This window comes from Onychomys torridus, chromosome 14, assembly GCF_903995425.1.
Source record: "Onychomys torridus chromosome 14, mOncTor1.1, whole genome shotgun sequence".
NCBI classification, from domain to species: Eukaryota; Metazoa; Chordata; class Mammalia; order Rodentia; family Cricetidae; genus Onychomys; species Onychomys torridus.
The window spans coordinates 23,747,362-23,806,314 of NC_050456.1; the positions used below are offsets into that span (position 1 = coordinate 23,747,362).

The 58,953-nt window shown below is 45.0% G+C and overlaps 8 non-coding genes and 2 pseudogenes across 8 annotated transcripts; 5 read left to right on the forward strand and 5 right to left on the reverse strand.

The window, feature by feature from the left end:
* Window positions 1-4,335: 4,335 nt before the first annotated feature.
* On the forward strand, window positions 4,336-4,499 carry LOC118595908. The gene has a single exon (XR_004946600.1). It is a non-coding gene; the product is annotated as a U1 spliceosomal RNA (small nuclear RNA).
* A 1,835-nt stretch (window positions 4,500-6,334) lies between these two features.
* On the reverse strand, window positions 6,335-6,498 carry LOC118595920. The gene has a single exon (XR_004946608.1). It is a non-coding gene; the product is annotated as a U1 spliceosomal RNA (small nuclear RNA).
* Window positions 6,499-23,154: 16,656 nt separating this feature from the next.
* On the forward strand, window positions 23,155-23,318 carry LOC118595931. The gene has a single exon (XR_004946616.1). It is a non-coding gene; the product is annotated as a U1 spliceosomal RNA (small nuclear RNA).
* A 2,904-nt stretch (window positions 23,319-26,222) lies between these two features.
* Window positions 26,223-26,386, reverse strand: LOC118595942. Its single transcript, XR_004946625.1, has one exon. It is a non-coding gene; the product is annotated as a U1 spliceosomal RNA (small nuclear RNA).
* A 6,251-nt stretch (window positions 26,387-32,637) lies between these two features.
* LOC118595881 lies at window positions 32,638-32,755 on the forward strand (annotated as a pseudogene).
* A 2,663-nt stretch (window positions 32,756-35,418) lies between these two features.
* LOC118595948 lies at window positions 35,419-35,582 on the reverse strand. The gene has a single exon (XR_004946630.1). It is a non-coding gene; the product is annotated as a U1 spliceosomal RNA (small nuclear RNA).
* Window positions 35,583-41,895: 6,313 nt separating this feature from the next.
* Window positions 41,896-42,002, forward strand: LOC118595885. The gene has a single exon (XR_004946581.1). It is a non-coding gene; the product is annotated as a U6 spliceosomal RNA (small nuclear RNA).
* Window positions 42,003-44,682: 2,680 nt separating this feature from the next.
* LOC118595951 lies at window positions 44,683-44,846 on the reverse strand. Its single transcript, XR_004946632.1, has one exon. It is a non-coding gene; the product is annotated as a U1 spliceosomal RNA (small nuclear RNA).
* A 6,239-nt stretch (window positions 44,847-51,085) lies between these two features.
* Window positions 51,086-51,203, forward strand: LOC118595887 (annotated as a pseudogene).
* Window positions 51,204-53,858: 2,655 nt separating this feature from the next.
* LOC118595952 lies at window positions 53,859-54,021 on the reverse strand. The gene has a single exon (XR_004946633.1). It is a non-coding gene; the product is annotated as a U1 spliceosomal RNA (small nuclear RNA).
* Window positions 54,022-58,953: the final 4,932 nt, after the last annotated feature.

A 58,953-nucleotide genomic window follows, 5' to 3' on the forward strand; every position in this document is an offset into this window, starting at 1 on the left:
TGTTTGACCTTGAAAACATACCTAACATGATTACAAGTTTTATTGTTATAGGTGATGAACTACTAACCTGCATTTCTTTATTATCCTGAATAGATTGTAATAACAACTTCCAAGGACTAGAAATTACATTGTTAAATGAGCTGCATAGGTAGGTACAACACCCTCAATAAGAGTAGAAATGTGTGCACAGCATGTTCTAACAAAAATAACCTTAAATTGGAATCATACACAAAAAAATCTTAAGAGTAGAAACATATATACAGTATAACAAAAATAACCTTAAATTGGTATCAATAGGGCTGGAGAGATGGCTCAGAGGTTAAGAGCACTGGCTGTTTCTTCCAGAGGTCCTGAGTTCAATTCCCAGCACCCACATGGTGGCTCACAACCATCTGTAATGAGATCTGGCGCCCTCTTCTGGCCTGCAGGGATACATGCAGGCAGAACACTGTATATGTAATAAATAAATATTTTTTAAAAAATTGGTGTCAATATACAAAAATCCATACCAATGTAAAATACTTAAGACTAGTGGTTGTCTTTTTAGTTTAAAAGTAGATTCAATAATCTACCCTTCTATCATTTCTATATCCTCTTTCTCTTTTCAGAGCGAGAGCCTTGAATATTATCTCCTTTGTTCAGCTTTTTTCCTGACCATTACCAATAACAACTTGTAACCAACCCCCCTAAACAATGACCGATATCCATAACCCACAGAATGACCAAAAACCACCCACCCCATCTCTTGGGAAGGGTGGGCACCATGTTCTCTAAATTGCTTCCTGCTGTCTGGGGTGGGGGTGGGGTTAGCATCTCTAGGGTTCCCTGAGAAAATTAAGATAATGGTCAAGTCCTGGGAGAGCTAGCTGTATCCTTCCTTGCCAGTCTCTGTGTGATGGGCTTATCTGAAGTCCTGGCTGGAGCAGTGTGTAAGGATGAACGTCTCAGCTAGCTGCCTTGAAATTGTCCCCAGCAGTTTGCAATCCCAAGTGATCTGTGGGTGGAGTTTGTCAGCTCAGTGGCGGTTGTTACCACAGTTTTTGCTGCTGGGGGACAGCCTCCAGGAGCACAAGGCTCAAAGGGAATCCATCCAGTCTGCTTACTCTGGCTTTTTTTTAATCCTTGGGGTGAGGGGGACAACACTCCCACACTCTCTTGATGGTTTCTCTCAGACCTTCTCTTTAATCTTCTTTTGTGTTCAGAGTCTGCGTTCTGTATTCTCTTTTCTTATCTCTATCCAGAGGTGTCCCTTCCTTCCCTCTTGATGTTTTTCTTCTGTTTTATTCTTCCTTATTCTCTCATTTGTGATGTTTTCCTTCTAACTCTATCTTTATCCTTCCTTATGCTCTCTATTTTTCCTCTATAGCTTCTATACACCAACCAATCCTTTCAGGCAATATAGAAATTACAATGTGGTTATATTCTATTTTTCAAGTGAATGGTGACAATAAATACAAGTAAGAAACAGTATGCTTTCCATATCCTGGATGTGATTAAATACTTGAAAAACAAATTATCCCAAAGAGGCTATGTACATTCATATCCAAGCAACTTGTTATAGTTGAACAGAGTGTAAACCAGCAAGGTGTTCTTCTCAGCCGGTTCTTATACTGGCAGGCTGTGTTTTGCCATTATAAAGAAAGAACCAATCACCTTATCTTGGAAGGTAATCGTATAAGGAATCTTAAAGGAATCACAAGTCTAAACTTTTATACATGAAAAACAATCAGTCAGCCAAGTGGTGGTGGTGGTGCATGCCTTTAATCCCAGCATGGGGGGGAGGGAGGCAGAGGCAGGTGGATCTCTGTGAGTTCGAGGCCAGCCTGGTCTACAAAGCAAGTTCCAGGAAAGGTGCAAAGCTACACAGAGAAATCCTGTCTTGAAAAACAAAAACAAACAAACAAAAAATCAGTCAGTTCTACTTTAAATCTTTAGGGTGCATACCCACTCATCAATAGTTTTTTATATCAGGAGATTTTGGGCTGAAATGGGTACAAAAAATTAATCATCATTTTTTATTACCAATCAATCCTCACAAGGAAAGTACATCAGCTAGTAATAATTGGGATGCTTTATATTTGATCCCTAACCTCAAAGCTATTATCAAAATATCTTAATCCGAGATCACTCTAAGTCTTTGCTTCAGCCACGATGCACTCTGAAACCTGTAAACACATTTCCCAACATTAAGATTAAACGAATTCGAGCCAACGTGGCTCCTGGGACTCAATTCTTTTTCTTTATTTCTTTTTCTTCTTTATTTATACAGCGTCTGTCTGAATGCCAGAAGAGGGCACCAGATCTCATTACAGAGGGTTGTTGGCCACCATGTAAGAGCTGGGAATTGAACTCAGGACCTCTGGAGGAGCAACCAATGCTTTTAATCTCTTAACTTCTGAGCCATCTCTGCAGCCTCAGGGTACTTTCAAAAGATGAGTTCAGCACTAATGTCAACTATTCTGGGATGTTGAAGTTTCGAGTCTTTTGTGAAAAAACACAGTCCAGTTCTCCTACATGCTGGCTTCAAGTTTGAAGCCTAAATGCAGTGCTTTTCACTTTGACAGCAAGTAACTCCAGTGACCCAAGTGTGGCTCCCCGTGCCTCCATTTAGAGGCACTACCCGGTGGGTTGCAGCACCCGGGGCTGGGGAAATATGCTGCAGACAGGTTTTTTGGATTTAGCATTTGCTTGTTTGTTTGTTTGTTTGTTTGTTTGTTTTGGTTCAGTTTTTCAAGACAGGGTTTCTCTGTGTAGCTTTGGAGCCTGTCCTGGAACTTGCTCTGTAGACCAGGCTGGCTTTGAACTCACTGAGATCCACCTGCTTCAGCCTCCCAAGTGCTGGGGTTAAAGGTGTGAGCCACCAATGCCCAGTTTAACCTGTTGGTGCTGAGGATTGAGCTCACACACTAGACATGCCCTCTCTCACCAAGACACACACACACACACACACACACACACACACACACACACACACACACATATGCCCCTGGCCAAGTCGCAGTTTTGAGTGTTGTTGTTTTGAGACAGGGTCTCTCCGTGTAGCTGTGGCTGGCCTGAAACTCACAGAGCTCCCACCACACAACCCAGCCCTCGAGTCTCAGTGCTTCATTCCAGCTTTTGTTTTGTTTGAGACAGGGTCCCACTATGAGGCTCTGGCTGTCCCAGAACTCACTAGACCAGCCGGGCCTCGAACTCACAGAGATCCGCCTGCCTCGGCCTCCTGAGTGCTGGCTGGGGTCATCCTTTGCCTATTGGTAACCATCCATCTACAGCAGCTATAGGTAATAATTGAATTCATCGATGACGTGTTCACACACGCACACAACGTACGTCAACCACGTTCACGACCCCGGTCACTCTCTTGTCCCCTCACACCTGCAGATCCCCTTCGTCTTCCCGCCCAGCCTCGTCCACTGACCGTTTCTAACACCCATTTGGTGTGTATTCACGAGTGACAACCACCTGTGCGCCAGGACCTGCGCAGTCAGAAGAGGCGATCGGATCCGCTGGGACTGGAGCTGGCAGGGGGCTGTGAGCGGCCACGTGGGTGCGGGAAATGGAACCTCGGTCTTCCGCAAGAGCAACCAGCGCTCTAAACCGCTGAGTCGTTCCTCCAGCCCCACAACTCCACTTCCCTGTCTTGTTTGTTTGGTTTTTGTGTTTCTGTTTGGCTTGTTTTGTTGGTTTCGAGACCAGATCTCACCGGGTAGCCCGGGCTGGAAGACCACGGATGTCTGGCCTCGAACTCACGGTGCCTCTGCACCGCCGGGGCGTTGGGACTGATTAAAGGGGTTGTGCTGGCCAGTTGCACGTCAACTTGACCCGAGATCGGGCTGCAGGCTGGGAAGCCCGAAGGGCATCTCCTTAATCAGTGGTGAAAGAGGGAAGACCCAGGCCACGGTGGGCGGTGCCACCCCAGGGTTTGTGGGCCTGGGTACCGTGAGAAAGCCGGGCCGCACAACCCCCGAGTGTGTGACCCAGCTGTGGGCGATGACACACGGGCAGGATCCAAGTTTAGGGTCCTCTTGGCTACGGAGTACGTTCGGGAGCTCCTGGGGCCATCGCGGTCGGAAGGGGAAAAAAAAAAAAAAAAAAAAGCCCGCGGGGCGGGGCTATGCAGACGAGGCGGGCGCAGTGGCTGCCGGTCCCGCGGGCTCGGAAGGGCGGCGTCCCGCGCGGTGACGTCCCGCGTGGGTGAGGGTGAGGTCTGTGGGGACGGGAAGAGGGCGACGGGTGTGGAGGGCGTGGAGGAGGATTCGGCGTGTGGACGTGGGCGACCGTGTGTTAAAGGGGCGCGCGTGTGTAAGGAGAGCGTGCGTGCGTGGAGAGCAACTCATACTTACCTGGCAGGGGAGATACCATGATCACGAAGGTGGTTTTCCCAGGGCGAGGCTTATCCATTGCACTCCGGATGTGCTGACCCCTGCGATTTCCCCAAATGCGGGAAACTCGACTGCATAATTTGTGGTAGTGGGGGACTGCGTTCGCGCTCTCCCCTGGTATGGCTGTCAAAAGTAAGAGATTATAATCTTCCTCTTTTTTTACTTTAAGAGGTCTGGATGTTTGCGTTTGCTTAACTACCCAGTAATGAAAAGGAAGCTACACAGTAATGAGATGAAGGCTGGGCAAGCCGTGAAGAGCAAAAAAGCCAGTAAGCAATATCCTTCCTTGGCCTCTATGATGATGGATTTGTGATGTGGTGTTGCAGTAACGCCCCTGCTACCACCACCCGTTCACCATATCTGAGCGAGGGGCTGTGGATTAAAAAATAGACAAGAGACAGCTCGTCATTCGCCTCAGCGAATGAGATTGGGGAGGCCTCCTTAAATACAGGTTTACAGCACAATGGGAGAACCCAGGAGGGCAGAAGTTTGCTACCGGTGTTCTACATTCTTGCATCTAAGCTGTTTACACCAAATTCAGGATACACAGACAAACCTCCAGTGAGTGTTCAGGAAGAAGGAAACCGGCAGGGAATCAGCATAGGGAGGACATCTATCTGGTCAAGGTCGGCAAGCAAGGCAACAGCTACTCAAAATGGGGGCCAGAGCCCTAGAATGTGGGACTGAAGACTGCAATAAACAAACCCTCTCCTCCACAAGTCGCTTTTGGTCCTGGAGTTTTTTGTTTTGTTTTGCTGGTTTTTTGAGACAAGGTTTCTTAGAGTAACCCTGGCTGTCCTGGAACTCACTCTGTAGACCAGGCTGGCCTGGAACTCAGAGATCTTGCCTGCCTCTGCCTCCCAAGTGCTGAGATCTTTTAAAGGCATGTGCCACCGACACCTGAGTTTTTATAACAGCACTAGAACCCTAACAGGCATCATGCTTCCCAGTGAGTTTCATTAGGGTTGAAAAACAATGTCTTCCCTCACACAATACTAACGGTCATGCTGTCAAACTGCCTTCTAAATATTTATATTTATACCCAGATTTGTGGTGTTCTCAACTCTCTGGTCAGAGAAACGTCTCTCTGAAGCACGTTGGTGCAATGGTTACTGCAGAGACCCACAACCGGTCAAAATGCTGAGAACAAGTAACTGAGTGCTCAACTGCAGATGGATGGTCTACACCAACCTCCCCCACCCAAGGTTCAGGGAACTCAGAAGAGGGCCAGAAGAATGTAAGGACTGACTGTGGGAGGAGAGCTGGGAAAAGCTGTCCAGTGGACATGTGGCCCTTGCACACGTCACCTCACAGCAGCTGTGTTTAGATGCACAAGAGGTTTGGTGGTTACGAGCACTTGCTGTTCGTTCTTCCAGAGGACCTGGGTTCAATTCCTCACACCCACATAGCTGCTCACAATGCTCTGTAACTCCAGTTTCAGGAGATCCGATGCCTTCCTCTGGCCTCTGTGGGCACCGCACAGGAACACAGGAACACATGCAGGCAAAAGACCCATATATGCATTTGATACCTTTTAAAGTTAAAACTCCTGGGGACCTGGGGAGATGATTCAGTGGATGAAGCACTTCCCACACCAGCATGTTCCCACACCAGCATGAACCAGAATCTAGATCAAACACTCAGAAAATTCTAGGCAGCGAGCAGGAGTTAGGGTGCTCCTGTTGGACCTAGTGAATAAAGAACCTTTATGAATTGGGGTTGGTGGCAAATGTGCCAGAGGACAGCTGGCAGGAATTGCTCATTTCACCATGTGAGTTTCAAGTACTGGTAAGCCTTTGTGGGCTTAATGGGAAACAGAACACTTGGATTGTCCACAGCCTGATCTGCTGGACTGTAAGGACTGCAGATGCGCAGTAAGCAGAAGTAGCAGTTTATTAAACAGGTTCCGAAGTACAAGCTAAAGGAAATCTGCTTTTTAAAACCCAGAACATCAGGGGAGAGCGCGAACGCAGTCCCCCACTACCACAAATTATGCAGTCGAGTTTCCCGCATTTGGGGAAATCGCAGGGGTCAGCACATCCGGAGTGCAATGGATAAGCCTCGCCCTGGGAAAACCACCTTCGTGATCATGGTATCTCCCCTGCCAGGTAAGTATGAGTTGTTACGCCCGCACGCACGCTCTCCCTACACACGCGCGCCCCTTTAACACACGGTCGCCCACGTCCACACGCCGAATCCTCCTCCACGCCCTCCACACCCGTCGCCGTCTTCCCGTCCCCACGGACCTCACCCTCACCCACGCGGGACGTCACCGCGCGGGACGCCGCCCTCCGAGCCCGCGGGACCGGCAGCCACTGCGCGCCGCCTCGTCTGCATAGCCCCGCCCCTCCCTGACGTCAAAGGCCCCGCTCGGAGCCTCCGCCCAGTGTGCGCCCGGCGCTCGGACGCACCCCGTGGACCCCGGCGCTGAGCCTGAAGCGGGGCGCCGCGGACGGCCAGACCTCCGGACCGACTGACCGCCCTCTAGACACCATCCGCGGGGTCCGTGTCGGCATCGCGTTTGCGTTTGCGTTTGAGTTTGCGGTCAACTTCCAAAACGTGACAAGCCGGGGATGTCGATGAAGTGTTGACGCGATCCTGGAGTTCCAGCGCTAAGACCCAGGGTTCAAAGCCATCCCGGAGCCGGGCGGTGGTGGCGAATGCCTGTAATCCCAGCACTGGGGAGGCAGAGGCAGGTGGATCTCTGTGAGTTCGAGGCCAGCCTGGTCTACAGAGCTAGTCCAGGACAGGCTCCAAAGCTACAGAGAAACCGTCTCCAAAAACAAAATCAAACACACACACCCCACCCACCCCCCCACCCACCCCCCCGCAAAGCCATCCCTCTGAGGCCCGCCTGGGCTACAGGGGACCGTGTCTCAAAAGAGAAAATAATTCACTCCGGGCAGATGGTTTAGTCCGTGTGACTGCTCGCTCTGCAAGCCTGAAGACCTCTCTTCTAGCCCCAGAATCCACAGAAGGAGACCGCTTCCAGAAAGTTTGTCTCTGACCACCCCACTCATAAGCGCGAGCCATAGAAACACAACAAATGGGAGGGGCGAAACCAGAGCCCACCAACAATAAGTTGTTTTTTGTTTTAATTCAGTTGCCGCTGGGTGTGGGGGTTGCACACTTTTAACCTCCGCATTCCAGAGGCAGAGGCAGGGGCCAGCAGGCGAAGCAGAGGGAGGCAGAGAGGCCCTACTTGTCTATGTCTCCAGGGCTAGGCCAGCCAGGACCACACAATGAGATCCTGTCTACAAAGGAAAAAGAAAAAAGATTCAGTTACTTGTCTCCTTCCTATCCACCACCTGTCCTGGGTTTGAGACTGAGGGCTTACAGACCCGAAACAACCTTAGAGGCCGCGAACCTCGCAACTCAGCATCAGGACAGAACACCTTCCTGCAGGCCGGTGGTTCCGCACGCTTCTAATCCCAGCACTCGGGAGGCAGTCAGGTGGATCTCTGAGTTCGAGGCCAGCCTGGGCTCCAGAGTGAGATCCAGGACAGCCAAGACTACAAAGATAGACCCTGCCTTAAGAAAGAAAGAGAGAGGGGGGCGGGCGGGGAGGAAGGGAGGGAGGGAAGGGAGGGAGGGAGGGAGGGAGGGAGGGAGGGAGGAAGGAAGGAAGGAAGGTTCTTCTACCAGAATATTAATGTAGAGGGAAGATATTATCTTAGAATGGATCTTTTTACTACATAAACAGAATAAGAAATTAAAAACTTATGTGAGTCTCTGAGTTGATTCTAAAAGGAAAATTGAAACTTCATCAATTAGCAGGAATAGATTCTGCAGAAATTGTAGTACCTTCTACTAAAGATGAAATTGACAAATTATGTGAACATTAACAAAGAGCTTGCAGTAATTTGGGAGAGATTAACAACAAATATCCCAAAAGGTAGAGAATTAAATTTATAAAGAGAACTAATTGGATTCTTCCTCACATTATACAGGGAACACCAATTTCTGAAGACCCTACATTTTATACAAATGCAAACAAACAAGTAAAGGCGGGTTACAAATCAGAAAATTTAAGTAAAGTGGTACAAAGCCCTTATGATTCTATCCAAGGTTAGATTACAGAATCTCTTAACATAGTTACTGACACTCAGTATACAGAAAGAGTTGTTTTACACATTGAAACTGCTGAATTTATTCCTGATGTGTCAGAATTAACTTCGCTATTTATTCAGTTACAAGAAATAATCAGGAATAGGAATCATCATATATATCACATCCAATCCCATTTGGGTCTTCCAGGCCGTCAAGCACAATGTAATGAAGAAATTGATCAACTATTGATAGGGAATGTGCTAGGGGCCTCAGAATTTCATTAAAAACATCATGCCAATAGCAAAGGTTTGAAAAAAGATTTTTCCATCACTTGGCAATTAGCCAAGGAAATTATAATAAGGAAATGTCCTACTTGGTTGCTTTGTTGTTGTTGTTGTTGTTGTTGTTGTTGTTCTTTGGGACATGGTTTCTCTGTGTAACTTTGGAGCCTGTCCTGGAACTCGATGTGTAGACTAGCCTGGCCTTAAACTCACAGAGATCCACCTGCCTCTGCCTCCTGAGTGCTGGGATTTAAAGTGTGCACCACCACCACCCAGTCTCTACTTGTTCTTTGTACAACCAAACTCCACTCCCTGCAGGAAGTAACTCAAAGTGTACTACTCAAAGGAATGAACTGGCAGATGGATATGTTTCATTTTGTAGAATTTGGAAAATTAAAATATGTACACTACACCATTGATACCTATGCAGGATTTCAATGAGCTTTCAAAACTGCTTTGAATTCTGAGAAGGCTGATTCTGTAATCACACATTTGCTAAAAGTTATGACCATCATGGGTATAATTGTACAAATTAAAACTGACAAAGGTTAAGCATATGTCTCTGGTATATTGCTTATTACAATATAAATCATATTACAGGTATACCACACAATCCTACAGGGCAAGCAGTTATAGAAAGATCAAACCAAACTCTAAAGGATATTCTAAATAAACTGGAAGGGGTAATAAAGACCCCCCCAGAAATAGATTGCATAATGATTTATTAACTTTGAATTTTCTCAATGCTGTTGAGAGACATTGGATAATAGAAAAAACTACAGAATTAAATCAGCCTGTATACTTCAAGGATGTGCTGACTTCAGAATAGAAACCAGGATATGTGTTACATTGGGACAGAGGTTTTGCTTTTGATTCCACGGGATAAGAAAAGCTATGGATACCATAAAAATTGATAAAGATTAGATTTGAACAAGAGAGACCTCTTAATTAGAAGAGGTGATAGCTCATCAACCAGTGTGTGCCCCGGCCAGCGGGGTATCAACGGGGGCAACCCACCTGTGGGAGAGAATGAAAGCAACCAGAGACACAGACAGCAAGACAGGATTCTGATCAAGCTGCAAACTTTATTTTCTTCAGCAAGGCTTATATAGCATAGGAGGGGGAAGGAGGGAAGGAGGCAGAACGTGGAAGAGGAGCAGGACGTGGGGGATGGGGGGCGGGTGTGCAGATCGAGCAACTGTAGGATGTTGGTTAAGGTCAGGGCCCATTTGTTCTGTTGCTAGGCTTCCTGACCATGGAATGTTCTTTACGTTTGGTTGCCATGGCACCTGACTGTGGGATGTTCTTATCTTTGAGGGCCTCTGGTTGGTAAACAGGTGTTACTGCTCTGGGTAAGGGCAGTGGGCTTATGACTTGTTCTCTGGCCTAGCTAGTACTTTCCATGGTTCATGTTTGGTCCCTGACATCTTGGTCCCTGACAAGTATGACCATCCAATTTAATCAGATATAACTTGTCATAAGGCAACTTCCCCAAAATTAGGGTTGGGGCAGGGTTTTGTTTTTGTCTTTCCAGGAGAATGAAGGCATCAAACTAAGGAATCTGAAGACCACTGGATGAATGAGACATCTGAAGAAAGAGGAAATTCATCCAGAAAAAAAAAATAACCCAAGAAAAGAAGGAAATTGACCTATTGATATATCACATCTTCAACAGGATAAAACTTCACATCTTCCCAAATGTTTGTTTCTGCTATTCTCAACAGACATATAACACAAATGGTCTTTTTGTAGTCCCAGTTCAATTGAAAATTAAAGCTGGCTCTGGAGTTGGAGTGTGGCTCTCTCCTTCTCTAAACCACAACATGCTTGTTAAAGCAAAATCCAAAATCTCTGTCTCATGGCAGAAGAGCCACCTCACATAGGACAGAAGAAAAACAAAAGTTTGGGGACTATTCTATTGCTACTGACCTCATAATTCTTTGGTTTTATTTTGGTTTCTTATAGCTTCTCTTTAGGTACAAATATGTCAAAATTTACAAGATTAACATATATTTTAAACTTTTTCTCATGATATTAATGGTCATATAGAGTACTAACTAATTCTAGAAAAAGGCTTCATCTAGCTTCCTGTACATGATTTCAGGTTTGAGTCTTTTTCAGGTAACTAGGAATTAAGTTTTTGTACTCTGGATGTACATAACAAATATTGATCCTTTAACCTTTAACCATCTGCTACATATGACGTAAAACGTTTAAGTTTTCTGCAATGAGCCATGACCACACCTAACAGCGACCTTTGAAGTCTCCAAAAGGATGATGGGGCCCCACAACAGTAATTCCACATGGACTATGATAATGCCACTAAGCTGATAAACACCACCCAAAGATCGGCTTTGGACTGCAAAATGCTCAGGACAATTTCAAGGTGGCTAGCTGAGATGATCCAGCCTCTCTAGCCAGGACTTGAGACAAGCCCTGCACTTCCCCATTATGCAGAGACTGGACAAATGACACAGCTACCTCTCCCAGGACTTGACAGTTAACCCAAATTTTTCTCCTCAGGATCCCCTAAAGATGCCATCACCCCCAGACAACAGGAAGCAATTTTAAGAACACAACACCCACATTCATTCCCAAGAGGTGGGGCAGGTGGTTTTCAGTCTTTCAGTGGGTTATGGATATTTGTCATTGTTTAGGGTGGTTGTTACAAATTGTTATTGGTAATGGTTAAAAAAAATAAGCTGAACAGAGGAGATTAGATTCAGGGTTTGTTTTGAAAAAGGAAAAAAAAGGGGCGGATATGGAAATGATAAATTAATGGATAGATTATTAAGTCTACTCAGAAAAGAAAAATGGGGTATGTAAAAAGGATAGGTTAAAAAGCAACTACTTGTTTTAAATATTTTACATTGATATGATCTTTGTATATTGATACTAAGTTGAGATTATTTTTGTTAGAACATACTGTAGATACATTTCTAATCCTGTTCAAGGTATTGTACCTATACATCTCATTTAACAATGTAATACAAATTGCTAGTCCTTGAAAGTTATTATTACAAATTATTTAGAATAATAAAGAAATGCAGGTTAGTGTTAGTCTCCTATTACAATTGAATTTGTCATGTTAGGTGTGTTTTCAAGGTCAAACAGATATATTTTAGGCAGACAGGTGGTCTTTAAACATTTCAGAGATCTATAGAATATGGCATGTAAGATGTATGTCTTAATAACATAGGCTTTTGTTTTGTTTTGTTTTGTTTTAATGACAATGAGACATGTCTGCTCCTGGCTTCACCAATCTACTTCAGAGAAGATGCTTCTCTGGCCTAAGATGTTGTTTCTTTTGCTTCACTCTGCAAAAAGGGAAACCCCTGCAGAAGTGTAGCAATCTCCTCTGGCTCCAGAGAAGTGTTACTTTTTTTAGCCCCTCCTTGCTCTGTCCACTGAAGGATGTCTCAGCAAAGATCTTCTGTTCAGCTCCTCCATGCTCTGTCCACTATGGGACGTCTCAGCAAGGTTCTTCTCTATGCCAGTGAATGGAGATCTTCACACCCAAAACTCTTTTGAGAGATTTATTTGGGAAGGAGGAGTCCAGGAGAATAGCTGCCTCTGCCAGGGTGGAGAGAACAAGTCACAACTGACTAGGCAGGTTGGTTTATATAAGATATCTAGGGGGCAGAGTCAACTGTGATTGTTAGTTTATTTTCTGCCCAGGGATTGGCCAGTTTTGTGAGCTAGGGACAGAGATGGCCCTGATTTCAGAGCCAAACTGTGTTTCTTTCACTGGCCTTTCTTGACTTTTTGACACTGTTTCTAAGGCTAGGGCACATTTCTTTCACTGACTCAGATTCTAGGGACCAAGAGTGTTACTTTGGTACTGGTTTCAGAGTCAGGGCATGTTTCCTTGGTTCTGGGTTTGTGGATAAAGTGTCCCTTCCTCTGGCTCAGGTCCCAAACCCAGGCTGTGTTTCTTTCCCTGGTCTTGGGCCCCAGGGCCAGGGTGCTACTGTCCTACTCTGTGATTGGTTGGTTTCACAAGTCAGCTGGCCAGAGGCAGAGATGGCTCTGATCTGAGCCAAACTCTGTTTCTCTCACTGGCCTTATCTGAGCCATCTATGCCTAGTTCTGGGCTCTAGGGTCAGGATTGGTTTCTTTAGCCAGCCCCTTTTCCCTGTAAAAAGTTAATCACTGGGCAAGAAAATGCCTTTGCCTCCACTGCTGACAGTATGCTGTCCAAACGGTACAAGCAGGACACAGAAAAAGTAAGACAGCCCTTCAGAAAATCCTGCTTCACTGATAAGTCTGTCAGATATGCTTACTCAGTTAATATTAATTCCTTATTGGGTGTCTGGTGGAGTAGAAGACTTTATAGTTATAGTTTTCCTTGTTGCCAGATTCAGAATAGAAATTCACCAAAGAAATGTAAAGTGTATAAGATTGAGAGACATTAAAAGATAGTTTTGGGGCTAGAGAGGTGGCTCAGAGGTTAAGAACACTGGCTGTTCTTCCAGAGGTCCTGAGTTCAATCCCCAGCAACTACATGGTGGCTCACAATCATCTATAATGAGATCTGGTGCCCTCTTCTGGCATGTAGACAGAACACTGTATGTGTAATAAATAAATAAATCTTTAAAAAAAAGATAGTTTTGGTAATACAAGTTAGAATAGAAAGTGAATTAGGTATTTTGGACTCACCAAGATAGGATAGATATGGAGCATTTTCTCTGAATTTGTCTAATGTTTACGGACTAGACATTGTTGATGGATTTATTACCCATATATATTGCATATGTTATTGTACTTATTGTATATGGTTTTTCTTATATTAGTTATAACCTTTTTATTATTTTAGACAAAAGGAGGAAATGTGATATTTTGTTTATGCTCTAACAAATAAAGCTTATCTGAAAATCAGAGGGCAGAGCTAGCCACCAGTTAACCATAGAGGCCAGGCCAGGCCAGGCAGTGGTGGCACACACCTTTAATCCCAGCACTTGGGAGGTGGAGACAGGAAGTGATATGGCTGGGCTGAGAGAGGAATATAAGGCAGTCAGAGACAGGAGCTTGGGCCCCCTTTCAGGCTAAGGAATGGGTGAGGTGAAAAGTGGCTGTGGCTTGCTTCTTTGTCTTTCTGATCTTTCAGTATTTACCCAAGTATCTGACTCTGGGTTTTTATTAAGACCAATTAGGGAGCTGGAGAGATGGCTCAGAGGTTAAGAACACTGCCTGCTGTTCCAGAGGTCCTGAGTTCAATTCCCAGCAACCACATGGTGGCTCACAACCACCTGTAATGAGATCTGGTGCCCTCTTCTGGCCTGCAGCCAGAACACTGTATACATAATAAATAAATAAATAAATAAATAAATAAATAAATAAATAAATTCTTTTTAAAGGACCAATTAGAATTCACACTACACTCTGGCCCCACCCTTGGCAGCATACATATCCTGCCTTCTAGATCCCAACTGGCTTCAGCTTCATGACCCCTTTATGTCTTTAAAACCAATACTATTGGGAGCCGTCCTGGTGGGACGTGACCAGAACGGACCGAGCATTCTGCCCAAAGCTGACCTGGGGCCCAGCTGCTGATCCTGCGAAGCCCAACAACTTGGAGGCGTTGGTGAGATTGCCCTACTGATCAACCTGTTCAGCTGAGATCCATTCGGGAGAGGTTTCAGAAGCCTGCAGCCTGCAGTCTGAGGAAACAAGATCAGCTGAGGAGTGGGCGAGCGACCCAAGAGAAGGAGCTGTCCAGCCACCCAACCAGATCACCAGAGTCATAAGCCCACCCTACACTGACTGGGAACAGGTAAGGCCCTATCTCCGGACCTGCATACCAGGTCTCTAACCCATAGGCTCCAGCCATCGGAGCCCCAGGGACCAGGCAGCTACCTTTCCCTACTCCCTCACTAAAAAACCAGCCCCTGCAAACCCAACAACCACTGGACTCATAAGCCCACCCTGCACCAACTGGAAACAGCCATTAGAGCCACAGGGACCAGACAGCAGACTCTTTCCCTGCCCCCTCACCAGGAAAACCATCCAATGCACCACCAACAGCCACCAGAGCCATAAACCCACCCTGAACCAATTGGGAACAACTGCTAACACCGATTGGACTAAGTTACTTCTGGAGAAGCAGAGCCAAACAGCACCAATTTGACCAAGAACTCTCAGTGGACCAAGACTATCAATTGAAACAAGAGAGGCACCTTCAGACACAGACACCACCTGTACCAAGCAGAGGAAGAGATGAGTGGACACCAGGGCAAAAAATACAGGCAGCAACATAAAGACCTATACGACACCAGCAGAGCCTAGTGATTCTACACCTGCAAGACCTGAACATACCAACGCAGAAGAAGCAGAAGAAATCAATCCTAAAAATGATTTTAAGAAGATAATAGAGGCCCTTAAAGAGGAAATGAAAAACTCCCTTAAAGAAATGGAAGAAGGGCAGGAGAGATGGCTCAGTAGTTAAAAGCCCAGACTGCTCTTCCAGAGGTCCTGAGTTCAATTCCCAGCAACCACATGGTGGCTCACAACCACTTGTAATGAGATCTGGTGCCCTCTTCTGGCTGCAGGAACACATGCCAGGCAGAATACTGTATACATAACAAATAAATAAAAATTCTTTTTAAAAAAATGGAAGAAAAAAACCCATGGCTGATGTGTAAAAATTAAAACACAAATATAATAAATTTTAAAAAGATACATGATGTAAAAGACACATAAAATAAATTAATTAATTAACTAATTAATTAATAGAGATTTCTGTGTCTCTTTAAAAAAAAAAAAGGGAAGAAAAAACAAACAAAATATTGGAAGAAATCAAAGAAAGCCAAGAAAAAGCAATTAAACAGATGAAGGAAACAGTTCAAGATCTGAAAACTGAAATCAAGACAATAAAAAGAAGACACAAACTGAGGGAATGCTGGAAATAGAAAATCTAACTAAATGAATTGGAACTACAGATGCAAGCATAACCAGCAAAATGCAAGAGATGGAAGAGAGAATCTCTGACATTGAAGACACAATAAAGAAAATAGATTCGTCAGTCAAAGAAAACACTAAAGCCAAAAAAAGTCAAAACATAAAATGTCCAGGAACTTTGGGACACCATGAAAATACCAAACCTAAGAATAATAGGGATAGAAGAAGGAGAATATAACCAACTCAAAGGCACAGAAAATATATTCAACAAAATCATAAAAGAAAACTTTCCCAACCTAAAGAAAGAAATACCTATGAAGATACAAGAAGCTTACAGAACACCAAATAGGCTGGATCAAAAAAAAAAAAAAAAAGTCCCCTTGCCACATAATAATCAAAACACTAAACATACAGAACAAAGAAAAAAATATTAAGAGCCTCAAAGAAAAAAGTCAAGTAACATATAAACGCAAACCCATCAGAATAACACCAGACTTCTCAATAGAGAATATGAAAGCCAGAAGGTCCTGGACAAATGTTATGCAGACACTAAGAGACCACGGATGCCAACCCAGACTATTATACCCAGCAAAACTCTCAATCACCATACATGGAATAAACAAAATATTCCATGATAAAACCAGATTTAAACAATACCTATCCACAAATCCAGCCCTACAGAAAGCACTAGAAGGAAAAATCTAACCTAAGGAAATTAAACACACCCATGAAAACTCAGGCAATAGATAATGCCACATCAACAAATACCAAAGAAGGGAAACACAACGCTACCACCAAAAAAATAACAGGAATTAGCAATCACTGGTCATTAATATCCATCAATATCAATGGTCTCAACTCATGTATAAAAAGACACAGGCTAACAGAATGGATACAAAAACAGGATCCATCCTTCTGCTGCATACAAGAAACACACCTCAACTTCAAAGACAGACACTACCTCAGAGTAAAAGGCTGGGAAAAGACTTTCCAATCCAACGGACTTAAGGAGCAAGCTGGTGTAGCTATCCTAATATCTAATAAAGTAAAGTTCAAACTAAAATCAATCAAAAGAGATCGGGAAGGACATTATACATTTATCACAAGGAAAATCCACTAAGAGGAAGTCTCAATTCTGAACATTTATGTCCCCAATACAAAGGCAATCACATTTGTAAAAGAAACATTACTAAAGCTTAAATTGCACATCAAACCCCACATACTAGTAGTGGGAGATTTCAACACACCACTTTCACCAATGGACAGATCTTCCAGACTGAAACTCAATAGAGAAATAAAGAACCTAACAGATGTTATGTCTCAAATGGACTTAATAGATATCTACAGAACATTCTACACTAACACAAAAGAATATACCTTCTTCTCCCATGGAACCTTCTTGAAAAATGACCACATGCTTGGTCACAAAGCAAATCTCAACACATACAAAAACATTGGAATAACCTTCTATATTTTATCAGACCACCATGGCTTAAGTTAGATTTCAACAACAACAAAAACTACAGAAAGCCTACAATCTCCTGGAAACTGCATGATGCCCACCTGAAGCACCAATGGGTAAAGGAAGAAATAAGAAAGAAATTAAAGATTTCCTAGAAGTCAATGAAAATGAAAGTACAACATACCAGAACTTACAGGACGCTATGAAAGCAGTGCTAAGAGGAAAGTTCATAGCTTCAAATGCACACATAAAGAATTTGGAGAAATCTCACACTAGTGACTTGACAGCACACCTGAAAGCTCTAGAACAAAAAGAAACTCACCCAGGAGGAACAGACACCAGGAAATAATCAAATTGGGGGCTGAAATCAATGAAGTAGAAACCAAGAGAACAATACAAAGAATCAATGAGGGGGCTGGAGAGATGGCCCAGCGGTTAAGAGCACTGGCTACTCTTCCAGAGGACCTGGGTTCAATTCCCAGCACCCACATGGCAGCTCACAACTGTAATTCTAGTTCCAGGGGATTTGACACCTTCACACCAATGCATATAATATAAAGTTTAAAAAAAAAAATCCCAACACAATTCTTCACAGACTTGGAAAGAACTTCATATGTAAAAACAAAAGACCCAGGATAGCTAAAAGAATCCTGTACAATAAAGCAACCTCTGGAGGCATCACCATCCCTGACCTCAAACTCTACTATAGAGCTATAGTAATAAAAACAGCTTGGTACTGGCATAAAAACCGACATACGGACCAATGGAATCGAATTGAAGTCCCTGACATTAATCCACACACATATGAACACCTAATTTTTGACAAAGAAAGCCAAAACTATACAAAGGAAAAAGAAAGTATCTTCAACAAATGGTACTGGCATAACTGAATGTCAATAAAAGTTTATAAATACGGGCTGGATAAATGGCTCAGTGGTTAAGAGCTCTGGTTGTTCTTCTGGAGGACATGAGTTCAATTCCCAGAAACCACATGGTGGCTCACAACCATCTGTAATGAGATCTGGTACCCTCTTCTGGCCTGCAGGCAGACATGCAGACAGAACACTGTATACACAATAAATAAATAAATCTTTAAAAAAGATTACAAATAAATCCATATCTGTCACCATGCACAAAACTCAAATCCAAGTAGATCAAAGACCTCAACATAAATCCAGTTACTCTGAACCTGATAAAAGAGAAAGTAGGAAGTACTCTTGAACGCATTGGCACTGGCAATCACTTCCTAAATATAACACCAGTAGCACAGACATTGAAACAATTAATCAATGGGACCTCTTGAAACTGAGAAGCTTTTGTAGGGCAAAAGACATGGTCAATAAGACAAAAAGACAGCCTACAAAATGGGAAAAGACCGTCACCAACCCTACATCTGACAGAGGATTGATCTCCAAAGTATATACAGAACTCAAGAGACTAGACATCAAAATACTGAACAATCCAGTTGAAAAATGGTCTACAGAGCTAAACAGAGAATTCTCAACAGAAGAATCTTAAATGGCTGAAAGACATTTAAGGAATTGCTCAACATCCTTAGTCATCAGAGAAATGCTAATCAAAATGACTCTGAGATACCACCTTACACCTGTCAGAATGGCTAAGATCAAAAACACTAATGACAGTCTATGTTGGAGAGGATGTGGAGCAAGGGGAACACTCCTCCACTGTTGGTGGGAATGCAAACTTGTACAACCACTGTGGAAATCAGTATGGTGGTTTCTCAGAAAATTGGGAATCAATCTACCTCAAGACCCAGCCATACCACTCTTGGGCATATAGCCAAGGAATGCTCAATCATACCACAAAGATACATGCTCAACTATGTTCATAGCAGCATTATTTGTAATAAGCAGAACCTGGAAACAACCTAGATGCCCATCAACTGAAGAATGGATTAAGGAAATATGGTACATATACACAATGGAGTACTGCTCAGCAGAGAAAACAATGACAGCATGAAATTTGCAGGCAAATGGATGGAACTAGAAAATATCATCCTGAGTGAGGTAACCCAGACTCAGAAAGACAAACATGATATGTACTCACTCATAAGTGGATATTAGATATAAAGCAAAGGACAATCAGACTGCAACCCACAGAACCAGAGAGGCTATATAGCAGGGGGGACCCTAGAATGATTGTGGCTTATAATAAGTTTTGGTTTTGCCCAATCACTGGGCGTGCTTTAGTGAAACATTTCACTATTAGGATAAGAATTTGTATCGTATCAAGCTGATGAAAGAAAATGTTGGGGTTGGGGATTTAGCTCAGTGGTAGAGTGCTTGCCTAGCAAGCATAAGGCTCTGGGTTTGATCCTCAGCTCAAAAAAAAAAAAAAAAGGAAGAAAATGTTGGCTGTACTTCAGGAGGGGAGGCTAAAATCTTTTTAGATTATGGATTAGCCTATAGAAAAATGTCTGCCATAAATCACACAGTGAAGGGAGAGATGAATAGAAATCTCACTTACACAGCTTAAGTAAAACATAGCTCGCTGAACAGATGAAGTTAGATTTCTTCTGTATCCCAGAATCTAATCAATATTTATATGTACAATTCAGCTGTTATTTGACTTAAAAAGGCTTATTGGGAAATGTTATCTTTTTACTATTTTCTACAGAGTAAATATTTTACTGTTTAAAATAACCCTGGACTTTTGAATTATAACCTGTTATTATGCTAGAGCTCTCTGTGTATTATTTCTCCTGCAGTTGTACATAAAATGTTTTTACATTTAAAAAAAGGACAAATACTGTAGAATTGTATTACATGAAATATATAAAATATACAAATTCATAGAGACAGAAATATTAGAGTTGGGGATTTAGCTCAGTGGTAGAGCACTTTGGTCCTCAGCTCCAGAAAAAAAAAAGAAAGAAAGAAAGATTAGACGTTATCTTAAGATGGAGAAGAGAGGAATATAGAGCAATGATTTCCTAAGTAAAGAATCTCTGTTTTGTGTAATGGAGAAGCCCCACAATGAACAGTAGCATCAGGACATAATATCATGAATATAATAAATCAATACAATTAATGTAATTAATGAATATCATAAATATAGTTATTGAATGAATACTGTGAATGTAATCAATGAATACCACAGATGTAATTAATATCATGTGTGTAATTAATGAATATTTTAAATTTTAAATTTTTTTAAAATTAAGGCTGGGAGGTGGTAGCCCACACCTTTAATCCCAGCACTCTGGAGGCAGAGCCAGGCGGATCTCTGTGAGTTCGAGACCAGCCTGGGCTACCGAGTGAGTTCCAGGAAAGGAGCAAAGCTACACAGAGAAACCCTTTCTCAAAAAAACAAAACAAAAAAATTAAAAATTAAAAAAAATACTATCTGGGTGACTCTTTTTTTTTTTTTTTTTTTTTTTTGAGACAGGGTTTCTCTGTGTAGCTTTGGAGCCTGTCCTAGAACTCACTCTGTAGCCCAGGCTGGGCTCGAACTCACAGAGATCTGCCTGCCTCTGCCTCCCCATGGCTGGGATTAAAGGTGTGCACTACCACTGTCCTCTGGGTGACTCTTAAGTTACAAAGTTTGGCTGCCAGTACAAGGTACATTCTTGTTTATGAACGCATGGAGGTCCATCTTTAATACCTCATTAAACAAGCATTGTTTTAAAATCCTGTCTTTTATGGTTTTTTGTTTGTTTGTTTTTCTTCCAGACAGGGTTTCTCTGTGTAGCTTTGCACCTTTCCTGGAACTTGCTCTATAGACCAGGCTGGCCTCGAACTCACAAAGATCTGCCTGCCTCTGCCTCCTGAGTGCTGGGATTAAAGGCGTGCGCCAAGACCGCCCAGCAAAATCTTATCTTTTATAAACTGCTATAGAATATTATTTTAACTAGGCAAAGATGTCTTATATTTGTTTATGCTGCAGAATATTACTTTAATGGTGTAAAGATGTGGAATGCTTCAGTTAACAAGAACAGCTGGCCAGAAGCAGAACTGCAGAAGCCAAAAAGCGAGATTAGTACACTTAGAGACTTTCCTACGATGAACTTTGATGGGTTAGGTCTTTATTTTCATTTTGTCAGGTGGTGCTGTCTATGTGCTCAGGTTTATGGCCTGAACCATACCATCATGAATGACTCCATCATTGAGTCAGTTGTACTAAGGTCTGGGGGCCTGTTACAGTGTGAGAGCCAAAGTTACATTTTAAGTTTTAATTACTATGCCTTAGAGATCTGTGAAACAAAAATGTCTAATCTGTAAGCCTCTTGCCCAAGGACAGCGGGTTCCTGAAATGCTGGAGGCTGTTGTTTACAGGAGATGACAAGTTGCACGTTTTTCCACTCCGCTAAACAAGCTTGTTTGACCCATCTGCACGCGATGTACTTGATCACATGTGGGTGGGGGTTCACAGGCTGGAGGTACATCAGGATGTATGCTTGGACCTGATTGGACCTGACGGGGGATGCAATGAATTATGGCTTTTGCTTCTTAAGCTGCTACAAACTATGATTCTTGGCCATTCCCAGGAACCTGGGTTTGGACCTGGCCAGAGCCCATCTGCCTGGCCAGTATTTAATTAAAGCTTGCTTCAAATTTGGCTTCAAACTGTGGGAGCGGTCTTATTCTCAATTGGTAGGATTAACAACAGTCCACGTGGTCTCTGTTAGATCAAGATTGATCAAGGCAACTCGGAAATGGAAGAAGGAGCAGACCTCTAGCAACACTGTCCATTTTGCCCGCTGTTCTTTCTTTCTTCGTTCCTTCCTTCGTTCCTTTTTTTCTCTCTCTCCCTCTTTCTTTCTTTCCCTCTTTTTCTCTCTTTCCCTCTGTCTTCTTTCTCTCCGTCCTTTCTCTGTCTCTCTCTCTGTCTCTGTCTCTCTGTCTCTCTCTATCTCTCTCTCTTTCTCTCTCTCTGTCTCTTTCTCTCTCTCTGTCTCTGTCTCTCTGTGTCTCTCTGTCTCTGTCTCTGTCTCTCTCTCTCTCTCTCTCTCTCTCTCTCTCTCTCTCTCTCTCTCAAGGCAGGGTCTATCGTTGTAGTCCTGGCTGTCCTGGAACTCACTGTGTAGACCAGGCTGGACTTGACTTTACAGAGATCATCCTGACTCTGCCTCTTGAGTGCTGGAATGAAAGCCGCGCCCCACCACTCATCCTCTCCCCCCCCCCCCCTGCCCACTTCTACCCCGCGGGAATTGTCCTTTAACCAGAACAACTGAAGGACATCAGTCTCTCCTGGGAGTGGAGACTGAGCAAAAGGGTGCACTGGGTGTTGGGGAGAAACAGAGACTTTGGGGAAGGAAAGCTTCCTCGGTGTACTGCGGGAATCTTTCTAGAATAAGCTCCCAACACACACCAGTGAGAGTGGAAAAGCGGAGAGATCACCAGGATCCAGGTCGGCTCCTGAAAGGCTTAAGGCCGGGTCCAGCTCCTAGTCTCATTTTACACTCTACCGCCACTAGGTGGGGGCAGGCGAGGAAGCAAGGGTTACCAAAAGCATAACCGCAGTCAGGTTGTTAAAGGCAACGACCTGAACAGCTTTTCTTAACAGTTTCAGCTGCTTCTCCAGGCCTCACAGTCTGTCTCTACCTAGCCGGGGATGGCTTTGAACCCTGGGTCTTAGCGCTGGAACTCCAGGCTCGCGTCAACACTTCATCGACACCCCCGGCTTGTCACGTTTTGGAAGTTGACCGCAAACGCAAACGCGATGCCGACACGGACCCCGCGGATGGTGTCTAGAGGGCGGTCAGTCGGTCCGGAGGTCTGGCCGTCCGCGGCGCCCCGCTTCAGGCTCAGCGCCGGGGTCCACGGGGTGCGTCCGAGCGCCGGGCGCACACTGGGCGGAGGCTCCGAGCGGGGCCTTTGACGTCAGGGAGGGGCGGGGCTATGCAGACGAGGCGGCGCGCAGTGGCTGCCGGTCCCGCGGGCTCGGAGGGCGGCGTCCCGCACGGTGACGTCCCGCGTGGGTGAGGGTGAGGTCCGTGGGGGTGAGAAGAGGGCGACGGGTGTGGAGGGCGTGGAGGTGGACTCGGCGTGTGGACGTGGGCGACCGTGTGTTAAAGGGGCGTGCGTGTGTAAGGAGAGCGTGCGTGCGTGAGGAGCAACTCATACTTACCTGGCAGGGGAGATACCATGATCACGAAGGTGGTTTTCCCAGGGCGAGGCTTATCCATTGCACTCCGGATGTGCTGACCCCTGCGATTTCCCCAAATGCGGGAAACTCGACTGCATAATTTGTGGTAGTGGGGGACTGCGTTCGCGCTCTCCCCTGGCTTTTCTAGTCTCGCAGAAACAGAATTAGCCAATACTAAACCAGTTTGCTCTTTCTTATGCTTCACTGTTGTGTTTTGTCTGCGTGTACTGGTTAGCTTTAAAGGTACAGCTCCGCGATAGACATTATTTTTCCGTTTTTTCAGTGCCGTCCTAGAGTTTTTGTGAGTGTTCAGTTTCTGGCTCATACTGGTGTGGCATGCTCTTTGTCCACTGAATCATCTTTTAACGCCTGTGGAGTTGTAACCCAGCTCTCCTCCCACTGTCAGTCCTTACATTCTTCTGGCCCTCTTCTGAGTTCCCTGAACCTTGGGTGGGGGAGGTTGGTGTAGACCATCCATCTGCAGTTGAGCACTCAGTTACTTGTTCTCAGCATTTTGACTGGTTGTGGATCTCTGCAGTAACCACTGCACCAACGTGCTACAGAGAGAAGTTTCTTGGTATAAATATTTAGAAGGCAGTTTGACAGCATGACCATTTAGCACAATTGTTTTTCAGTGGTAAACCACACATGCTACAGACAACCCTAATGAAATTCACTGGGAAACATGATGCCTGTGGCACACGCCTTTAAAAGATCCCAGCACTCAAGAGGCAGAAGCAGGCAGATCTCTGAGTTTGAGGCCAGTGAGTTCTAGGACAGCCAGGGCCATACTTGTCTAAAAAAACAAAACAGCATAACAAAAAACTTCATTGCAGCCTACTGTTCCACATCAAAAATCCATCATGGAGGCCAGGAAGGATGCTGCTTGCTCCTTACCGCCTGCCTGCTCAGCCTGCTTTCTTCTAGCACCCAGGACCACAAGCCCAGTGGTGGCACTGCCCACAATGTGCTGGGCATTCCCACACTCACCAGTGATTAAGGAAATGCCCTTTGGGCTTTCCTGCTTATTGCCAATCTTTTTTTTGTTTCTTTTTTTAAGATTTATTATTATATATACAATGTTCAGTTTGCATGTGTCCCTGCATGCCAGAAGAGGGCGCCAGATCTCAGATGGTTGTGAGCCACAATGTGGGTGCTGGGAATTGAACTCAGGACCTCTGGAAGAGCAGCCATAACCTCTGAGCCACCTCTCCAGCCCCACTTATTGCCAATCTTATAGAGGCAGTTTTTCAACAGATTCCCTCCCCTCAGATAACACTAACTTGTGACAAGTAGACAAAAGGCTAGCCAGTTTAATCCAAGCAGGATCACTCTGAGTTCAAGGCTGGCCTGGCGTATTGGCTAGATTTATGTCTGTAATATAACTAGCTGTAAGGCCCTCTGTGTCTCTCTCTCTCTCTCTCTCTCTCTCTCTCTCTCTCTCTCTGTGTGTGTGTGTGTGTGTGTGTGTGTGTGTTTTGAGATAGGGTTTCTCTGTGTAACAGCCCTGGCAGTTCTGGAACTCGATTTTGTAGTCCAGGTGTTGTGCCTATGTCTAGAGACCCCCCAAGCAAGACCACCACAGAGCCGATATCATTTGCAAAACACACTGGGGTTTATTGATATCAAGCAAGACCAGGCTTGATCCACATCCAACACACTGGCTGGCCAGGTGAAGGAGGATGGCCCTGAGCTATCAGGGTGAGGGGGTTTTAAAGGGAAAAACGGCATATGATTGGGTGAGGGTATGTAACCTTTGAATTTACTGGTTGGGGGTTACAGTTATCGTTTTGGGGGCAGGCCTGGACAAATCCCAGGTTTTGTTCTTGAGCTGCCATGGGGGTTGGCTGGCCTTGCATGTTCACATTTGACCCATGCACGTATCGGTAAGTTGGTGAGAGGTCCCAGACAGTAAACTGAACCTTGATCAGTCAGAAAAGGAGCTACTGCAAGGACTATGTCACGGCCCTCCCAGAAACTGCTCAATCTCAGGAAACTGAAATTGAGGCCTGATCTCTGTGAGAACACTGACAGCCTGTTATGGCATCTGCTTTGCTCTGTTCACAGCACAGGCTGGCCTGAAACTCAGAGATCCACCTGGCACTGCCTCTCCAGTGCTGGTATTAAGGTCGTGCAACACCACCCTAGCCTAAGGCATTTTATTAATTAGTGATTCATGGGGGAAGGCCCAGCCCATTGTGGTGTGGGTGGACCAATCCATCCATCCCTGGGCTGTTGGTCTCAGGGTCTGTAAGAAAGCAGGCTGACCCAGCCATGGGAAACAAGCCAGGACACAGCACTCCTCCCTTGCCTCTGCATCAGCTCCTACCTCCAGCCTCCAGCCAGCGTCCTGCCAGGATTGAGTTCCTTCGATGAGGAAGCATAAACCAAATAAATTCCTTCCGTCCCAGGTTGCTTGGATCACGGTGTTTTGTCCCAGCAACAGAAACCCTAAGACACCTGGTCTACATACCGAGTTCCTGGCCAGCCAACAACTACACATTTTAAAAGTAAAACCCCAAACCAAATAAGATATGCAAATAAATAGAGGAGGGGTACTGGAGAAATGGCTCAGCTGTTGAGAGCACCGGCTGCTCTTTACAGAGGACCGGGTCTGGTTCCCAACACCGGGCACATGGTGGCTGATACTCGTCTATATGTCCATTTCCTGGGGATCCAACCCCTACCCTCTTCCTGGTCCCTGTGGGCACTGCACGAACGTGGAAGAGGGGAGGAAAAACACGTGGAAGAGGGGAGGAAAAACGTATACATGGTTTTACAATTCAGCATCGTAGTCCGTCATTGAAAGAACTCAGGGCAGGCGGAAGTCAGGGTAGGAACTCAAACGGAGCAAGGAGAAGTAGATGGATCTTCGTGAGGCCAGAGCAACGTACACAAAAACTGTCTAAAAAAGGGAAAAACGCACATACACTGAAAGTCTGCACACAACAGCAAAAATGGGAGTTCGAGATCAGTACAGCCCCAAAATGGCAAAAACAGGAACTCTAAACGATAAATCTAACATTAAGTCAACCGAAAGACCAGGGGAGAGCGCGAACGCAGTCCCCCACTACCACAAATTATGCAGTCGAGTTTCCCGCATTTGGGGAAATCGCAGGGGTCAGCACATCCGGAGTGCAATGGATAAGCCTCGCCCTGGGAAAACCACCTTCGTGATCATGGTATCTCCCCTGCCAGGTAAGTATGAGTTGCTCCTCACGCACGCACGCTCTCCTTACACACGCGCGCCCCTTTAACACACGGTCGCCCACGTCCACACGCCGAGTCCTCCTCCACGCCCTCCACACCCGTCGTCGTCTTCCCGCCCCCACGGACCTCACCCTCACCACGCGGGACGTCACCGCGCGGGACGCCGCCCTCCGAGCCCGCGGGACCGGCAGCCACTGCGCCCGCCTCGTCTGCATAGCCCCGCCCCGCGGGCTTTTTTTTTTTTCCCCTTCCGACCGCGATGGCCCCAGGAGCTCCCCGAACGTACTCCGTAGCCAAGAGGACCCTAAACTTGGATCCTGCCCGTGTGTCATCGCCCACAGCTGGGTCACACACTCGGGGGTTGTGCGGCCCGGCTTTCTCACGGTACCCAGGCCCACAAACCCTGGGGTGGCACTGCCCACCGTGGCCTGGGTCTTCCCTCATTCACCACTGATTAAGGAGATGCCCTTCGGGCTTCCCAGCCTGCAGCCCGATCTCGGGTCAAGTTGACGTGCAACTGGCCAGCACAACCCCTTTAATCAGTCCCAACGCCCCGGCGGTGCAGAGGCACCGTGAGTTCGAGGCCAGACATCCGTGGTCTTCCAGCCCGGGCTACCCGGTGAGATCTGGTCTCGAAACCAACAAACAAGCCAAACAGAAACACAAAAACCAAACAAACAAGACAGGGAAGTGGAGTTGTGGGGCTGGAGGAACGACTCAGCGGTTTAGAGCGCTGGTTGCTCTTGCGGAAGACCGAGGTTCCATTTCCCGCACCCACGTGGCCGCTCACAGCCCCCTGCCAGCTCCAGTCCCAGCGGATCCGATCGCCTCTTCTGACTGCGCAGGTCCTGGCGCACAGGTGGTTGTCACTCGTGAATACACACCGAATGGGTGTTAGAAACGGTCAGTGGACGAGGCTGGGTGGGAAGACGAAGGGGATCTGCAGGTGTGAGGGGACAAGAGAGTGACCGGGGTCGTGAACGTGGTTGACGTACATTGTGTGCGTGTGTGAACAGGTCATCGATGAATCCAATTATTACCTATAGCTGCTGTAGGTTACCAATAGGCAAAGGATAACCCCAGCCAGCACTCAGGAGGCCGAGGCAGGCGGATCTCTGTGAGTTCAAGGCTGGGCTGGTTTAGTGAGTTCTGGGACAGAACTACATAGTGGGACCCTGTCTCGAACAAAGCAAAAACTGGAATGAAGCACTGAGACTCGAGGGCTGGGTTGTGTGGTGGGAGTTCTAGGCCAGCCACAGCTACACGGAGAGACCCTGTCTCAAAACAACAACACTCAAAACTGCGACTTGACCAGGGACATATATATGTGTGTGTGTGTGTGTGTGTGTGTGTGTGTGTGTGTGTGTGTGTGTGTCTTGGTGAGAGAGGGCATGTCTAGTGTGTGAGATCAATCCTCAGCACCAATGGGTTAAATTTTTTAAAAAAACAAAAAAAAAACAAAAGAACAGTAAATCCAAAAACCTGTGACGAGGCTTTTGGCCTGCAGCATATTTCCCCAGCCCCGGGTGCTGTGACCCATCGGGTAGTGTCTCTAAACGGAGGCACGGGGAGCCACACTTGGGTCACTGGAGTTACTTGCTGTCAAAGTGAAAAGCACTGCATTTAGGCTTCAAACTTGAAGCCAGCATGTAGGAGAACTGGACTGTGTTTTTTCACAAAAGACTCGAAACTTCAACATCCCAGAATAGTTGACATTAGTGCTGAACTCAACTTTTGAAAGTACCCTGAGGCTGGAGAGATGGCTCAGAAGTTAAGAGATTAAGAGCATTGGTTGCTCCTCCAGAGGTCCTGAGTTCAATTCCCAGCTCTTACATGGTGGCCAACAACCCTCTGTAATGAGATCTGGTGCCCTCTTCTGGCATTCAGACAGACGCTGTATAAATAAGTAAAGAAGAAAAAAAAAGAATTGAGGCCTAGGAGCCCCGTTGGCTCGAATTCTTTTAATCTTAATGTTGGGAGATGTGTTTACAGGTTTCAGAGTGCATCATAGCTGAAGCAAAGACTTAGAATGACCACGGATTAAGATATTTTTGATAATAGCTTTGAGGTTAGGGATCAAATACAAAGCAGTATAGTTTTGGTTTTGGTTTTGACCAACCACAGGCAAGCTTTAGTGACACACTTCACTATTAGGATAAGAGCTTGTACTGTATCAAGCTGATGAAAGAAAATGCTGGCTGTACTTTTCAGGAGGGGAGGCTAAAATATTTTTAGATTATGGATTAGCCTATAGAAAAATGTCTGCTGTAAATCAAACAGTGAAGGGGAAGATGAATAGTGTTGTGCCCAGGTTGCAAGACCACCACAGAGCCAATGTCTGATGTAAGCACACAGAGGTTTTTAATAACAAAACAAGCAAGTGGGGTTGGGGATTTAGCTCAGTGGTAGAGCGCTTGCATTCTGGAAAACAGAAACAAAAACAAAAACAAGCAAGCTTGGTCTGCCATCCAACATCCACAGCAGGTGGAGGAGAATGGCCCCCAGAGCACTCAGTTTAAGGGGTTTGTATAGAAAAGGTTCACATGCAGAATGTTACATATCTCGGGGGCTAGGGGTGAGGTAAGCAAAATGTTACTAATTGCTAGCAGGATTCAGGGTATCTATAGACATAAATTTTTATTCCCTGTGTCCTGCTTTTGTTGACACATTCAGATTTTTTGTTGCAGCCCTACACTCTCTTTCCAGATCGACTTCTGGTCAACCGAGCCCATTACTCTTTAGATCTTGTTTTGCCAAGTCTAGGATACAAGACTTATTGTCCCAGCCTTGTCTTTCCCATAGGTTCAACTTCTGGTCAATTAAAAACGCTAGTCAGCAAATACCTTTGGAGGAGGGGATGGGGAAGCATCTCTCAAGATGGCCACTGATTTTTCCCTTTCAATGGAAATCCCACTTACACATCTTAAATAAAACATAGCTCTCTGAAAATAGGTTTCTTCGTACTCCCAGAATCTAATCAATATTTATATGTATAATTCAGCTATTATTTGGCTTAAAAGGGCTTATTGGGAAATGTTATCATTTTTACTATTTTTTACAAAGAAAATATTTTCCAGTTTCAAATAACCCTGGACTTTTGAATTATAACCTGTTTTTTATGTTCAAGTTATCCTGCAGTTGTACATAAAAATTTTTTTACATTAAAAAAGGGACCAATACTATAGAATTGTATTACATGGAATACATAGAATATGCAAATTTGTAGAAATAAAAAGACTAGACATTATCTCAAGATGGAGAAGAAAGGAATATAGAGTGATGATTTTCTTTCTTTTTTTTTGTTTTTGTTTTTTTTCAAGACAGGGTTTCTCCGTATAGTTTTGGTGCCTATCTTGGATCTTGCTTTGTAGACCAGGCTGACCTTGAACTCACAGAGATCCACCTGGCTCTGCCTCCCAAGTGCTGGGATTAAAGGTGTGCGCCACCACTGCCTGGCTTTTTTTTTTTTTCTCTCCAGAGCTGAGGATGGAACCCAGGGCCTTGTGCTTGATAGGCAAGCGCTCTACCACTGAGCTAAATCCCCAACCCTGAGCAATGATTTTTCTAAGTATGGAGTTTCTGTTTTGTGTGATGGTAAAGCCCCACAAATGGTTAGTAGTATCAGGACATAATATCATAAATGTAATAAATCAGGCTGGAGAGATGGCTCAGAGGTTAAGAGCACTGACTGCTCTTTCAGAGGTCCTGAGTTCAATTCCCAGCAACCACATGGTGGCTCACAACCATCTGTAATGAGATCTGGCGCCCTCTTCTGGCCTGCAGTCATACATGCTGTATACATAATAAATAAATAAATATTTTTAAAAAATAAAAATAAAAAAATAGATGTAATAAATCAATATAGTTAATGTAATTAATGAATATCATAAATAAAGTTATTGAATGAACACTGTGAATGTAATTAATGAATACCACAATATAATTAATATCATGAGTGTAATTACTATCTTCAATGTAATTCATGCCACTGAATTATGAACTTAAAAATGGTTACAACTGCAAATATTATGTTCATTTAAAAAACTAAGGTGGAATGTAATCACCATACGTTATATGTGTGTATGAAATTGAAGACAGTGATGTTCTAAAATAGAAAGTGGTGACGGTGTCGTGGGCCTGTGAGGATGCTGGACTAAAGTCTATCAAATTGTGAAAACAGGCAAACTATGTGAATTATTTATCAATAAACATTTTATAAAATGTAAAAAAAAAAAACCACACCACACAGCAGTCCAATTATTACTAGCTGATGTACTTTCCTTGTGAGGATTGATTGGTGATCAAAAATGATGATTAATCCCTTGTACCCATTTCTGCCCTCAATCTCCTGATATAAAAAACTATTGACAAGTGGGTATGCACCCTAAAGATTTAAAGAACTGTTTTTCATGTATAAAAGTTTAGACTTGTGATTTCTTATACAATAACCTTCCAAGATAAGGTGTTTGGTTCTTTCTTTATAACGGAAAACACAGCCTGCCAGTATAAGAACCGCTGAGAACACCTTGCTGGCTTACACTCTGTTCATCTATAACAAGTTGCTTGGGTATGAATGTATGTAGGTTCTTGGGGGTGATTTGTTTCTCAAATGTTTAATCACATACGAGATATGGAAAGCATACTGTTTCTTACTTGTATTTATTGTCATCATTCACTTGAAAAATAGAATATAACCACATTGTAATTTCTATATTGCCTGAAAGGATTGGTTGGTGTATGGAAGCTGTAGAGGAAAAATAGAGAGCATAAGGAAGAATAAAGATAGAGTTAGAAGGAAAACATCACAAATGAGAGAATAAGGAAGAATAAAACAGTCAGAAGAAAAACATCAAAGGGAAGGAAGGGACACCTCTGGATAGAGATAAGAAAAGAAAATACAGAACGCAGACTCTGAACACAAAAGAAGATTAAAGAGAAGGTCTGAGAGAAACCATCAAGAGAGTGTGGGAGTGTCGTCCCCCTCACCCCTCAGATTAAAAAAAAAGCCAGAGTAAGCAGACTGGATGGATTCCCTTTGAGCCTTGTGCTCCTGGAGGCTGTCCCCCAGCAGCAAAAACTGTGGTAACAACCGCCACTGAGCTGACAAACTCCACCCACAGATCACTTTGGACTGCAAACTGCTGGGGACAATTTCAAGGCAGCTAGCTGAGACGTTCATCCTTACACACTGCTCCAGCCAGGACTTCAGATAAGCCCATCACACAGAGAGACTTTCCCATCACACAGAGACTGGCAAGGAAGGATACAGCTAGCTCTCCCAGGACTTGGCCATTATCTTAATTTTCTCAGGGTCCCCTAGAGATGCCACACCCCCAGATAGCAGGAAACAGTCTAAAGAACATTAAAGAACATGACACCCACATTCTCAAGAGATGGGGTGGGTGGTTTTTGGTCATTCTGTGGGTTATGGATATCAGTCATCGTTTAGGGGGGTTGGTTACAAGTTGTTTTTTTTTTTAAGATTTATTTATTTATGGGGGCTGGTGAGATGGCTCAGAGGTTAAGAGCACTGACTACTCTTCCAGAGATCCTGAGTATTGGTGAAATTATTAAGGCCACTCCACGTAGTTAAAAGGGAGGTTTATTTTGTGGGGTAACTTACAAATGAAGAGATAGGTTGTAGGGTCTGACAAAGGTATGGCGCAGTCTGGCAGTGTTCTCTGGAGAACTCTGCTCAGTCTACTTCCTGGGTCCAGCATCCCAGAACCAAGAGAGCAAGACCTCCTCCCTATCTTGGGTCTTCCGCTTCCTCCTCCGCCCCGCCTTGTGGGTTTGACCATTACCGAAGCCTCAATGGGGGTTGGAACTTCCCGGCCAATGCTGGGATGGCTACCCACTACACCTGAGTTCAATTCCCAGCAACCACATGGTGGCTTTCAACCAGCTGTAAAGAGATCTGGTGCCCTCTTCTGGCCTGCAGTAATACATGCTGTATACATAATAAATAAATTTTTTTTAAAAAGATTTATTTATTTAGTATACAGAGGGCACCAGATCTCATTACAGATGGTTGTGAGCCACCATGTGGTTGCTGGGAATTGAACTCAAGATCTCTGGAAGGGCAGCCAGTGCTCTTAACCTCTAAGCCATCTCTGCAGCCCAACAAGTTGGGTTTGTTGTTGTTGTTGTTTGTTTTTTGAGACAGGGTTTCTCTGTGTAGCTTTGCGCCTTTCCTGGAACTCACTTGGTAGCCCAGGCTGGCCTCGAACTCACAGAGATCTGCCTGGCTCTGCCTCGGCAGCACATATACTAAAATTGGAATGATACAGAGAAGATTAGCATGGCCCTGTGCAAGTTGTTATTTTAATGGTGAGAAAAAAAGCTGAACAAAGCAGATTATATTTAGGAATCTCGTTCTGAAAAGAGAAAGAGGATATAGAAATGACAGGATAGAAGGGTAGATTATTGAATCTACTTTTAAACTAAAGGACAACTGCTGGTCTTAAGTATTTACATTGGTATGGATTTTGTATGTTGATACCACTGTAAGGTTATTTTTGTTATATCATATATATGGTCTACTCCTGTTTAAGTTTTTCACATATTATGACTATATCCACAGGAAACGTGCAGAATAGGGTAACCATAGAGATCAATATTAGTGCTTGCTGATGAAAGTGGGGTGGGGGTCGGGAGACTGCTAGCCCCCTTTGGTTTTTCTTTTCTTTTTTAATTTATTTATTTTTCTATTATCAGCTTGATACAGTATAAATTCTTATCCTAATAGTGAAATGTTTCATAGAGGCTTGCCCAGTAATTGAGTAAAACCAAAACTTATAAGAAGCCACAGTCATCTAGGATCCCCCTTACTGTGTAGCCTCCCTGGTTCTGTGGGTTGCAGTCTGATTGTCCTTTGCTTTATATCTAGAATCCACTTATGAGTGAGTACATACCATGCTTGTCCTTCTGGGTTTGGGTTACCTCACTCAGGATGATCTTTTCTAGTTCCATCCATTTGCCTGCAAATTTCATGCTGTCATTGTTTTTCTCTGCAGAGTAGTACTCCACTGTGTATATCTCCCACATTTTCTTAATCCATTCTTCAGTTGACACGCATCTAGGTTGTTTCCAGGTTCTGGCTATTATAAATAGTGCTGCTATGAACATGGTTGAGCATGTATCTTTGTGGTATGATTGAGCATTTCTTGGGTATATGGGTACATACCAAGAGTGGTATGGCTGGGTCTTGAGGTAGATTGATTCCCAATTTTCTGAGAAACTGCCATACTGATTTCCACGGTGGTTGTACAAGTTTGCATTCCCACCAACAGTGGAGGAGTGTTCCCTTTCCTCTGCATCCTCTCCTGCATGTCCTGGATCTCGGTCTGTAGACCAGGCTGGCCTCGAACTCACAGAGATCAGCTTGGCTCTGCCTCCCTAGTGCTGGGATTAAAGGCATGTTTTTTAAAAAGAGATTTATTTATAATCTGTGCCACCATGTAGTCAGGGTCTGAGGCACCAGGGAAGTCCAGCCTGGATGGACTGAACCCCAAACTGCCATGCAGAAGCATCCTTGTTGATTGTTACACAAAAGTTGTGTTTTAGGGTAAAACGAGTTCCTCTTACCAAAGCCGCTGGTCTGATCTACATGTTTCGTGAAGGAACCTGTCACATCCTGCAACTTTGGTCTTCATGTGCACTGTTGGCAGTACTCAACAGCGCAAGACGGTCCAGGTTTGCCAGGACCATACTGTGACTAAAGTCACGAAAACGCTTTGAAGTTCCTTCTGAAAAACAACTCTGTTTGGGTGGGAGCTCCACCTCCACCCCTGGCACCCTGGTAACCCCATACCCAAAGAGTCTGAAGTGTTTTGGTGGAAGATCTTCCTCAACTGCCCTCCCCATCTCTTTCCCCAACCTGCTCCTTCAATGCCCGCCAAACACAGCTCCTCCCCGGGGAGGCTCAAACCACAGAGTTTAAAAGCAGCATCCCAGAAAACAGACACGGGGTTCTTCCTGTCTCAGCCCCTTCTGAGGGGCCGGGAATCACCCGGGAACGTTTTACCCATTAAACCTGGGCTTTTCCAATTCGGTTTAATTTGAATTGCTTCGTCGGTGGAGAGGCCTTATTGGGCCGAAAAGACTTATAAATTGAGTAATGATTTCCTAAGTACAGAATCTGTTTTGTGTGATGGAAAAGTCCCACGAATGGACATTACTATCAGGACATAAGATCGTGAATGTAATAACACAATGTAATTAGTGAATATCATAAATATATTTATTGAATGAATACTGAGAATGCAATCAATGAATACCACAACTGTAATTAACATCATATGTATAATTAATACCATGAGGTAATTTAAAAAATAAATTAATAAAAAAATCACAGAAGAGTTTTTGTTTTTGTTTTTGAGACAGGGTTTCTATGTAGCTTTGGAGCCTGTCCTGGATCTCGCTCTGTAGTCCAGGCTGCCCTCGAACTTACAGAGATCCGCCTGCCTCTGCCTCCTGAGTGCTGGGACTACAGGCGTGCGCCACCACCGCCAGGCCAAAAAAATGTCTAAATACTCCCAGAAAAGTTTCATTCTAATGTTTACCTTAGATACAATGACTCTACTAGATTTTCCACTACAGAAACGATACAATAGTCCTCCATTGACCCGAAGTCTGCCAAAAAGTACTCTATGGCTATTCTGAGGACGGATGGATGGATAATATGGATACATATTGGTGCTTGGAAAAAAGAGCTGACTGGGCAAGGCCCTTGGCTCTAACAGAAAGTGGTTTTTTTAAAACCCCAAGAGATCAGAACCGTAAAGCAGCCTCTTAGAAACGGCTTTCTGCTACACAGGGTGACACTCAAGAGTGAAGGGCAGCTTGGAAGGGTGTGAGAATGAAACCAGGACTCCTAGCCAGTCTACCCCAACACGAGAAAGACAAAGAAGGGAAATCTCTGTGTGAGCCCAGGTTGGTGTAGAGAAAGAGGTCTAGCGGAAGAAACAAGCAAATAGGAGAAAGAATATATAGAAAAAGAGAATCTCACTTTTGAAAACCAGCAAGCCAGGGGAGAGCGCGAACGCAGTCCCCCACTACCACAAATTATGCAGTCGAGTTTCCCGCATTTGAGGAAATCGCAGGGGTCAGCACATCCGGAGTGCAATGGATAAGCCTCGCCCTGGGAAAACCACCTTCGTGATCATGGTATCTCCCCTGCCAGGTAAGTATGAGTTGCTCCTCACGCACGCACGCTCTCCTTACACACGCGCGCCCCTTTAACACACGGTCGCCCACGTCCACACGCCGAGTCCTCCTCCACGCCCTCCACACCCGTCGTCGTCTTCCCGTCCCCACGGACCTCACCCTCACCCACGCGGGACGTCACCGTGCGGGACGCCGCCCTCCGAGCCCGCGGGACCGGCAGCCTCTGCGCCCGCCTCGTCTGCATAGCCCCGCCCCGCGGGCTTTTTCTTTTTTTTTTTTTTTTCCTTGCGACCGCGATGGCCCCAGGAGCTCCCCGAACGTACTCCGTAGCCAAGAGGACCCTAAACTTGGATCCTGCCCGTGTGTCATCGCCCACAGCTGGGTCACACACTCGGGGGTTGTGCGGCCCGGCTTTCTCACGGTACCCAGGCCCACAAACCCTGGGGTGGCACCGCCCACCGTGGCCTGGGTCTTCCCTCTTTCACCACTGATTAAGGAGATGCCCTTCGGGCTTCCCAGCCTGCAGCCCGATCTCGGGTCAAGTTGACGTGCAACTTGGCCAGCACAACCCCTTTAATCAGTCCCAACGCCCCGGCGGTGCAGAGGCACCGTGAGTTCGAGGCCAGACATCCGTGGTCTTCCAGCCGGGTCTACCCGGTGAGATCTGGTCTCGAAACCAACAAACAAGCCAAACAGAAACACAAAAACCAAACAAACAAGACAGAAAAGTGGAGTTGTGGGGCTGGAGGAACGACTCAGCGGTTTAGAGCGCTGGTTGCTCTTGCGGAAGACCGAGGTTCCATTTCCCGCACCCACGTGGGCCGCTCACAGCCCCCTGCCAGCTCCAGTCCCAGCGGATCCGATCGCCTCTTCTGACTGCGCAGGTCCTGGCGCACAGGTGGTTGTCACTCGTGAATACACACCGAATGGGTGTTAGAAACGGTCAGTGGACGAGGCTGGGCGGGAAGACGAAGGGGATCTGCAGGTGTGAGGGGACAAGAGAGTGACCGGGGTCGTGAACGTGGTTGACGTACGTTGTGTGCGTGTGTGAACACGTCATCGATGAATCCAATTATTACCTATAGCTGCTGTAGATGGATGGTTACCAATAGGCAAAGGATAACCCCAGCCAGCACTCAGGAGGCCGAGGCAGGAGGATCTCTGTGAGTTCGAGGCTGGGCTGGTTTAGTGAGTTCTGGGACAGAACTACATAGTGGGACCCTGTCTCGAACAAAGCAAAAACTGGAATGAAGCACTGAGACTCGAGGGCTGGGTTGTGTGGTGGGAGTTCTAGGCCAGCCACAGCTACACGGAGAGACCCTGTCTCAAAACAACAACACTCAAAACTGCGACTTGACCAGGGACATATGTGTGTGTGTGTGTGTGTGTGTGTGTGTGTGTGTGTGTTGGTGAGAGAGGGCATGTCTAGTGTGTGAGATCAATCCTCAGCACCAATGGGTTAAATTTTTTAAAAAAACAAAAAAAAAAAAACAAAAGAACGCTAAATCCAAAAACCTGTGACGAGGCTTTTGGCCTGCAGCATATTTCCCCAGCCCCGGGTGCTGTGACCCATCGGGTAGTGTCTCTAAACGGAGGCACGGGGAGCCACACTTGGGTCACTGGAGTTACTTGCTGTCAAAGTGAAAAGCACTGCATTTAGGCTTCAAACTTGAAGCCAGCATGTAGGAGAACTGGACTGTGTTTTTTCACAAAAGACTCGAAACTTCAACATCCCAGAATAGTTGACATTAGTGCTGAACTCATCTTTTGAAAGTACCCTGAGGCTGGAGAGATGGCTCAGAAGTTAAGAGATTAAGAGCATTGGTTGCTCTTCCAGAGGTCCTGAGTTCAATTCCCAGCTCTTACATGGTGGCCAACAACCCTCTGTAATGAGATCTGGTGCCCTCTTCTGGCATTCAGACAGACGCTGTATAAATAAGTAAAGAAGAAAAAAAAGAATTGAGGCCTAGGAGCCCCGTTGGCTCGAATTCTTTTAATCTTAATGTTGGGAGATGTGTTTACAGGTTTCAGAGTGCATCATAGCTGAAGCAAAGACTTAGAATGACCACGGATTAAGATATTTTTGATAATAGCTTTGAGGTTAGGGATCAAATACAAAGCAGTATAGTTTTGGTTTTGGTTTTGACCAACCACAGGCAAGCTTTAGTGACACACTTCACTATTAGGATAAGAGCTTGTACTGTATCAAGCTGATGAAAGAAAATGCTGGCTGTACTTTCAGGAGGGGAGGCTAAAATATTTTTAGATTATGGATTAGCCTATAGAAAAATGTCTGCTGTAAATCAAACAGTGAAGGGGAAGATGAATAGTGTTGTGCCCAGGTTGCAAGACCACCACAGAGCCAATGTCTGATGTAAGCACACAGAGGTTTTTAATAACAAAACAAGCAAGTGGGGTTGGGGATTTAGCTCAGTGGTAGAGCGCTTGCATTCTGGAAAACAGAAACAAAAACAAAAACAAGCAAGCTTGGTCTGCCATCCAACATCCACAGCAGGTGGAGGAGAATGGCCCCCAGAGCACTCAGTTTAAGGGGTTTGTATAGAAAAGGTTCACATGCAGAATGTTACATATCTCGGGGGCTAGGGGTGAGGTAAGCAAAATGTTACTAATTGCTAGCAGGATTCAGGGTATCTATAGACATAAATTTTTATTCCCTGTGTCCTGCTTTTGTTGACACATTCAGATTTTTTGTTGCAGCCCTACACTCTCTTTCCAGATCGACTTCTGGTCAACCGAGCCCATTACTCTTTAGATCTTGTTTTGCCAAGTCTAGGATACAAGACTTATTGTCCCAGCCTTGTCTTTCCCATAGGTTCAACTTCTGGTCAATTAAAAACGCTAGTCAGCAAATACCTTTGGAGGAGGGGACGGGGAAGCATCTCTCAAGATGGCCACTGATTTTCCCTTTCAATGGAAATCCCACTTACACATCTTAAATAAAACATAGCTCTCTGAAAATAGGTTTCTTCGTACTCCCAGAATCTAATCAATATTTATATGTATAATTCAGCTGATTATTTGGCTTAAAAGGGCTTATTGGGAAATGTTATCATTTTTACTATTTTTTTACAAAGAAAATTTTTCCAGTTTCAAATAACCCTGGACTTTTGAATTATAACCTGTTTTTTAATGTTCAAGTTATCCTGCAGTTGTACATAAAAATTTTTTTACATTAAAAAAGGGACCAAATACTATAGAATTGTATTACATGGATACATAGAATATGCAAATTTGTAGAAATAAAAAGACTAGACATTATCTCAGATGGAGAAGAAAGGAATATAGAGTGATGATTTTCTTTCTTTTTTTTTGTTTTTTGTTTTTTTTTCAAGACAGGGTTTTCTCCGTATAGTTTTGGTGGCCTATCTTGGATCTTGCTTTGTAGACGCAGGCTGACCTTGAACTCACAGAGATCCACCTGGCTCTGCCTCCCAAGTGCTGGGATTAAAGGTGTGCGCCACCACTGCCTGGCTTTTTTTTTTTTTCTCTCCAGAGCTGAGGATGGAACCCAGGGCCTTGTGCTTGATAGGCAAGCGCTCTACCACTGAGCTAAATCCCCAACCCTGAGCAATGATTTTTCTAAGTATGGAGTTTCTGTTTTGTGTGATGGTAACAGCCCCACAAATGGTTAGTAGTATCAGGACATAATATCATAAATGTAATAAATCAGGCTGGAGAGATGGCTCAGAGGTTAAGAGCACTGACTGCTCTTTCAGAGGTCCTGAGTTCAATTCCCAGCAACCACATGGTGGCTCACAACCATCTGTAATGAGATCTGGCGCCCTCTTCTGGCCTGCAGTCATACATGCTGTATACATAATAAATGAAATATAATATTTTTAAAAAAATAAAAATAAAAAATAGATGTAATAAATCAATATAGTTAATGTAATTAATGAATATCATAAATAAAGTTATTGAATGAACACTGTGAATTGTAATTAATGAATACCCACAATATAATTAATATCATGAGTGTTAATTACTATCTTCATGTATTCATGGCCACTAGAACTTATGAACTTAAAAATGGTTACAACCTGGCAGAATATTATGTTCATTAAAAAACTAAGTTTGGAATGTAATTCACCATACAACGTTTATTAAATGTTGGTGGGGTATGAAATTGGAAGAGGCAGTGATGTTCTAAAATAGAAAGTGGTGACGGTGGTCGTGGGCCCTGTGAGGATGCTGGACTAAAGTTCTATCAATATTGTGAAAACATGGCAAACTATGTGATATTATTTATTCAATAAACATTTATAAAGTGTCCAAAAAAAAAAACCACACCACACACAGCAGTTCCAATTATCTACTTAGCCTGATGTACTTTCGGCTTGTTGAGGATTGAATTGGTGATTCAAAAATTGATGATTTATCCCTTGTTACCAATTTCTGCCCTCAATCTCCCTGATATAAACAACTATTGCACGTGGGTATGCACCCTAAAGATTTAAAGAACTGTTTTTCATGTATAAAAGTTTAGACTTGTGATTCTATTTACAATAACCTTCCAAGATAAGGTGTTTGGTTCTTTCTTTATAACGGAAAACACAGCCTGCCAGTATAAGAACCGTGAGAACACCTTGCTGGCTTACACTCTGTTCATCTATAACAAGTTGCTTGGGTAATGAATGTATGTAGGTTCTTGGGGGTGATTTGTTTCTCAAATGTTTAAGTCACATACAAGATATGGAAAGCATACTGTTTCTTACTTGTATTTATTGTCATCATTCACTTTGAAAAATAGAATATAACCACATTGTAATTTCTATATTGCCTGAAAGGATTGGTTGGTGTATGGAAGCTGTAGAGGAAAAATAGAGAGCATAAGGAAGAATAAAAGATAGAGTTAGAAGGAAACATCACAAATGAAGAATAAGGAAAGAAAAAACAGTCAGAAGAAAAACATCAAAGGGAAGGAAGGGACACCTCTGGATAGAGATAAGAAAAGAGAATACAGAACGCAGACTCTGAACACAAAAGAAGATTAAAGAGAAGGTCTGAGAGAAACCATCAAGAGAGTGTGGGAGTGTCGTCCCCCTCACCCCTCAGATTAAAAAAAAGCCAGAGTAAGCAGACTGGATGGATTCCCTTTGAGCCTTGTGCTCCTGGAGGCTGTCCCCCAGCAGCAAAAACTGTGGTAACAACCGCCACTGAGCTGACAAACTCCACCCACAGATCACTTTGGACTGCAAACTGCTGGGGACAATTTCAAGGCAGCTAGCTGAGACGTTCATCCTTACACACTGCTCCAGCCAGGACTTCAGATAAGCCCATCACACAGAGAGACTTTCCCATCACACAGAGACTGGCAAGGAAGGATACAGCTAGCTCTCCCAGGACTTGGCCATTATCTTAATTTTCTCAGGGTCCCCTAGAGATGCCACACCCCCAGATAGCAGGAAACAGTCTAAAGAACATTAAAGAACATGACACCCACATTCTCAAGAGATGGGGTGGGTGGTTTTTGGTCATTCTGTGGGTTATGGATATCAGTCATCGTTTAGGGGGGTTGGTTACAAGTTGTTTTTTTTTTTAAGATTTATTTATTTATGGGGGCTGGTGAGATGGCTCAGAGGTTAAGAGCACTGACTACTCTTCCAGAGATCCTGAGTATTGGTGAAATTATTAAGGCCACTCCACGTAGTTAAAAGGGAGGTTTATTTTGTGGGGTAACTTACAAATGAAGAGATAGGTTGTAGGGTCTGACAAAGGTATGGCGCAGTCTGGCAAGTTGTTCTCTGGAGAACTCTGCTCAGTCTACCTCCTGGGTCCAGCCATCCCAGAACCAAGAGAGCCAAGACCTCCTCCCTATCTTGGGTCTTCCGCTTCCTCCTCCGCCCCACCTTGTGGGTTTGACCATTACCGAAGCCTCAATTGGGGGTTGGAACTTCCCGGCCAATGCTGGGATGGCTACCCACTACACCTGAGTTCAATTCCCAGCAACCACATGGTGGCTTTCCAACCAGCTGTAAAGAGATCTGGGTCCCTCTTCTGGCCTGCAGTAATACATGCTGTATACATAATAAATAAATTTTTTTAAAAAGATTTATTTATTTAGTATACAGAGGGCACCAGATCTCATTACAGATGGTTGTGAGCCACCAATGTGGTTGCTGGGAATTGAACTCAAGATCTCTGGAAGGGCAGCCAGTGCTCTTAACCTCTGAGCCATCTCTGCAGCCCAACAAGTTGGGTTTTGTTGTTGTTGTTGTTTGTTTTTTGAGACAGGGTTTCTCTGTGTAGCTTTGCGCCTTTCCTGGAACTCACTTGGTAGCCCAGGCTGGCCTCCGAACTCACAGAGATCTGCCTGGCTCTAGCCTCGGGCAGCACATATACTAAAATTGGAATGATACGGAGAAGATTAGCATGGCCCTGTGCAAGTTGTTATTTTAATGGTGAGAAAAAAAGCTGATACAAAGCAGATTATATTTAGGGAATCTCGTTCTGAAAAGAGAAAGAGGATATAGAAATGACAGGATAGAAGGGTAGATTATTGAATCTACTTTTTAAAACTAAAGGCACAACTGCTGGTCTTAAGTATTTACAATTGGTATGGATTTTGTATGTTGATCCACTGTAAGGTTATTTTGTTATTCATATATATGGTCTACTCCTGTTTAAGTTTTTCCATATTATGACTATATCACAGGAAACGTGGCAGAATAGGGTAACCATAGAGATCAATATTGTGCTTGCTGATGAAAGTGGGTGGGGGTCGGGAGACTGCTAGCCCCCTTTGGTTTTCTTTTCTTTTTTAATTTATTTATTTTTCTATTATCAGCTTGATACAGTATAAATTCTTATCCTAAAGTGAAATGTTTCATAGAGGCTTGCCCAGTAATTGAGTAAAACCAAAACTTATAAGAAGCCACAGTCATCTTAGGATCCCCCTTACTGTGTAGCCTCCCTGGTTCTGTGGGTTGCAGTCTGATTGTCCTTTGCTTATATCTAGAATCCACTTATGAGTGAGTACATACCATGCTTGTCCTTCTGGGTTTGGGTTACCCTCACTCAGGATGATCTTTTCTAGTTCCATCCATGTTGCCTGCAAATTTCATGCTGTCATTGTTTTTTCTCTGCAGAGTAGTACTCCCACTGTGTATATCTCCCCATTTTCTTAATCCATTCTTCAGTTGACACGCATCTAGGTTGTTTCCAGGTTCTGGCTATTATAAATAGTGCTGCTATGAACATGGTTGAGCATGTATCTTTGTGGTATGATTGAGCATTTCTTGGGTATATGGGTACATACCAAGAGTGGTATGGCTGGGTCTTGAGGTAGATTGATTCCCAATTTTCTGAGAAACCGCCATACTGATTTCCACGGTGGTTGTACAAGTTTGCATTCCCACCAACAGTGGAGGAGTGTTCCCTTTCCTCTGCATCCTCTCCTGCATGTCCTGGATCTCGGTCTGTAGACCAGGCTGGCCTCGAACTCACAGAGATCAGCTTGGCTCTGCTCCCTAGTGCTGGGATTAAAGGCATGTTTTTTAAAAAAGAGATTTATTTATAATCTGTGCCACCATGTAGTCAGGGTCTGAGGCACCAGGGAAGTCCCAGCCTGGATGGACTGAACCCCAAACTGCCATGCAGAAGCATCCTTGTTGATTGTTACACAAAAGTTGTGTTTTAGGGTAAAACGAGTTCCTCTTACCAAAGCCCTGGTCTGATCTACATGTTTCGTGAAGGAACCTGTCACATCCTGCAACTTTGGTCTTCATGTGCACTGTTGGCAGTACTCAACAGCGCAAGACGGTCCAGGTTTGCCAGGACCATACTGTGACTAAAGTCACGAAAACGCTGTGAAGTTCCTTCTGAAAAACAACTCTGTTTGGGTGGGAGCTCCACCTCCACCCCCTGGCACCCTGGTAACCCCATACCCAAAGAGTCTGAAGTGTTCCTGGTGGAAGATCTTCCTCAACTGCCCTCCCCATCTCTTTCCCCAACCTGCTCCTTCAATGCCCGCCAAACACAGCTCCTCCCCGGGGAGGCTCAAACCACAGAGTTTAAAAGCAGCATCCCAGAAAACAGACACGGGGTTCTTCCTGTCTCAGCCCCTTCTGAGGGGCCGGGAATCACCCGGGAACGTTTTACCCATTAAACCTGGGCTTTTCCAATTCGGTTTAATTTGAATTGCTTCGTCGGTGGAGAGGCCTTATTGGGCCGAAAAGACTTATAAATTGAGTAATGATTTCCTAAGTACAGAATCTGTTTTGTGTGATGGAAAAGTCCCACGAATGGACATTACTATCAGGACATAAGATCGTGAATGTAATAACACAATGTAATTAGTGAATATCATAAATATATTTATTGAATGAATACTGAGAATGTAATCAATGAATACCACAAATGTAATTAACATCATATGTATAATTAATACCATGAGGTAATTTAAAAAATAAATTAAAAAAAATCACAGAAGAGTTTTTGTTTTTGTTTTTGAGACAGGGTTTCTATGTAGCTTTGGAGCCTGTCCTGGATCTCGCTCTGTAGTCCAGGCTGCCCTCGAACTTACAGAGATCCGCCTGCCTCTGCCTCCTGAGTGCTGGGACTACAGGCGTGCGCCACCACCGCCAGGCCAAAAAAATGTCTAAATACTCCCAGAAAAGTTTCATTCTAATGTTTTCCTTAGATACAATGACTCTACTAGATTTTCCACTACAGAAACGATACAATAGTCCTCCATTGACCCGAAGTCTGCCAAAAAGTACTCTATGGCTATTCTGAGGACGGATGGATGGATAATATGGATACATATTGGTGCTTGGAAAAAAGAGCTGACTGGGCAAGGCCCTTGGCTCTAAACAGGAAAGTGGTTTTTTTAAAAACCCCAAGAGATCAGAACCGTAAAGCAGCCTCTTAGAAACGGCTTTCTGCTACACAGGGTGACACTCAAGAGTGAAGGGCAGCTTGGAAGGGTGTGAGAATGAAACCAGGACTCCTAGCCAGTCTACCCCAACACGAGAAAGACAAAGAAGGGAAATCTCTGTGTGAGCCCAGGTTGGTGTAGAGAAAGAGGTCTAGCGGAAGAAACAAGCAAACAGGAGAAAGAATATATAGAAAAAGAGAATCTCACTTTTGAAAACCAGCAAGCCAGGGGAGAGCGCGAACGCAGTCCCCCCACTACCACAATTATGCAGTCGAGTTTCCCGCATTTGAGGAAATCGCAGGGGTCAGCACATCCGGAGTGCAATGGATAAGCCTCGCCCTGGGAAAACCACCTTCGTGATCATGGTATCTCCCCTGCCAGGTAAGTATGAGTTGCTCCTCACGCACGCACGCTCTCCTTACACACGCGCGCCCCTTTAACACACGGTCGCCCACGTCCACACGCCGAATCCTCCTCCACGCCCTCCACACCCGTCGTCGTCTTCCCGCCCCCACGGACCTCACCCTCACCACGCGGGACGTCACCGCGCGGGACGCCGCCCTCCGAGCCCGCGGGACCGGCAGCCTCTGCGCCCGCCTCGTCTGCATAGCCCCGCCCCGCGGGCTTTTTCTTTTTTTTTTTTTTTTCCTTCCGACCGCGATGGCCCCAGGAGCTCCCCGAACGTACTCCGTAGCCTAGGGGGACCCTAAACTTGGATCCTGCCCGTGTGTCATCGCCCACAGCTGGGTCACACACTCGGGGGTTGTGCGGCCCGGCTTTCTCACGGTACCCAGGCCCACAAACCCTGGGGTGGCACCGCCCACCGTGGCCTGGGTCTTCCCTCTTTCACCACTGATTAAGGAGATGCCCTTCGGGCTTCCCAGCCTGCAGCCCGATCTCGGGTCAAGTTGACGTGCAACTGGCCAGCACAACCCCTTTAATCAGTCCCAACGCCCCGGCGGTGCAGAGGCACCGTGAGTTCGAGGCCAGACATCCGTGGTCTTCCAGCCGGGTCTACCCGGTGAGATCTGGTCTCGAAACCAACAAACAAGCCAAACAGAAACACAAAAACCAAACAAACAAGACAGAAAAGTGGAGTTGTGGGGCTGGAGGAACGACTCAGCGGTTTAGAGCGCTGGTTGCTCTTGCGGAAGACCGAGGTTCCATTTCCCGCACCCACGTGGCCGCTCACAGCCCCCTGCCAGCTCCAGTCCCAGCGGATCCGATCGCCTCTTCTGACTGCGCAGGTCCTGGCGCACAGGTGGTTGTCACTCGTGAATACACACCGAATGGGTGTTAGAAACGGTCAGTGGACGAGGCTGGGTGGGAAGACGAAGGGGATCTGCAGGTGTGAGGGGACAAGAGAGTGACCGGGGTCGTGAACGTGGTTGACGTACGTTGTGTGCGTGTGTGAACACGTCATCGATGAATCCAATTATTACCTATAGCTGCTGTAGGTTACCAATAGGCAAAGGATAACCCCAGCCAGCACTCAGGAGGCCGAGGCAGGAGGATCTCTGTGAGTTCGAGGCTGGGCTGGTTTAGTGAGTTCTGGGACAGAACTACATAGTGGGACCCTGTCTCGAACAAAGCAAAAACTGGAATGAAGCACTGAGACTCGAGGGCTGGGTTGTGTGGTGGGAGTTCTAGGCCAGCCACAGCTACACGGAGAGACCCTGTCTCAAAACAACAACACTCAAAACTGCGACTTGACCAGGGACATATATATGTGTGTGTGTGTGTGTGTGTGTGTGTGTGTGTGTGTGTGTTGGTGAGAGAGGGCATGTCTAGTGTGTGAGATCAATCCTCAGCACCAATGGGTTAAATTTTTTAAAAAAACAAAAAAAAAAAACAAAAGAACGCTAAATCCAAAAACCTGTGACGAGGCTTTTGGCCTGCAGCATATTTCCCCAGCCCCGGGTGCTGTGACCCATCGGGTAGTGTCTCTAAACGGAGGCACGGGGAGCCACACTTGGGTCACTGGAGTTACTTGCTGTCAAAGTGAAAAGCACTGCATTTAGGCTTCAAACTTGAAGCCAGCATGTAGGAGAACTGGACTGTGTTTTTTCACAAAAGACTCGAAACTTCAACATCCCAGAATAGTTGACATTAGTGCTGAACTCAACTTTTGAAAAGTACCCTGAGGCTGGAGAGATGGCTCAGAAGTTAAGAGATTAAGAGCATTGGTTGCTCTTCCAGAGGTCCTGAGTTCAATTCCCAGCTCTTACATGGTGGCCAACAACCCTCTGTAATGAGATCTGGTGCCCTCTTCTGGCATTCAGACAGACGCTGTATAAATAAGTAAAGAAGAAAAAAAAGAATTGAGGCCTAGGAGCCCCGTTGGCTCGAATTCTTTTAATCTTAATGTTGGGAGATGTGTTTACAGGTTTCAGAGTGCATCATAGCTGAAGCAAAGACTTAGAATGACCACGGATTAAGATATTTTTGATAATAGCTTTGAGGTTAGGGATCAAATACAAAGCAGTATAGTTTTGGTTTTGGGTTTTGACCAACCACAGGCAAGCTTTAGTGACACACTTCACTATTAGGATAAGAGCTTGTACTGTATCAAGCTGATGAAAGAAAATGCTGGCTGTACTTTTCAGGAGGGGAGGCTAAAATATTTTTAGATTATGGATTAGCCTATAGAAAAATGTCTGCTGTAAATCAAACAGTGAAGGGGGAAGATGAATAGTGTTGTGCCCAGGTTGCAAGACGCACCACAGAGCCAATGTCTGATGTAAGCACACAGAGGTTTTTAATAACAAAACAAGCAAGTGGGGTTGGGGATTTAGCTCCAGTGGTAGAGCGCTTGCATTCTGGAAAACAGAAAACAAAAACAAAAACAAGGCAAGCTTGGGTCTGCCATCCAACATCCACAGCAGGTGGAGGAGAATGGCCCCCAGAGCACTCAGTTTAAGGGTTTGTATAGAAAAGGTTCACATGCAGAATGTTAATATCTCGGGGGCTAGGGGTGAGTAAGCAAAATGTTACTAATTGCTAGCAGGATTCAGGGTATCTATAGACATAAATTTTTATTCCCTGTGTCCTGCTTTTGTTGACACATTCAGATTTTTTGTTGCAGCCCTACACTCTCTTTCCAGATCGACTTCTGGTCAACCGAGCCCATTACTCTTTAGATCTTGTTTTGCCAAGTCTAGGATACAAGACTTATTGTCCAGCCTTGTCTTTCCCATAGGTTCAACTTCTGGTCAATTAAAAACGCTAGTCAGCAAATACCTTTGGAGGAGGGGACGGGGAAGCATCTCTCAAGATGGCCACTGATTTTTCCCTTTCAATGGAAATCCCACTTACACATCTTAAATAAAACATAGCTCTCTGAAAATAGGTTCTTCGTACTCCCAGAATCTAATCAATATTTATATGTATAATTCAGCTATTATTTGGCTTAAAAGGGCTTATTGGGAAATGTTATCATTTTTACTATTTTTTACAAAGAAAATATTTTCCAGTTTCAAATAACCCTGGACTTTTGAATTATAACCTGTTTTTTATGTTCAAGTTATCCTGCAGTTGTACATAAAAATTTTTTTACATTAAAAAAGGGACCAATACTATAGAATTGTATTACATGGAATACATAGAATATGCAAATTTGTAGAAATAAAAAGACTAGACATTATCTCAAGATGGAGAAGAAAGGAATATAGAGTGATGATTTTCTTTCTTTTTTTTTGTTTTTGTTTTTTTTCAAGACAGGGTTTCTCCGTATAGTTTTGGTGCCTATCTTGGATCTTGCTTTGTAGACCAGGCTGACCTTGAACTCACAGAGATCCACCTGGCTCTGCCTCCCAAGTGCTGGGATTAAGGTGTGCGCCACCACTGCCTGGCTTTTTTTTTTTTCTCTCCAGAGCTGAGGATGGAACCCAGGGCCTTGTGCTTGATAGGCAAGCGCTCTACCACTGAGCTAAATCCCCAACCCTGAGCAATGATTTTTCTAAGTATGGAGTTTCTGTTTTGTGTGATGGTAAAGCCCCACAAATGGTTAGTAGTATCAGGACATAATATCATAAATGTAATAAATCAGGCTGGAGAGATGGCTCAGAGGTTAAGAGCACTGACTGCTCTTTCAGAGGTCCTGAGTTCAATTCCCAGCAACCACATGGTGGCTCACAACCATCTGTAATGAGATCTGGCGCCCTCTTCTGGCCTGCAGTCATACATGCTGTATACATAATAAATAAATAAATATTTTTAAAAAATAAAAATAAAAAATAGATGTAATAAATCAATATAGTTAATGTAATTAATGAATATCATAAATAAAGTTATGAATGAACACTGTGAATGTAATTAATGAATACCATATATAATTAATATCATGAGTGTAATTACTATCTTCAATGTAATTCATGCCACTGAATTATGAACTTAAAAATGGTTACAACTGCAAATATTATGTTCATTTAAAAAACTAAGGTGGAATGTAATCACCATACGTTATATGTGTGTATGAAATTGAAGACAGTGATGTTCTAAAATAGAAAGTGGTGACGGTGTCGTGGGCCTGTGAGGATGCTGGACTAAAGTCTATCAAATTGTGAAAACAGGCAAACTATGTGAATTATTTATCAATAAACATTTTATAAAATGTAAAAAAAAAAAAACCACACCACACAGCAGTCCAATTATTACTAGCTGATGTACTTTCCTTGTGAGGATTGATTGGTGATCAAAAATGATGATTAATCCCTTGTACCCATTTCTGCCCTCAATCTCCTGATATAAAAAACTATTGACAAGTGGGTATGCACCCTAAAATTTAAAGAACTGTTTTTCATGTATAAAAGTTTAGACTTGTGATTTCTTATACAATAACCTTCCAAGATAAGGTGTTTGGTTCTTTCTTTATAACGGAAAACACAGCCTGCCAGTATAAGAACCGCTGAGAACACCTTGCTGGCTTACACTCTGTTCATCTATAACAAGTTGCTTGGGTATGAATGTATGTAGGTTCTTGGGGGTGATTTGTTTCTCAAATGTTTAATCACATACAAGATATGGAAAGCATACTGTTTCTTACTTGTATTTATTGTCATCATTCACTTGAAAAATAGAATATAACCACATTGTAATTTCTATATTGCCTGAAAGGATTGGTTGGTGTATGGAAGCTGTAGAGGAAAAATAGAGAGCATAAGGAAGAATAAAGATAGAGTTAGAAGGAAAACATCACAAATGAGAGAATAAGGAAGAAAAAACAGTCAGAAGAAAAAACATCAAGGGAAGGAAGGGACACCTCTGGATAGAGATAAGAAAAGAAAATACAGAACGCAGACTCTGAACACAAAAGAAGATTAAAGAGAAGGTCTGAGAGAAACCATCAAGAGAGTGTGGAGTGTCGTCCCCTCACCCCTCAGATTAAAAAAAAAGCCAGAGTAAGCAGACTGGATGGATTCCCTTTGAGCCTTGTGCTCCTGGAGGCTGTCCCCCAGCAGCAAAAACTGTGGTAACAACCGCCACTGAGCTGACAAACTCCACCCACAGATCACTTTGGACTGCAAACTGCTGGGGACAATTTCAAGGCAGCTAGCTGAGACGTTCATCCTTACACACTGCTCCAGCCAGGACTTCAGATAAGCCCATCACACAGAGAGACTTTCCCATCACACAGAGACTGGCAAGGAAGGATACAGCTAGCTCTCCCAGGACTTGGCCATTATCTTAATTTTCTCAGGTCCCCTAGAGATGCCACACCCCCAGATAGCAGGAAACAGTCTAAAGAACATTAAAGAACATGACACCCACATTCTCAAGAGATGGGGTGGGTGGTTTTTGGTCATTCTGTGGGTTATGGAATCAGTCATCGTTTAGGGGGGTTGGTTACAAGTTGTTTTTTTTTTAAGATTTTTTATTTATGGGGGCTGGTGAGATGGCTCAGAGGTTAAGAGCACTGACTACTCTTCCAGAGATCCTGAGTATTGGTGAAATTATTAAGGCCACTCCACGTAGTTAAAAGGGAGGTTTATTTTGTGGGGTAACTTACAAATGAAGAGATAGGTTGTAGGGTCTGACAAAGGTATGGCGCAGTCTGGCAGTGTTCTCTGGAGAACTCTGCTCAGTCTACTCCTGGGTCCAGCATCCCAGAACCAAGAGAGCAAGACCTCCTCCCTATCTTGGGTCTTCCGCTTCCTCCTCCGCCCCGCCTTGTGGGTTTGACCATTACCGAAGCCTCAATGGGGGTTGGAACTTCCCGGCCAATGCTGGGATGGCTACCCACTACACCTGAGTTCAATTCCCAGCAACCACATGGTGGCTTTCAACCAGCTGTAAAGAGATCTGGTGCCCTCTTCTGGCCTGCAGTAATACATGCTGTATACATAATAAATAAATTTTTTTAAAAAGATTTATTTATTTAGTATACAGAGGGCACCAGATCTCATTACAGATGGTTGTGAGCCACCATGTGGTTGCTGGAATTGAACTCAAGATCTCTGGAAGGGCAGCCAGTGCTCTTAACCTCTGAGCCATCTCTGCAGCCCAACAAGTTGGGTTTGTTGTTGTTGTTGTTTGTTTTTTGAGACAGGGTTTCTCTGTGTAGCTTTGCGCCTTTCCTGGAACTCACTTGGTAGCCCAGGCTGGCCTCGAACTCACAGAGATCTGCCTGGCTCTGCCTCGGCAGCACATATACTAAAATTGGAATGATACGGAGAAGATTAGCATGGCCCTGTGCAAGTTGTTATTTTAATGGTGAGAAAAAAAGCTGAACAAAGCAGATTATATTTAGGAATCTCGTTCTGAAAAAGAGAAGAGGATATAGAAATGACAGGATAGTAAAGGGTAGATATTGAATCTACTTTTAAACTAAAGGACAACTGCTGGTCTTAAGTATTTACATTGGTATGGATTTTGTATGTTGATACCACTGTAAGGTTATTTTTGTTATATATATATATGGTCTACTCCTGTTTAAGTTTTCACATATTACTATATCCACAGGAAACGTGCAGAATAGGGTAACCATAGAGATCAATATTAGTGCTTGCTGATGAAAGTGGGGTGGGGGTCGGGAGACTGCTAGCCCCCTTTGGTTTTTCTTTCTTTTTAATTTATTTATTTTTCTATTATCAGCTTGATACAGTATAAATTCTTATCCTAATAGTGAAATGTTTCATAGAGGCTTGCCCAGTAATTGAGTAAAACCAAAACTTATAAGAACCACAGTCTCTAGGATCCCCTTACTGTGTAGCTCCCTGGTTCTGTGGGTTGCAGTCTGATTGTCCTTTGCTTTATATCTAGAATCCACTTATGAGTGAGTACATACCATGCTTGTCCTTCTGGGTTTGGGTTACCTCACTCAGGATGATCTTTTCTAGTTCCATCCATTTGCCTGCAAATTTCATGCTGTCATTGTTTTTCTCTGCAGAGTAGTACTCCACTGTGTATATCTCCCACATTTTCTTAATCCATTCTTCAGTTGACACGCATCTAGGTTGTTTCCAGGTTCTGGCTATTATAAATAGTGCTGCTATGAACATGGTTGAGCATGTATCTTTGTGGTATGATTGAGCATTTCTTGGGTATATGGGTACATACCAAGAGTTGGTATGGCTGGGTCTTGAGGTAGATTGATTCCAATTTTCTGAGAAACTGCCATACTGATTTCCAACGGTGGTTGTACAAGTTTGCATTCCCACCAACAGTGGAGGAGTGTTCCCTTTCCTCTGCATCCTCTCCTGCATGTCCTGGATCTCGGTCTGCTAGACCAGGCTGGCCTCGAACTCACAGAGATCAGCTTGGCTTCTGCCTCCCTAGTGCTGGGATTAAAGGCATGTTTTTTAAAAAGAGATTTATTTATAATCTGTGCCACCATGTAGTCAGGGTCTGAGGCACCAGGGAAGTCCAGCCTGGATGGACTGAACCCCAAACTGCCATGCAGAAGCATCCTTGTTGATTGTTACACAAAAGTTGTGTTTTAGGGTAAAACGAGTTCCTCTTACCAAAGCCGCTGGTCTGATCTACATGTTTCGTGAAGGAAACTGTCACATCCTGCAACTTTGGTCTTCATGTGCACTGTTGGCAGTACTCAACAGCGCAAGACGGTCCCAGGTTTGCCAGGACCATACTGTGACTAAAGTCACGAAACGCTGTGAAGTTCCTTCTGAAAAACAACTCTGTTTGGGTGGGAGCTCCACCTCCACCCCTGGCACCCTGGTAACCCCATACCCAAAGAGTCTGAAGTGTTCTGGTGGAAGATCTTCCTCAACTGCCCTCCCCATCTCTTTCCCCAAACTGCTCCTTCAATGCCCGCCAAACACAAGCTCCTCCCCGGGGAGGCTCAAACCACAGAGTTTAAAAGCAGCATCCAGAAAACAGACACGGGGTTCTTCCTGTCTCAGCCCTTCTGAGGGGCGGGAATCACCCCGGGAACGTTTTACCCATTAAACCTGGGCTTTTCCAATTCGGTTTAATTTGAATTGCTTTCGTCGGTGGAGAGGCCTTATTGGGCCGAAAAGACTTATAAATTGAGTAATGATTTCCTAAGTAACAGAATCTGTTTTGTGTGATGGAAAAGTCCCACGGAATGGACATTACTATCAGGACATAAGATCGTGAATGTAATAACACAATGTAATTAGTGAATATCATAAATATATTTATTGAATGAATACTGAGAATGCAATCAATGAATACCACAACTGTAATTAACATCATATGTATAATTAATACCATGAGGTAATTTAAAAAATAAATTAATAAAAAAAATCACAGAAAGAGTTTTTGTTTTTGTTTTTGAGACAGGGTTTCTATGTAGCTTTGGAGCCTGTCCTGGATCTCGCTCTGTAGTCCAGGCTGCCCCTCGAACTTACAGAGATCCGCCTGCCTCTGCCTCCTGAGTGCTGGGACTACAGGCGTGCGCCACCACCGCCAGGCCAAAAAAATGTCTAAAATACTCCCAGAAAAGTTTCATTCTAATGTTTACCTTAGATACAATGACTCTACTAGATTTTCCACTACAGAAACGATACAATAGTCCTCCATTGACCCGAAGTCTGCCAAAAAGTACTCTATGGCTATTCTGAGGACGGATGGATGGATAATATGGATACTGGTGCTTGGAAAAAAGAGCTGACTGGGCAAGGCCCTTGGCTCTAACAGAAAGTGGTTTTTTTAAAACCCCAAGGATCAGAAACCGTAAAGCAGCCTCTTAGAAACGGCTTTCTGCCATACACAGGGTGGACACTTCAAGAGTGAAGGCAGCTTGGAAGGTGTGAGAATGAACCAGGACTCCTAGCCAGTCTACCCCAACACGAGAAAGACAAGAAGGGGAAATCTCTGTGTGAGCCCAGGTTGGTGAGAGAAAGAGTCTAGCGGACAGAAACAAGCAAACAGGAGAAGAACACATAGAAAAAGAATCTCACTTTTGAAAACCAGCAAGCCAGGGGAGAGCGCGAACGCAGTCCCCCACTACCACAAATTATGCAGTCGAGTTTCCCGCATTTGGGGAAATCGCAGGCGTCAGCACATCCGGATGCAATGGATAAGCTCGCCCTGGGGAAAACCACCTTCGTGATCATGGTATCTCCCCTGCCAGGTAAGTATGAGTTGCTACGCCCGCACGCACGCTCTCCTTACACACGCGCGCCCCTTTAACACACGGTCGCCCACGTCCACACGCCGAATCCTCCTCCACGCCCTCCACACCCGTCGCCGTCTTCTCGCCCCCACGGACCTCACCCTCACCCACGCGGGACGTCACCGCGCGGGACGCCGCCCTCCGAGCCCGCGGGACCGGCAGCCACTGCGCCCGCCTCGTCTGCATAGCCCCGCCCCGCGGGCTTTTTTTTTTTTTTTTTTCTTCCCTTCCGACCGCGATGGCCCCAGGAGCTCCCCGAACGTACTCCGCAGCCTAGGAGGACCCTAAACTTGGATCCTGCCCGTGTGTCATCGCCCACAGCTGGGTCACACACTCGGGGGTTGTGCGGCCCGGCAAGCGAGTCTATCTACCGGTCGAGCTGCACGCTCGGCCCTGTGAACGACTCTCCTCTCTCACAGAAAGAAGTTCTACCAGTTCTCAGCAGAAACCCAGACTAAGCTGACCGTGGTGGCTCACACCTGTCGTCCTCACAGTCGCGAAGCAGAAGCGAGGGAACTGTGCCGACCCGCTCGTCCTGATTCTTGACGTCACATTCGTGGCGGCGGGGAGGGGGTCGGAGGCCGGGACGGCTGGTGGTGGGGTCGTCTCCCCACGTGGACCTGGGGGTCCCCCCAGGGTCGTTAGGCTCGTGAGCTCGCCTCCGCACCCCTCTAACTGACCATGTGGTAAACACTGCAGGAGTGATTTCTCTCTTTTCCTTCCTTCCCTTTAATATCCCAGCCCCAGGCTAGCCTGGCTCTCTCTTGTCTTCCAAGTCATCTTGTGGGTTCTGCAGGGGTGACCACCGTTTCTGGCCTAGAGTGCCGACCTCTTTAAAAACCCCAGCTAAAAACAGCTGCAGCCAGGGAGAGCATCTGCCGGGAAATAAAAATCGAAGACCCTGCTCCGCACTGCTCTACTTGGAAATCAGGCTGAGGCCTGGAGCTGGGGCAGCCGGCGGGCCGAAGACCTCAGGTGGGCCGCTTCATAGCAGGGCAGAACACAGCTCCCTCCAGAGGCTCTTCTGACATTCTGGGTGAGGGAGAAAAAGCCCTTCCTCTCTCTGAGGGTGCTTGTTCTTAGTGGTCCTCACTCAAGGGTTAAATGCCAACAGAGCGCGCTTCACCGTTTCTTTCTATTTGGCTTGGTGTTTCAAAAGAAACAGATGGATGTGGGTGGACATGCTCCACCCGCCCAGGTAAGACTTCAAGGAGTGTCTCATCTCCAGATCGAACGCCTTTTTTGATGTGGCCGTTATGTGTTGTGCCAAGCCTTTCCCCGGGAGCTGCAGCATACACAGCTCCTCAACCATAGCGGGGAGCCCACAGCAGACAAGCGTGTGGATTCTGTATAGCCCACCTTGGTGAACCAATGAGTTTTCTTGGGGTTATTTACGAGGATATGGGTGAGGGGCACCCGTGGGAGCAGAAATGACTCAAGAAAGCTGTACAACGGCATCCGTCCCAGCACACATAAATGCTGGGAGAACACTGTATTCATAAAATCTAAAAAGAGCCCCGATTTACTTATTTTATGTAACTGAGTGCTCTATCTGCCTGTACACCTGCACCCCAGAAGACAGTATCAGATTCCACTATAGATGGCTGTGAGTCACTATGTGGTCGCTGGGAATTGAACTCAGGACCTCTAGAAGAGCAGCTGGTGTGCTTAACAGCTGAGCCATCTCTCCAGCCCCCGACATGTTATTTTTCCAGGTGTTAGTGAGAAAGCCTGGCACTGTCCACTCATTATGTATGGTTGGAACCCCCACCCAAAGTCCCCTGGCTAGTCTGTACAGCTGCTACTACTTATCCCCACCCCACAAGTTTAAATAAAATTTAAAACACTAACAATGAATCCAGGGTCTGCCAAATCAGCTTAGGGGAAAAAACACACTTGCTGTCATGGCTGACTGTTGGGGAATATTGTTTTAAGGTGTGTTACTTCTGTTTATGTTGCGTTTAACTCTGTGAAGCTGTGTTACTGTGCCTTTCTTTCTAAGACACCTGACGGTCTAATAAAGAACTGAACAGCCAGGAGCAAGGCAGGAGCAAGGATGGGCAGGGCTGGCAGACAGAGAATAAATAGAAGAAATCTGAGAGGGAGGAGAGCCAGCAGGGAGAGACGTCAGGGTCCAGCAAGGCCCAGAGTCATAGTGAAAGAAAAGAAAAGGTCAAGTCCAGAGGGAAGACACACAGGGTAACAAAGTTAAGACACGCTGGCAAGAAAGAAGCCAAGCTCAAACCAGACATTCATAATTAAGAAGAAGCCTCTGTGTGTGACTTATTTGGGAGCTGGGTGGTGGCCCCCAAAGAGACAAAGTAAGAAACAAGCAGCTGACAGCCTGACTTTGATCCCACAGTCCACTTGGTGTAAGACTCACTGAGTTGTTCTCTGGCCGTCACCCGAGTCCCTGCCCTCACCCACTATATATACACACCCTTAAAAATGTAACTTAGGACCTGTCTGTGGTGGCTCATGCCTTTAATATCAGCACTCGGGAGGTATCTCTGTGAGTTCGAGGCCAGCCTGATCTACAGAGTGAGTTCCAGGGCAGACAAGTTACACAGAGGAACCCTATCTCAAAAAAAGCAAGATAGATTAGATGGATGGATGGATGGATGGACAGATCAATTGATCATTTGACAGTCCTGATTTATTTACTCTTCCCTCAGACCTTGGTACCTTTACCAATAACTACAATGAGGCTCCAGTTCTAGGGGTCCCGATGCCCTCTTCTCAACCACCCCTTCTCTGGTACTGCCACACATATGGTACACAGATATGGTCAGGTAAAGCATCCCTGAACAGTAAATAAAAATAAGTAAAAATCTAAAATTTTTCAAAATAAAATAAAATACAAGACACGAGGACTTAGGGTACATTCTACTCCACTTCCTCCCCTCCAAAAGAGACCGCTTTGATTAAAAACACAATAACTCTTGGGGGAGAGAACCATCGTACAACTTGGCCCTCAACCATCCCTCAGCATTTACACAGCACCCTCACATTTTCAAAGCATGGTACCAACATTTATTAATCCTCACAACACCCCTGTGAGGTAGGTCAACATGTCCTTTAGAGCAGAGAAATGAGGCCAGAAGTCTAGAGGATCTTGCCCAACCGGATTGAGGCCACAAGGGCAGCTGGGAGGGTCGGACTGGTCCAAAGCAAGGGGCTCCTGGTCTCTGCACTTCAAACCCACTGGTGGACACCGTAGTGGGCCGGTGTTTCTACCAAGGAGGGTCACAGACACGAAGGGACGGAAAGGATCTCCGGCCCAACACCAGGAAACCGACTCTGAACAGGCACGGGGACACGTGTCAGTGGGAAGGACAACTGACCAGCCAGAGAACATGGCGCTGAGGAAGGTGGGTGGGTGGGGTCAGGGCCACCGCCTGGCCAGGCGGCACCCGGCAATCTTCGGGAGGTTGGAAAATTGTAAACGAACTAGGAACCTGTTCCAGGGATGACCAGCCCCAATCCCCGTGGTTTCCAAATAGGAGAGGACTTGGGAAAAGGACAGAGAAATCCATTCCACCTAACTTTACGCTAGGGAACGAGGAATCACGGTCCTCTACCTGTCAGAGGCCCCGGCGTGGCATCTCATCTGTGCACCAACCTTTCCGTCCCGCGGGGAATCTACTTCCTCCACCAACTCAAGAGCTCTCTCTAGAAGGCCTTCCCTCTGTGCAGTCAATAGGCCTGCCATGGTTGCCATGGGTAACTAGGAGGGACACGGTTGGCCGAAGCTAGGGACGGGTTCCAGGGGAAACTGGGGATGGCTCCGTGCATTCCGGAAAAGGCAGATGTCTGCCCCTCTGTCCAGGCTGGCTCCTTCGGTGGAGTGGCAACGCCAGAAGACCGGGTCGCTCTACAGTAAAGCGGGGTCGGTGAACTTGGTTCAATTGGCCATTTCAAAAGAAGGGGAGAAAAACAAAAAACCTGCGCTGTAAAGCTTAATACCGGAGTAGATTTATTATCACTACCCCAAATTCCAGAGAGCGATACAGGAGCTCGGAGTTCAAACGCCGCTGGTATCGCTGGGCGGTTTACAATATTGGTTTAGTTCACAAGTTTAAGGCAAACATACGAACGCATCTGTTTTTCTTCAGAGATCGACCATACTGATGAAGCTCACAAAAACTGACTCAAAACTTTACGTTTCATTAATTCAAAGTAAGTCTCATTAAGATGTTTACACGGATACATGAAAGAACGCAGGGCACAGGATGCTTTAAAAAAAGAGAAAAATTCCAGAAAGACAACCTTCATCTTGTGTGAACAGTGGACTCTTGAGAATGTTAGAACTGGACAAGTGATCGAGAGGTAAATAAGGCTGGCAGCCACAAGATCGCTACGCACGAAATAAACACAGTTAAGACAGGCTACTTAAAGAAAAAGAGGAAGTTGAACTTTGGGCTTCTCGGAAGGTCAAGTGCAGGGTGGCAGACGCTGCCCTGCGGCCGGTGAGCCCTGCCACTCCATTGTCTCTCAGAAGAAGAGCCGATGCATGGTGCCAGCTGATCTGTTGTTCCCAGTGAGCTTAGATGCCGAAGTCATCAAGAAAATAACGAGATTTGAAGGCAGCCCTTTTCAACAGAAGGCGGGGTGTGGCCTAGGTGTCTCCATTTAAAACAGCAAGGCAGTTCTGCAGCAGCTGGAGGTTGCCCTGGAGGGAGGAACAAACCCAGCCATCAATTTCTTTAGTCCAAGCAGCTTGAGAGTCGTTGTTTGTGAGTCTTTTCTATTGTCTGTGATGTGTATGTCTGCTTTGCCTGCGTGTATGTCTGGGCCCCATGGGTGTGCCCGCGGCCATCAGAGGCATCACCTAGCAACCAAGACAGGATAAAAGATAGAAATCGTATTCTGGTGCCAGAATTCTAGAAACACTTTGT